The sequence below is a fragment of the Nicotiana tabacum genome, chromosome 9 (assembly GCF_000715075.1).
Source record: "Nicotiana tabacum cultivar K326 chromosome 9, ASM71507v2, whole genome shotgun sequence".
Lineage (NCBI taxonomy): Eukaryota > Viridiplantae > Streptophyta > Magnoliopsida > Solanales > Solanaceae > Nicotiana > Nicotiana tabacum.
In genome coordinates this window covers 97,230,195-97,302,283 of record NC_134088.1, presented here as the reverse complement: position 1 = coordinate 97,302,283, position 72,089 = coordinate 97,230,195, and the positions used below count along the sequence as shown (strand labels likewise).

General features: G+C 35.6%; 4 protein-coding genes across 4 annotated transcripts; 2 read left to right on the top strand and 2 right to left on the bottom strand.

Moving 5' to 3' along the window:
* Positions 1–12,222: 12,222 nt before the first annotated feature.
* On the top strand, positions 12,223–17,436 carry LOC107787682 (J domain-containing protein spf31-like). Its single transcript, XM_016609284.2, has 9 exons — positions 12,223–12,398; positions 13,776–13,866; positions 13,954–14,014; positions 14,876–14,953; positions 15,293–15,366; positions 15,784–15,897; positions 15,979–16,086; positions 17,064–17,102; positions 17,214–17,436. Exons 1-9 carry the CDS (start codon positions 12,274–12,276, stop codon positions 17,298–17,300), a joined length of 777 nt encoding a protein of 258 aa, XP_016464770.1. The 5' UTR covers positions 12,223–12,273; the 3' UTR covers positions 17,301–17,436.
* Positions 17,437–31,637: 14,201 nt separating this feature from the next.
* LOC107812211 (uncharacterized) lies at positions 31,638–34,504 on the bottom strand. The gene is made up of 3 exons (XM_016637257.2): positions 34,348–34,504; positions 33,385–33,634; positions 31,638–32,584 (listed from the first exon to the last, which is right to left on the bottom strand). The coding sequence occupies exons 2-3, from the start codon at positions 33,620–33,622 to the stop codon at positions 31,692–31,694; spliced, it is 1,131 nt and encodes a 376-aa protein (XP_016492743.1). The 5' UTR covers positions 33,623–33,634; positions 34,348–34,504; the 3' UTR covers positions 31,638–31,691.
* A 1,686-nt stretch (positions 34,505–36,190) lies between these two features.
* On the bottom strand, positions 36,191–43,064 carry LOC107812208 (GTPase LSG1-2). The gene is made up of 7 exons (XM_075221899.1): positions 42,642–43,064; positions 40,068–40,169; positions 39,905–39,991; positions 39,304–39,397; positions 38,090–38,146; positions 37,645–37,724; positions 36,191–37,557 (listed from the first exon to the last, which is right to left on the bottom strand). The coding sequence occupies exons 1-7, from the start codon at positions 42,863–42,865 to the stop codon at positions 36,438–36,440; spliced, it is 1,764 nt and encodes a 587-aa protein (XP_075078000.1). The 5' UTR covers positions 42,866–43,064; the 3' UTR covers positions 36,191–36,437.
* A 5,642-nt stretch (positions 43,065–48,706) lies between these two features.
* Positions 48,707–49,057, top strand: LOC107812210 (secreted RxLR effector protein 78-like). The gene has a single exon (XM_016637256.1). The coding sequence runs from the start codon at positions 48,707–48,709 to the stop codon at positions 49,055–49,057; it is 351 nt and encodes a 116-aa protein (XP_016492742.1).
* The last annotated feature ends 23,032 nt before the right edge of the window (positions 49,058–72,089 follow it).

Here is a 72,089-nt window from a genome sequence, read left to right as displayed (position 1 = left end):
CCTTGAGCTTAGTAAAGTATGTCGATATACTGTTAGAGCCTTGGTGCAGTGTCGCAATCTCTTTATGTAATTGATAGATTTTTTATGCATTCATTTTATCAAAACGCTCTTTCAAATCTTCCCAAACTCGACATGCATTCTTAGCATACACCACTCCTGTCACTAACTCCTTCAAAATAGAACTCATAATCCATCACAAAATAATTGCATTACATCTATCCCATTGGTGACCTAAATCCTCTTCGAAATCTTCTCTCTTTAGTGTACCGTCAATTAACCCTAGCTTGTTTTTACCTAAAAGCTGGATTCTCATTGCACAACTCCAAATCGAGTAATTGTCGGATCCGTTCAGCTGAATCGACATAATTGGAGCTCTAGTTATGTCTGAAGTGTGTAGATATAGTGCATGGTTGTGATCGAAATCTTTATTCGCCATTGCCAAAGAAACAAAGATTTTCAGGATGAAATCAAGTAAATCAGTTGAGTAATTTAGCTACTAGATCTGTAGATTTGGTTCACAATCGTGGCTCAATCGCTCTGATACCATGTAAATCTATGGGTGATTTAGCAATCAACCCTAGATAATTGAGAAGGAAGGAAAAGAACAGAGAAAAAAAAAATTTGTTATCAGCTAAGAAGAAGAGTATGTTCCGAATACATTGTGCACTCTAATTACCTCTATTTATAGACTAAGCCAAAGTACCGACTTAATTAACTAATCTACTTGGCTATTTACAATAATGCCACTTTGTCTAAGTAACTCCTATTTCCATAATGCAGAGTTAGCCATTCCATTATATCCCTTGTAGCTACTTGATCATCTTGCTCCCCCATCATTTGAACTGGTACCTGCATTTTGGACTGCTTGTTCACTTAATGGGTTGAAACCATTTCTTGTGTCAACGATCCTCTCATCTGTTGGAGTTGTTTTGGTAGACTTAGCAGTTGATTTACCACTTATTAATCACTAAATAAGCAATTCTTAATTATATTCCCGTGTAACTATTATGTGAACCAAGCAATCTCTAATTGAATGGTTCGGTAATAGGGGTGTTCGTCGGTTGGTACGGTATTTAGACATTTCGGTTCGGTATTTTCGGTATTCAGTTTCTTAAAATGCAATACCAATACCGTACCTAATTAAATTCGGTATGGTTCGGTTTTTCTCCTTTTGGTTTTGGTTTATTCGGTTTGATAACTTTGGTTTATTCGGTTTGAATACTAACTAGTGCATAGAGTCATAGATTGTAATATTGTAAATTAAAGTACTCAAAAGTACAAAACTAAAAATATTTATTGACAAAAATTTTGTTCAAAACTAGCAAATATTAACCCAAAGAGAAAATTGTATATAAAAGAATAAATTTGGTCATTAGAAATGTCTTGTTACTTGGTTAGAGTTAATTAATGAACTTAGAGAATAAAGGAAAGTAAAATTTTAGATTTTTATATTTATGTTATAATTAATAATATGTGTATTGTGTAATATAATATATATTTCGGTACGGTATCGGTATTTCGGTATTTCATTTTAAAATATCAAATAGCATACCTAATACCAATATTTTTTAAATCTTAAATCAAATACCAAATCGAATACTAAAATATCGAATACCAAATACCAAAATTTTTTATTTCGGTACGATAATTCGATATTTATCAAATTATGCATAGTCATATTTGGTGGTATAGAAAAAAAGGAAATAGGATAGTAAAGAGCGTGCTTGAATATGACGAGAAAATTTTACCTTTCCCTTCTCCTTTTCCCTTTCTTAAAGACACTTTTCTTTCCTTTTCTTTTTCCTTTTCCTTTAATTTATTAAAAGAAATGCAAATAGCGAATTAGATTCTGCCACGTTTCAAACTAGGTGATAGGACACCTTATGAACATATGGGCAACCTTGGCTTGAAGTAGGGGCTGTCTTTTGTTTGTCGTGTGGTCTAAAATTTTGTAACCAAGCCTTGTCAATTCCCTCGGCAATGGAGAAAACACACTTTAGTATGGTGTGTTAACACCGTTATACATATGAGTAATAATAAATTTTCTCTAAAATCAATTAGTATCAATTTGATACACACGCCCCACATCGCCATTACAATGAGACCAGTCGTGGCCGAGCAAAGGCGGATTCAAAATTTTAGTTATGATTCAATTAATGTTATAATTTTTGTTTCACTGTATAAAATTTACTAAAATTACTGAAACAATTGAGGTGCGAACCCCTTACTCAAATAAGGTGATGAGTTCAATGATTGAAATCGAAATCTTGAACCCCTTGTATTAAAATTTTGCATACGCTTTTGTGGCTAAGAATTTGTGTTTTTAATCATGAGAATGATAGTGAAACTCTTCTCCATTCTTAAACCTCCACATCACTCATCTCTATATATTGGTAGCCAGCTTTGCAGAATCTTAGTATATTCCTACTAATAAGCTCACTAAAAGCATATTTAGCTTAGCTTAGAGGCTATTTGGGATTATGAAAACCTGCCATGTCTACATGTGTAGGCATATTGTATTGCCTTTTTCCAAACTTCTCTTTCATACTTTTATGTAAATTCCATTTTGATAGGAGGTGTTTTCTAGTACAACGATTTTGCTAATGTGGTCATCGACAATCACAATTTAACGTAAAGGCTGCCTCTTACTTTTTTTACTTTAAATGAGTGGGAGTTAAAAATTAATATAAAGTGTTCTCCTTTAATTGTTATCAACAATCACAATTTAGCAGTCAACAGTTATATTGTTCAGATTGTTAATCTCACTTGTGTTTCTTTTTGTTTCCTCTTGGCTCCTCTTCTTTTTAAATCATGACTATGCCTTATTCTATTGTTATGGCTAACAACTACTCCACCTATTTAACGATGTAAACTTATACGAAACAAATATCAAAATGAATATTGGTGCAGATATATCATTTTTGAATTTAAATGTAAAAATATTTGACATCAGTACTATACGACATGCCTTAAAATTTACATTCAAATCATATTATTTCTTATATAAGCAAAAATAGTTAGAACGTAACACACACATCAAAACATATGTGCAATAGCGTAAGAATTTCAAAAAGAATGAACATATTACTATTTGAGGATTCAAGATTTTCTTTGACCAAGTCTTTTGCAAATAGTTTTTAAATAATTTGAAGTATTCACTATTATGATTATAATATCTTTTATGTAATTTCTAGATATGTAAATTTTATTTTAAAAAATTTAAAGAAACTATGTCGGAATTCACACAAAAAATAGTCAAATTAACCCTCGAACTCTGAAAACGTTCAAACAAATTGAAACGGAGAGAGTAGCTAGCTTTCTAGGTCTTTTTCCTGACTTTTTCTCTTGGGGTTCCTTTTTTTTTTTAAGGCATTAATCTCCTATCTAAATTCTTTTAACAAGGAATGCGCGGTGCTTAAGATCTTATAGAGTGCATTACGTACATCAAATTCATGTCAATATGTTGAACGTGACATATCAATGACAAAAAATATTTTTTGTTTGAAAATATGTATCATTATATTTTATCAAAAATAAACATCTTGATCAAAATGCACAAATCAAGTTGTATTAAACAGATTAAAAAATATCTAAATGACAGCATAGTCCGATTGTCTCACGGAATAATTTCATGAGGAATATGTGGGTGAATATAATTAAAACTTTACAACTTTATGCCATCCAGGAAATTGACACCTTATTTTATCATTAACAGATTCTAAAATGACTATTTAACTTTCCAAATTTAGTGCACAAATATGTATACAGAAATGTAAAAGTGCCACTAGTGTAAGTACCATTTGTGGAACAACATTTGTATACCAAGGGAAAAGCATATAACAAAAAAGACATAAGGCATTAATTTTTGATTGTGCGATGCCTTTACACCTATGACGTGACAATATGAAACAAAAGGATAAGGGTGAAATTAGGACGATTCATTTTTTCCTTCTTTTCTTATTTTTAATGTAATTATTTATTTCAAGAAATAGCTTTTTCCATTTCAAGAGATTCATGGCTGCTAATTGACGTCCGTATGTCACAATTGGATTCTGTTCTTTTAATTTATATTCTTTGATTTGTCTGTATGAGAACCTATTTTTTGGCTTAAATTATGACACCTACTAGCAGAGGCGGAGCTAAGATTTAAATCTTATGCGTTTCGAATTCTAGAACTTTTAAGTTATTGAGTTTCAAATTAATAATTTATATATATTAAATAAATTTTTTTAAGACAAATATAGAATTTTCATCAAAATTACTGAATTCGGCCGAACTTGTAATTCGATCTCTAGCTCCGCCCTGCTTACTTGGAATGAAGTCACTACCAATAATAACAGGAAAGTCGTATGTAACAACTTTACAAGCATCACTGTAGAAGATGATTGAAATGATAAAGATGAAAAAACTACCGTACAACATTTTTCCTGTTATAATTCCTTGATTCCTTGATTTGATCTATCAATAAATATTCTTTTTCGGTTACCCTTTGTAATAAAAGAAATATTTAAAATTTGGAAGATGCCTCATTGTGGGTTTTAACTTTCGCTATGTTGGTTTTTGTTCTAAAACATAATGTCTTTCTTGATCGCTAGTGTCGGTAGAAATATAAATTATACGTAGAGTAGGAGAGATGGGAAATGAATGTAGATTAATTGAGTAAATTTTATGAATAGCCACATAATTTTTACGTTATTATATTAAAGTTACTAAACTATTTTTGGCAATTAAAAAGTAACACATTTTACATAAGTTTCACAAAAGTTACTAAACTTCTTTGGGTAATAAAAAGTCACTCAACTCCACTCAGTGGCGGAGTCACATGTACTCAAGGGGTGTCAACCGACACCCCTTAGTCGAAAAATTATACTGTGTAGTTAGGTAAAAATAATTTAAATGTGTATATATACTATGTATTGACACCACTTGATTTCTTGGTGAATGTATTTTGAGCTCCCTTAATAAAAATTCTGACTCCGTCATTGACTCCATTTAAGTATCGCTAGGAGCTAATGCCAACATAATATCCCGCATAAGATAATACATGGTTTGGTTGGCTGCATGGAGAATTATTCCCGCACAAATAATTATACAGTGTTTATTTGACAGTATTAAATAATATATACATTGAGTATGCAAGAATCTACGTTTTACAATTTTGAAATTTAAATTCAAACAATTTAACTTGCAAGTTGCAAAGAGCCAAACAACAATATCCAGGGACGGATCTATGTGTAAGGGATGGGGTGGTACGTCACCCGTAAGCTTTGGCCGAGATTATGCAATAGTATATATAGATGAGAAAATGACCCTCTATAGCCCCTTAAAATTTTAATAGCTTATGTTTTTTTCATTGATACAAAATGTCCCTCCGATCCAAATATATTACATCTAATAGCCCGAAATATCTATTTTGTATATTTTTTGTATAGTGACAGTCTATTTAGTATATTTTTTGTATAGTGACTACAACAACAACAACAACAACAACAACAACAACAACAACAACCCAGTAAAATTCCATTAATGGGGTCTGGGGAGGGTAGTGTGTACGCAGACCTTACCCCTACCCCGAAGGAGTAGAGAGGCTGTTTCCGAAAGACCCTCGGCTCAAAAAAAATAAAAAGACAAAAGGACAAAAAGGAGACAATATTAGTATCACAACAGCAATCATAGGAAAAATAGAAACACCATGAAATCTAGAAGAAAGATGCAAAACAAAGGGAGACAATATTAGTATCACCACAACAATCATAAGAAAAATAAGAACACCATGAAATCTAGAAGAAAGATGAAAAGCAAAAGTAATAGCTACTAAATAGGACCTGCACTGAAAAGCGAAATAGTAAGACACAACATTGCCACTAGCTATCTTAGACAAAAACCCAACATGGCTAGTCCCACAATAGTACGAAGTAAGGCACGACTTAACTATCTCCTAACCTATTGTAAGGCCCCGTAAAATTTTGCAAAAGAAAATAATGTTTCGTTGTGCCGAATTGATTTTACGTGTTGAGTATTATAGAAATTTTTCGCGACGAGCTGGCGAGTCGCGGCTCGAACTTTTTGGGTTGAGCAATGCACCGGAAAGTAAAGAAAATTTTTTGCGGAAAAGTGTATTTCTGCGGTCCATTATGCGACCGCAGAATCACTCTGCGGACCGCATAATGACCGCAGAGTGAGACAGTTATTTGGGCCAATTGAAAGCAATTATGCGGTCGACTATGCGACCGCATAACTATTATGCGGTGCATTATGCAATCGCATAATGGTTATGCGGACCGCATAGTGACCGCATACACAAACAGTTCTTTTGGCTATTTTGTAACCAACTATGCGACCGATATGCGGTCCGCATATCGGTTATGCGATCGCATACCTTGTTCCGGAGCTCCATTTTTAGGTTTTTAAAATCCGACCCTATTTCGTTAAATACACTCTTTGGGTCATTTTTAAGCTATTATCTGACATTTTAGAGTGTGAGAGAGTGCCCTAGAGTGAGAAGGTGATTCTTCAATAATTGTTCTTCAATTCTTGCTCAAGATTTGAAAGATTAAGAAGGAAAACTCGCTAGGTCTTTATCCTAGAGGTAAGATTCTACACCATAAACCCTAGTTTCGAAATCATCTGAAAATAGGTAATTAGCAAGATAATTTTTGGGCATGAGGGTTATTTATTTACATGCATGTGATATCAAGGGGTGTAGGAAGATTGTTGAACTAGGCATGATAAATATTGGGTTGTGGGATGGTGGAATTCTCCATAAAAAAGGCCTTGAAACCTTAATGCACACCTAGTGTTTGATAAAATACTCAAATGAGCTAGAACCATAATCATCTTCCTAATTTTGGTTTAATTTGTTATATTTCTAAAATAGATTGAAGTTGCTAAGAATTCCGGAATATTTAGAGTGTAAGGAAGCTCAATTGAGGTATGTTAGCTAAACTCTTCTTTAAGAATTGAAATTTCCAAGATCCTTATAAGTTCCGAGATGTCGATTATAAATGGAGTATTCCGATAAGTTTCGTAGTGAAGATATATGTTCAATTCATGTTTCAAATACTCTTATCATATTGCATTATAAATTGAGGATGTGTCCTAAACTATGGATTATGTATCCACATATTATAATTTCTAGTCGTGATTTATGTGAAAGTTATTATGCCAAATTGTGTAGAGATTGTGATTATGATACACCTCCACCCACATACATTGGGGTGAGGCGGCATGACCGCTTTGTGTGGGGATTATGGTATAGAGATTGTGATTATGATACACCTTTACCCGCATATATATATATTGGGGTGAGGCGGCATGACCGCTTTGTGTAGAGATTATGATATTGTGGGACTGCACCTCCACCCGCTTACATTGGGGTGAGGCGGTACGACCGCTTTGTATATGGTTTTGGTATTGTTGTGGCACCAGCACCCGCATACATTGGGGTGAGGAGGCATAGCCGCTTTGTGTAGGTTCTTGGTACTGTGGTTATACATCCACCCGCATATATTGAGGTGAGGCGGCAGGGCCGCTTGATTATAGTTGTGGTATTATACGTACACCTCCACCTGCATACATTGGGTGAGGCAGCTGGGCCGCTTTATGTGAAGATGGTTATAGAGGATCTCATCTTAAATCCTATAAATATTGTTGATAGCTTTTAATAAGCTTGCTATGGTTGAGACAGTTATCTATATTATTCTATTGCCGCACTGGTTCATCATAATTATCTTGTATTTTTAAATTTTTAAATTGGTGTTTAGTTTCATATTAGTACTATTCGACGGTACTAACGTCCCTTTTTGCTGGAGGCGCTGCATCTTTAAATGGATGCAGGTGGTTCCACAGCAGGAGACATTGATCAGTGATAGCAGTACACCTTCTTCCCAGCTGACTTGGTGAGCCCCACTTCATCCTGGGGTCATGTATCTTTTGTTCGTTATGTATTATGGTTGAGGTATAGCCGGGCCTTGTTGCCGGCATTATCATTGTACTCTTCCTTATCTATAGAGGCTCTGTAGACATAGTGTGGGTTGTGTATTGGTACTGGAAAAGACAAACTATGATATGTTGTGGTTGTATTACTTGTCCATTTGAGACTTTATAAATGGTGAAACTTATGGTAAGAAATTGGTATTTACAAACACAACCACTTTATTGTTTAATTAAGAAAAACATATATTCTCTTTATTCATGAATGAGTTTGGGTAGAAGAAATCTAACAGGCTTTTGCTCGGTCGGGTTCACTCGATTGAGCGTCGGTCGCACTCCACGATTTTGGGGCGTGACACCTATAGCCCTAATACTCGACCTCCACATCTTCCTATCAAGTGTCGTGTCCTCGAAAATCTAAAGCCTCGCTATATCCTGCATGATCACCTCTCCCCAATACTTCTTAGGCCGCTCTCTACCTCTTCTCGTATCCTCCACAACCAGCCGCTCACACCTCCGTACCAGAGCATCTGGGCTTCTCCTCTGAACATGTCCGAACCATCTAAGCCTCGCTTCCCACATCTTGTCATCAATGGGAGCCACGTGCACTTTCTCCTGAATATCATCATTCCTAATCTTATCTATCATAGTGTGCTCGCACATCCACCGCAACATCCTCATTTCTACTACTTTCATCTTTTGGATATATGAGTTTTTAACGGGCAAACACTCAGCCCCATACATCATGGCTGGTCTAACCACCGCTTTATAGAACTTACCTTTGAGTATCGGCGGCACTCTCTTGTCACACAAGACTCCAGATGCTAACCTTCACTTCATCCATCCTACCCCAATATGGTGGGTGACATCCTCGTCGATCTTCCCTCCCCCCTGGATAACCGAACCAAGGTACTTGAAGTTGCCTCTACTCGGGATGACCTGCGAATCAAGCCTCACATCCATGCCCATTTCCCTTGGCTCAGCGCTGAACTTACACTCCAGGTATTCCGTCTTCGTCCTGCTCAGCTTGAAACCCTTAGACTCAAGAGCCTGTCTCTAAACCTCCAGCCTCTCGTTAACACCGGCTCGCGACTCATCAATCAGAATTATGTCATCGGCGAATAGTGACAGTCTATTGTATATAAATTGTACAATGACTGTCTATTTTGTATATTTTTTATATAGTGACAATCTATTTTGTATATATTTTCTATAGTGACAGTCTATTTAGTATATTTTTTGTATAGTGACAATCTATTGTATATAAATTATACAGTGACAGTCTATTTAGTATATTCTTTTTATAGTGACAGTCTATTGTATATAAATTGTACAGTGACAGTCTATTTTGTATATTTTTTTGTATAGTGACAGTCTATTTAGTATATTTTTGTATAGTGACAGTCTATTGTATATAAATTGTACAGTGACAATCTATTTTGTATAGTGACAGTCTATGTTATATATATTTTGTATAGTGACAGTCTATTGTATATTTTTTGTATAGTGACAGTCTATTTTATATATATTTTGTATAGTGACTTCTATTGTATATAAATTATATAGTGACAGTCTATTTAGTATATTTTTTATATAATGACAGTCTATTTTGTATATATTTTGTATAGTGACAGTCTATTTAGTATTTTTTTGCATAGTGATAGTCTATTTTGTATTTATTTCAACGTTATGCATAATGGATATTCAGTGATACCAAGGCTTTTCTTTTTCATCTCTATATACAAGCGCACACTCATTTTTTGTATAGTGACAATCTATTTTGTATATATTTTGTATAATGATAGTCTATTTTAGTATATTTTTTTGTATAGTGACAGTCTATTGTATACAAATAAAATTTTCTCAATTAATTTCAGGAAATAATTTTTGTTGAATTTGGTATTCTTCAAAGTATTTTAAACAAAACAATAACTACTGTCTACTACGTATCAATCCTCACCTATTTGAGACAGTTATATGACTCCCATTATACATTTCGCTCAAATAATATGATGATTTGCAAAATAGAACAAGTAGTTATTAACTTTTGAAAATACATCAGCAAAACCTAAAGTCTGAAGTCATTGATTGGTCACATTGCGTCGTGCCTCTTTTTTTTTATAATTTTTTTTAAAATATCAAAGTTGATCAATTCCTTTTTTCAGTTTGATAAAATATTGTTATTTTGGGATATTTGATATCCAAGAATATTTTTGGAGTAATTCATCACATCGGGCAAAAGAAACCAAGTACTAGGTAAAGAATTGAAAGGCACTTGTGATAATAACGTTATTTCAAATCCAACAATTGCAAAAGCCACAAATGATATTTTGACAATAAGAAAACTAATTTTGCATATCATTGGTGGAAGATTGGAACGACTTGATGGCAACAAAATCTATCGCATTTGAGAAAATTTAGGCTAGTCATTATAATTTATTTGGGGCTATAAATTGTATGGCTTAATTCATGGCTATTGAATGATAATTATTTCCATCGGCCGGCTACAAATAAAATTTGCTCTATATATATATACATGTATATATAGAAGAAATGTATACAAATAATTTAAGTGGCTCCTACAGTAATAAAATGATTCAAGGTGCCACCGAAAAAGCACTTCATTTCTACCCTAGCAGCAGGAGATCAAGTCCAGCTTGGCACAAATTTTTTAGAAGCCTTTGTTTTGTATGCATTTAACCGATACAAATTCCTTTGTTTCTTCTTTGGTTTTATTAGTTCGTTTTAAAATTTCTTTTCTCCTTTTTTACTCTAAACATTAAATATAAAATATAAAAATATTCTTTCACAAATCTATTTTTTCCTCGTAAAAAAAAATCTCCACTATTGCACTTTCCCAACTTCGCCATGATTTATGAATAGATGATAAAAAAATAATTTTTTCTCCAGGAGCACAACTCCGATAAATCTATTTGCAGAAACCGAAAAATATAAATAGAAATACTTGAATAAGTTACGGTACTAATCAAAGATGAAAGTATATTTTGTTATCAAAATGCTTTAGAGTAGGACAATTGTATATAATATCGAGTGAGCTTAATTTTTATTAAAAAATATTAAATTGAATAATATCTGTAAACTTACTTCTGTTTTAATATTTAGACAATTAGTATAAGTTTTTGCCTTGAGTATCCAAATATAAATCGATAACGAACCTTTTTTTCTTGTACAAAATGCGTACTCCATTTAAATCTTATGCTTTTTTTCAAGTTATTATAATTATTACATATTGTTTTGCTCGATCGATTTGTCTATATTAACCTTAAAGACGAATAACCCGAACCGAAATTAAATAAACTAAACCAATTAAATTTATCCCTTATTTAAACAATGTAAATTGTAACATGGCTATGTTCAAAATTTGTGGCACCCGAATCCTCTAAATCCTGGATCCGCCTCTGACCGAATTTTTATTCCAACAAGAATGTAAAAATTCAAAAAAGAAAACTCAAATGCTGAATTAGCCTTAAATTTACACATTGAACTTTAATGTTTTCAATACAATTTGTAAGTTTGTATTTTTAAATTTTAAACTTGCAAATAACAACATGAGCTTTGACTTTCAAAACGGCCAATGGTAAAAGAGCGGCCACCTTTTTTTGTTTTAACAAAAAAATGGGCATGAACAAGGCCGGGCTAATCCACCGGTAGTCCATTTAATGGGCCGATCGGTCGACTATTAGGCCCAAAACCAAACGTAGCCCAGCACCCAAATTTCCCAACCTAGCCTAGGCTTGTTCCCCATCTGATTCGGTCGCGGGAATAGTGATATTAAAGAAGAATTAACCTAAATAGCTGCCACCCAACTGTTTAAACAACAAATAGCCAGTGATGTATAATATATATATATAATATGAGTATAACCGTATATTATTAATATATTATATATATACCTGCAAGAAAAGTAAGCAGTAAATTCAGCCTGCTATTTGTGTAAAGATCTCGACATTTTTACAAAAATTTTAGACTTGTTGCAAGGGTGAAATGCACAAATGGCCCTTAAAGTGGATGATCTTGAAATTTTATCCCCAATTTGCCCATGGGCAGAACTTCAATTTTAATAAGTGTGGCTCCTCGCTTGTCTCGTAGGCAACACTGTCAATAAAAGTGTCAAATTTCTGCAATTTTTTGTTGTTTCAATGTGGTTAGGACTCATACATCGGCCCAATAGACCAGTCCATGTTGAAGATCGACTTAGGCCCTTGGAAATGCTGATATAGAGCCCAGAGCTCAAAGCCCAAGTTTCTGAACTGGAGCTTGCGTCAAACTGTAAAACATCTTAGGATCTTCAGTCGGTGCCTAAAAGTCCGATTCAATTCAATGGGAGACAACAGCGCTACGACCACCGCACCTTCGCCGGCGAAAACCGCCGCGGTGGAAGATGCTCTTCTCAAGCAATTCTTCGCTGAGGTCAGTGAAGTTGAACGCGATAACGAAGTTAACAGGTTCATCTCTTCAATCAATTTTGCTTCTAGTTATTATTTAGTCGATTTTTGTTCGCATATTCATATCTCCGTGTGTATAACTATGCCAAGCAACTAGCTAGGCTGATACTTGTATGCTAATCTGGACGGGTAATTTTAGCGTGATCTTTGGGAAAAAGATGCGTAAGGCTGGTAGGATTGATTACCGGAAAATTTTCTTCCCTTTAGGCGAAATAAATAATTTACCTTATAGTAAATTTAGTAATAAATTAGTGTATAATGCGTATGAAACCATAATTTCGTAGGCAGAAGAATCCGTGTGTTTATGATGATTTGAGATGTTAAATTGAGCAGTAAGGAGCCAATATTTTTGTAATCGATTGTATTAAAAGGAGGAGGAAAAGAAAAACCGTGTTCACTGTAATGGTTTGATTGGTTTCAGTTAGAATCATAAAGCCAACTCTTATCATCATGATCAATGAGGATTTTTTTTAATGTTAATTGATCGATGAGGATAAGAACTCCAAAATGAGTCTCATGGATGATAACATGTATATCTGCCGTGAACTTCTCTTGTGGTTGAGGATGGTGGTTGTGGGTGGTGGTAGTTGATAGTGGTGGTGGTGATGATTTTTTTTTTTTGGGGAGGGGGGAGAGGGGTGGAGGAGGGAGGGGGAAACGGCAAAATTCTTCGCGGAGATCCTTGAGTGGATAGCATTTTAATAATTTTAAGAACATTGTTATAGGTTTTAATTATTCAGATCTATTCATCCGTTATAGGAAGAAAAAACACGTAATGATTGAGATCTGAATGATTAAGATTCAGTCCAAAAAAACCACACTTAATAACTAGAGTATGAATGATTAAAGATTTAGACCTTCATTAAGTGCAAACAAATGAGATCTTACATCTGTCTAGGTTTGGAGGGATTGAAAATACTAATGCGTAGAAGTAGCACAGTCTCAGTTATCCCAACCTGAAAAATGGAAATAGACTTCACTCCTTGTTTACTTCCTCCCTCTTATGAAACCTAACCTTCTTTCTCCACACCAACCTCAACTATAGTTTTGGATCTGATAGTTTTGGATATGCATCCCATTGAGGTTGAGTTTACGTTAGACAGTTCTCATTTGTTTGTAGATTTAAATCTGCTAGGGATCAACTATTTTCTCCTCTGGTTGTTGTAAAACCCTCAATGCTGCTTTCTGGTTATCTCTTCAATAAGTTTGAGCTATCATTTTTACTTTATAATATTGTGTTTGAGAGTTGTGTGTTTTAGTGTTTGTCTACTGATATGAGTTGTTTTTTTGGTCAGAATCAATTTGAATTCTGCTATCGATTTCCTATTTCTATCATTCTAAGTTTGTTATTTGGGTTAAAATTTAAAAACTATGCAGGATCCTTTCATGCTTCAAGTTGAATCCGTTTGACTACCTTAACCTGCCATTTGATTCATCCATTGATGAAGTCAAAAAGCAATATCGTAAGGTGTAAATTTGTGAAACATTTTCCATTTGACAAACCATTCCCTTATTCTGTCATATTATCTAATATGTTGACTTGATTTACATGTAGTTATCTTTGCTTGTTCACCCTGACAAGTGCAAGCATCCACAAGCAAAGGAGGCATTTGGCGGTAAGGAAGTTGCTCTTCCTTTCTGTGCCACTTTATATTCCATTTATTTTAGGTGGTTCTTTGAGTGAAGGATTATTCTATTTATTTTATCTCCTTTTGGTAGGATAAATTTCACGAAATTTATGGGGATTGTGCTCTTCCTATATCACTTTAACTGCAAGATATACGATTTTGCATTAAGAATTTTGAGTGTAGTTTTACTGAACTTCTTGCATCTACCTTCAAGAAAACCATCAAGAGAGCCTACTCCATTCACGTTCTTTCAAGTTTGTCTTTCGTAAAACCATACAACTAGAATGTCTTCATAGGTACTGGATGTTTTGACTTACATTGACCCAGATGTTCATGTAAAGGCACAGTAAATGTGACATGAGCTTCTTGTTTTTGTTCAAATTACTTTTAAGGTGACACTGTGTAGCATATCATATGATTTTTTGGCTAGAACATTGTTCTCGCTTCAAATATTGTCCTTAGAAAGCTTCAGAAGACATCTAACGTCGGAATAGGTTTTTCTGTTCAAGAGAATTCCAAGTACTATCGAAAGTCCACTTTCAAAGGACACCGCAATGTGACCATCGGTCAAAATATCTGTTTGGAGTGACAATTTCGCTCATTTATTGGGAGAAACATTGCCATACATGTCAAGTCACACAGAATTAGAAGAAGCAATAAAGTGTTTCAGAAAGGAGTTAAAACCCTATCATCATTGTCAAAATTAGTCTTCTAAAGCTTTGTTGTAGTTTTGTAGATGGAAGTTCTGATAAATTTGCTATGTTACTGCTTGAGTAGGTTAAAACCATTCTAAATTTTTCTGTTCTCGTGAAATATTTTGACCCAAATTCATTCTCATTATATACGCAGCTTTAGCAAAAGCCCAGCAGTTATTACTCGATCCCCAGGAGAGGGATTATATTCTGAACCAGGTTAATGCAGCAAAAGGTCGGTGGTCCTTTTTCTTTGTTTCGTCCTCTTGTTTTCCTTTTATCCCTGTTTGTCACATTGTTGTTGAATCTTTGTTGAATCTTTTAAGGAGGTTAAAACTGTTTCTGCAACTATTCAATTGTGGACACTGTCAAAACTTCATTTTATTTATGTATTTCGTACTTATATGGGCAGTGTAACATGGCAAATTCTTTTTTTTCTGGTATTGCAAGTCTTGTTTTGTTACTAAGCTAGTGGAAACTATATTCTTCTTTATTCTGTTGTATCTTTTTCGTCGCTTGTCTCTGATACTGACACAACTCTTTATTTTTCACCCCTTCTTGGGTATGAGGACAGAAGAGCTGAGAGCAAAGCGGAAGAAGCAGCTTAAGAAAGATACTGCTAGCAAACTGAAATCATTAGTGACTGAGGTAAATATCTACCATAGGCTCTTCAAATTGTCCTTTCATCAAATTCCATCTGCTTGAATATCAATTTATTAGCTGGAATTATTGTTCCTGGATTTTAGTGGGGAATTATCTTCCTGATGTTATCTGTAGCTTTGGTTGACCTTTTTTTTTACATTGAAAACTGCGTTTGATCATTTCCCAACACACGAGCACCTTGAAGCATGATTGTATTGCCACCTTGATTCACTCTAACTAATTTGATGTGGTTCGAACTAACTTTTCTCTCACGTATCTGCTAGTGCAACTTTATTAAATTCCTTGTGTTTTCTACCCCCAAGGTAGGGATCAGGGAGTCAATTGAGCAAATAAGAAAATACGTACAGCCAGTGTAAATTTTTTCTGGAAAAAAGTTGAGATGGTTGGTTTCTTGACTAACAGGGAAAATTCGACCAAGAACATGAGCAATCAGAAGAATTCCAGCATCAGCTGAAGTTGAAGGTTAAAGAAATATTGACAGAACAAGAATGGAGGAGAAGAAAAATGGCAATGAGGGTACTTATACCTGTTGTTTCCTCTAGCTGTCATCTTTTAAAATTTTTACTTAGGTTTCATGTCTGGATATTGTTTGTGTAGATATCTGAAGAGGAAGGTCGCTTGAAGAAAGATGAGGAAGAAACAAAAGAAATGTGGAAAAGGAAGCGCGAGCACGAGGAGCAGTGGGAAGGAACTAGAGAAAAGAGGGTTAGTTTTATTTATATCTTTCTGTTTCCGAAAACACAACTCTTGCAGAGTCTGACTGATATTAAGAAACTATATATTTCTAGTCAATTATCTAGTCTTGGGTCACAGCTCCTCTTGTTTGATAAAAGGTTCAATAGCTACATTTTGGAATGTTTGTTTTTATGTTTGAATGCATTTCTTCGGAGTGATGATTTGCGCATGTGACTCATTTATGGGATATCTGGTTTTCCATTTAAACCAGCTAACCTGAATACTAATTATATGTTCATTTGAAGTGTGTTCTCTTTTAAATAATTGCACATTGTCAAACTTTAACTATTTATTTATCTTGCTTCTTGATTGTTGGTAGAATTATATGTGCAATGTACATTTGCTGCACGAGGTATTACCTGTTGTGTATCCTCTGGTTGTATTTGTATTTGATGTGGTTATGAAAGAAGTTTGATGTGATTATACCAAAAATAGTTACAGATTTAAGATTTCTGAAGTAACTAGTACAACAAAGTTGCATCTCAGTGTATACTCGTAATCGCGTAAAATTCTATGATGAAAGTATCTATTGGTCTCACTTGCTTTAAAATGAGCAGAAACAGAAAGAAGGTAATTCCTTCTCTTTTTAAAGAGGGGTGGGGTTCTGACTCTGTGCTAAGTCATTGGGTATCTTAGCTCTTAAGCTAAGACAGGATGCACGATGTTACAAGAGCCGAGCAAATGATGCTTTTGATTCGTGAACATGAGGAAGTTGTTGATGATTGCCTATAAACTTAGGTGGTTTACGTAATCTAGTGTTGTCATTATAAGTTTACTGTAACTTGGCTTTGGTGTTTTTGGAACATGATAATCAGTATTGAACCTGATATTCATAATTATCTGAAATAGTACAGTTAGTGCTGACTGCTGACGTGTTCTAAAAATCTAGACTTCACTGAAGAGCATTATGTTTCTATTAGTTGAACTTCTCTTCTTCTTGTCATCAGGTGTCCAGTTGGAGAGATTTCATGAAGGGAGGAAAGAAGGTAAATTACCTTATATTGCAATCACTTGATATTTTTCCTTGTGAAGAATAGGAGGGGAATGTTTATATGCTGAAGAAAATGTGAATGAACAAACTTTCTGTGATTCTGCAGGTTAAGAAAGGAGAAATTCGGCCTCCGAAGTTGAAAACAGAAGATCCCAATAAATCTTATGTTCAAAGACCTGTGAAACGAGGGTAATCACATGTACTCAGTTTTGTGTCATTGATATTTGAGCGATTCTCGTCTGCTTGAACTGGCAATGGAAGTGTAAGTTCTCGCTTGTATCAACTTGTATCTGTAGAAAACTTAATTAATCTGCCGCAAATTACATGTACATATGAGCGTAGTTCTTGTTCTTGGTATTATTTTCTGCCCCCTTTCCTCCTCGAGAAGATAAAAGTAACTTATCTCTCCCCTCCTACTCTCCATTGCCCTTCTTTTTACGCCCCCATGGTGCTTTTCGGTTGCATTTGACATAAATTTTTCTCTATGAGCTCGACCCCAGTAGCTTTTTTAAGGCCCTGCGGCGACGACAATGATCCAGTGAAAATAGTTTAGTCAAAGCCCAACTTTATTTTTAATTTTCAGCCCAATAACCTTAAGCTCACACCCCAAATTCCAAAGAGGAATCGACATGGGTGAGCACTTTTTAAAACTTATTTAAGAAAATAATAATATTCTTTATTTATTACATAAATGAAAGATTTTTTTACACTAATAGCATATTATAAAGATTAAGCAAATAATTAATGACCAGACAAGATGCATAAATCATGGGACATTCTCTACCATCTTAAAGAACTTTTGACACACTTCCCTTGATATGGCAATATTCAAACATTTCCCTTGATATGGCAATATCCAACATTGAATGCATCTTATGGTGTTTCATGCGTTCCATTATTCTGTAGGATTTTGATGGTTTATGTAAGATATATTATACGTATATATCTATCACTATATGGAACATACCTGTTTATATATGTACATTATGTCATTTATATATGTTGTATATAATAGTACTATATTATACAAAGTGAAATTCATACAGCTATATAACATACTCCAAACGTATAGTAATATTTATACGATAAATATACCACAAATTGAATTATAACATATAATACACTCTAGAATTTTTATATCAATATTTTGGCGGAATTCTGAATATATAATATTTATACCAATATTATTCTGTAAATATTTTTTTCTAAGTATGTATGATCTTATATCATTTATATAATTAAATATGCAATATACTATAATTATTCCATAAATATAAAATAAAATTATTTCATGATTATACCTTTTATAATATTAAATGTTGCTAATTAAATATGTAATATACCAAAAATTATGTTTGGTGGAAGTCATATTCATGCGAGAAATTAGGAATAGATTGTGTGAGAATTGATTGATCCGTGGCAGAAGAAATAAACTAGGTATTTTCAGTTGTTTGCTTCCTATTAGTTGCTTTTCATCTTTTTATATAATATATGGATATGGAATATATATAGAATACAAAGGATTATGGCCGTTACGAATAATGCAATTGTCGGACTCTAAGGATGTCAATCATCTTAATTGAAGAGAACCAGTGTAACTAAAATTCTTTGAATGCGTGATTTAAGGTATAGGGTTTAAAAAATTCTTGCTAGGAATATAATTATTTAGTTGTCTTGGGTGTAAAATAGCTAATGCTGCTACATCTGTGGAAATTTTCCTAAAATTTGTGAAGCTTTTGAGCCGAAATATACTCGTACGGTTAGGGACAGACTAATATGTTGTAAAACTGAAGGAAAGGGTCATCAATAAAGGCTGGATCCGTAAATCTCACATCATCAGTTAATGTTTTTGAATGTAGCTTTGATCAATTGGAACAAGTAGCGAAACAAACTTTTGATAGAAAATTAGCCATCAACAATTGGGGGATGCAAAGTAGTTGAGAGTTATCAAGCAGATATATATACCGTAACACTTTTATAATGAAAAAGTTGAGAGGCCAAAAGACATGCTAAAACTGCATTTATCAATAGCCAGCTTCACTATATCTCACAAGCATATATGAAGACCTCAAGTCCTAAAAATAAATATAGGATTAATCGGGAAATATAGAAAAATGAAAACCTAAATGAAAATGTAGAAACACTTGTTGATCTTTCTGTCTGTGGCTCAATGTAAATTCTGCAGACTCCGAACTGCTTCTGTGTGGACGAATAGGCAATATCTGAAGGGCCTGTCAATTGTGCAGGAAAATCCCAAGTGCCTCAAAGCCTTGAATCTTCAAGAGGATAAATTTGTCCAAATGTACAAATCACTGGAAATCCCAGATGTTAAGTATAAATATGAAAAAAATCTTCACTATAATTTAAATCCAAGCAAGAGAACCTCGATCATTGGCAAGTCCAGGGGCGGCCCGACGTATTTTGGGGCCTAAACCCAAACTTTAATGAGGGGCCTTAATATTTTAATTTTTTTTATTATTATTTAAAGTAAATTTTTCTAGCTTTTTTAGATGCAAAGTTACTAATAATTTTCTTATAATCAATTTCTCTTAATAAGCCTTTCTCAATTGACAATATAACTAACACATTTAATCTCTCTTGAGATATTGTTGATCTTAGGTGAGATTTTATCAATTTTAATTTTGAAAAGCTTCTTTACGCTGAAGCAACGGTAACTGGAATTGTTAACATTATTCTATAAGCAATATAAGCATTTGGAAAAGAATCAAGTCTCTTTATTTGATTGAGTATATCGATTAAACTATTATCTTCTACTTGTACTATTTCCCTTAATACTTTCAACTCAGAAAATAAATCTAAACCATCAATATCGGATTGATTATTATGCTTTAAGAAAAATTTTCAAGATTAAGGCAATGTGTTTTTAAATTTCCATCATTTAGTGATTTTAGTTTTTTACCACTAAATAGAAAATCAAAAATATTTTCATATGCTTCAAATTGTTCAAATCTATTTTGAAGTGAAAAAATAGCCTTGTCTACTATGTATAAAAAGTAATCAACTCTAAAGGACTCTTCAAGAGACTTTGAGATTTCAATATCAACATTCTCATCAAATTTTTTCTTCCTAGATATCACACGTTTCTTACGAAGTTCGGGTTCGGTATTCATTTCAAATGCAATTTTCTTGGCAGAAATCATAGCAGTTGCAAATCCTTCTTCTCTATATTTCTTTAAAAAAAAAATCAAACCTTTTAATTGATCTATGGCAACATCAATATGCATGTCTTTTGACTGCATACTTTTGCTAACTGAATTAACAACAAATAATATATCATACCAAATAGTCATACCCAATAAAAATTCAAAATTTTCGAGTTCATATGTTACTAAGCAATTAGCTTCACTTTTAGTTTTTGGATCATCACTAATTTCTACTAATTTCTACTAATTTCAAGTTCTGGTATATCAATTAGCTTCACTCTTGATATATCTTTTCATTTTTTCCTCTAAATGCTAAATTATTTTTTCCAAGAGTTTTGATCACAACAATAATTCTTAACAATACATTTTTTCCAATGCTCTCTATCTCTATTGATTTGTTCTTGAACATCTTTATCGATTGTTTTATCTTTTTGCAATCTTATTTCTAAATCAATCCATGCATCCATGTTAATAATATGTTCATTTGTTGTTTCATGAGTTTTGAGCTTAGTACTAATATTTCTCCAATCATTACTACCTTCACTAGCTAGTTTACTACTACAAGTTCCAGAACTCGAACTAAACAACTTACAACAAAAATAAAATATTTTATCTAAGTCTTTAAAATAAACTAACCATCTTCTATCATGTCTTTCACCATTCACCAATTTTTGAATATAATGTGTAGTAGAAATATGTCTTGAAAATTTATCATTCGGAAAATTTGTGTCAATTATTCTAATCGGTCCCTTTTCTACTAATAGATATCTCAACTTTATATCTACATTAGTCCATTGACTAGGATCATATATATTTATAGGAGTTGAATTATCTATTTCATTCACAAGCATCAATATATTTTTTTGAGGATCTATTTCCGACTTGTCACTTACTTGTTCTTTTTCTATTTGAATATTATTAATTTTAGAATTATCTAACTCAACCGAATTACTAACTTGCTCATCTAGAGAATACTCTCCCAAATTTTCTGATTCAAGATTTTTATTATTCAATAAAAAATTATCAAGAGCACCTTTTTGAGATTGTATTAGATTTTGAATTCTTCTTCTTTTTTTGAGTTTTTCATAACCAGATTCACACTTTCTATTGGACATACTTATCTTCTAATAAATAATCTAAAAATATACTAAATAGCAAAATATTAAATTTTAGATGAGAAAATAATAAAAAGATAGAATAAATAGCAAAAATATTAAATTTTAGATGAGAAAATAATAAAAAGATAGAATGATCGAACCTGGATCAGAACGGATAGCTTGATATCAAATTAAATTTTCTGCTCGAGTATGCTTGTCGTAAGACTTGAATTATGAAAATAGAACAAACAAAAAATACTCCACTATTTCTTGAATCAATACATTGAACTCTGAAGTCTGAAGCTCCACGATAATGCTTTGATCTTTGGCTAATGAAGAATGGAGTCACGAATTGATTAATTGAAGAACAAAGTATAAAAATATAATATAGTGGCATAGTGCTATTAGTGCACACGTTGTCTTCACTTTACTGGACAAAGTCACATTGTCTTCACTTCAGAAGCTCCACAATAATATTGGCTATTGAAGAATGGAGTAAGAACAAAGCATAAAAATATAATATAGTGGCATAGTGCTATTAGTGCACACGTTGTCTCCACTTTGCTCGACAAAGTTTTGCTTGAGAAAGTTGTGGTCCATTATCTCAAATTTGTGTTCCAACTTCCCGTTTTACTTTATAGTTTTTTTTAAAATTTTATATATATATAATTAGGTATAATCAAGAAATGGGGTCTCCATAAATGTGGGGCCTAAAGCAATTGCTTTACCCGCTTTATGGACGGGCCGCCCCTGATTATGAGGATACTCAATTACCATGATATTTACTAGCCATGGTAACATGTGTATATCTCAACTTGATTTACAACATTACCAATCAATTTATGTGAGTTTTGTCAGTCTCACATTCTTCCGTTGAAGATACAGAGGCAATTAATCAAAGGGAACAAAATGACAATCTATGGCAGAGAACTACACCCAGAAGAAGAGAATAAATTAGTGTTTCTCTACTTTTTTTCTCTTTTAAATCAGAAAGATCTTGTCATTAATGTTGCACCAAGATGGTGGGAAATATTTACAACCTAATATATAGCGTTAAGCTTCCAAGAACTCAACCCATCCCATTGAATATTGCACTTTAACTTCTCCAATCTCATGGAAAACCGAAGACGGGATCAAAAGCAAGAATATTGTAGGTAGCAAAAGTGATGCAAGAGTACAATGAACTACAGTTCTCAACCAGACCATAACTTGTACTAGAGTAGTAATCAAATGTCCATATTTCATGGTTTTCTCAAAAGAAAAAAAAATAAGTACATGATATATGTCTTCACGAATATGATTATTACTAAATCATAGTTAAATGATATATTTTTTTTCTTAATTTATCACTTAACCATGATAAATTAATATAATTTAATGTAAATATCGAGTACAGACACCCAAAATCACTTGTGTATTCCTTTCAAAGAAATAGTCAGAAAGGAAAAGCTGTGATCAGCAACAGAAGGCTTTGAGTTAAATATTTTAAGCAGGTAAAAAAGACTAGTCTATTAGCAAGATTAGGACAATATGGTATTAGTTTACCTTCGTGGAATTTTCAGATGCATATATCTACAAGACTACATGGCTTTTCACCAAAGTCCAAATTGTTATTTTTCTGTATTGTTGTAATAAACAATTAAACTTTCTGAAATATATAAACAAAACAGAAAGTTAGTAATACTTGTTTACGAAATAAATTCTGGAAAAACAGTATAGGAATAAATCGAGCCCACTGAATACACAGTGTGTCCTTAAGGAAATTATTCCCCTCAAGTACCTGAGGTGCTGGAATATATCCTCCCAGGATAGAACGATTTAACTCACCGGAGTGTTGGTACCAAAACGCCGGTGAACAGCGAATCACTCGAAGGCTGTAAAACACACTGAATTTTTGTGCAGAAGAAGAAGAAGAAGCTCAGAAAATTTCGTAAGGAAAGATTATGGGATTCAAACTCTATTTATAGAGTTGCTGGCATTGTTTCTGAAAAGGTTTGCAACCTTTCAGAAACAGTCATGGCTGTTGGAACAGGGTTGTTTGAAATATTGCGGAAAAATAGATTTAAAATAATCCGGGAAAGAAAATGGGCCTGACCGGATCGGGTCGCGGGTCATGGGTTATTCCGAATTGAATTTTTCGTTAATTATTTAATTAATTAATTAAATAATTAAAAGAAATTTTGTCCAAAAAGATTAATCAATCAATCTTTGACCAAATCCGAAGCCAAAGCCGAGCCGAGCGAGCGACGACGACGACGACGTGAGGCTTGCCTTCTTCTTAACTCTTTAAGAGCTAGAAGAAGAACAATTATATATATACCCATCAAAAGCATTTTCTTCCTCTAATATGGGACAATGTCCCTTTGCCAAAGAGGGAAACTCAAATATTTTATTTTTTCTCCATTTCTCATTCACCCCTTTTAAGCTACACAAGCTTAAAATCCCAACAATCCCCCACATGAATGGGGAATGGCTATAAAATAAAGGAATGCACTGATGCGCGTGTGTTTTACATGCAAGAATTAATTGCATCTAGATAAGTAGGTTTCCCTTTGAACTTTCCGTAATGAACTTATATCGGATATACTCGGTCAATCGGTAGATTTGATATCTTTGAACCGTCGAGCTTTGTTATATACCTAGACAACATAAGTTACACAATCAATCCTTAACCATCTATGGTTCTCACGGTTGTGTTCGTTTCAGCCATGAACACCGCCTGGTTTCATGAGTGCTTAGAGAATGGCCTTTACTTTCATTCCCCTTGAAGCGACTTCACACTCATATAGGTGATTTCTAAACGTGTAATCCTATAGACACATTATCTGGTCATATCCTGCCGACTTAGCAAATCATTAAAAAACCTTTAAGCTTTGTTGACTCATCAAAAAGCTTTAATGCTTTACCTCGATTTTTGAACATTGTCTTCATCACGAGAATGGGTTGAGTTATTTGACAATGTTAAACCGTCATTCATAACTTTGTTTGATCTCTTTGAACCTAACTCGTGGGATCTCCAGTCTACTAGGTAGAGTTACCGCCATGATGACTTGTCCTAGACCTTAACCCCATTCCCTTTTATGATCTTTCAACTGCCTCTCTAGATAGGCCTTTTGTAAGTGGATCCGGCACGTTATCTCTTGACTTTACGTAGTCAATTGTGATAACACCACTAGAGAGTAGTTGTCTAACAGTATTGTGTCTCTGTCATATATGACGAGATTTTCCGTTATACATAATGCTCCCTGCCCTGCCTATTGCCGCTTGACTATCACAATGTATACAAATAGGTATCAAAGGTTTGGGCCAAAATGGAATATCTTTCAAGAAATTCCGGAGCCATTCAGCTTCTTCACCGACCTTATCTAAAGCTATGAATTCAGATTCCATTGTAGAATGGGCGATGCATATTTGTTTGGATGATTTCCAAGACACTGCTCCACCCCCAATTGTGAAAACATATCCACTCGTGGATTTAACTTCAGATGATCCAGTGATCCAATTTGCATCACTATATCCCTCGATCACGGAGGGATATTTGTTATAATGCAAAGCGTAATTTTGGGTATGTTTGAGATACCTCAATACTCGTTTCATTGCCATCCAATGTATGTGATTGGGATTACTTGTAAACCGACTCAGTTTACTAATAGCACATGCTATATCTGGTCGCGTACAATTCATGATATACATCAAACTTCCCAATACTCTTGCATAGTCCAGTTGTGAGTCACTTTCACCTTCATTCTTTTGAAGTGCATAACTCACGTCAATTGGAGTCTTGGCAATTTTGAAATCCAAATACTTGAACTTGTCAAGTACCTTTTCAATGTAGTGAGACTGTGATAATGCTAGACCTTGTGGAGTCTTGTGAATTCTGATTCCTAAGATCACATCAGCAACTCCTAAGTCTTTCATATCGAATTTGCTAGCCAACATGCGCTTAGTAGCATTTATATCTGCCATGTTTTTGCTCATTATCAACATGTCATCAACATATAAACAAACAATGATTTCATGACCTGGAGTATTTTTAATGTAAACACATTTGTCGCACTCGTTGATTTTAAACCCACTTGCCAATATTGTTTGGTCAAATTTGGCATGCCATTGTTTGGGTGCTTGTTTAAGTCCATAAAGCGACTTAACAAGTTTGCACACTTTATTTTCTTTACTAGGAACCACAAAACCCTCAGGTTGTTCCACGTAAATCTCTTCCTCTAATTCTCCATTTAAGAAAGCTGTTTTAACATCCATTTGATGGATTTCAAAACCATACACGGTCACTAATGCCACTAACACCCTAATAGATGTTATCCTCGTTACTGGCGAGTAAGTGTCAAAGTAATCAAGGCCTTCCTTTTGTCTATAACCTTTGACAACAAGTCTTGCCTTACATTTGTCAATAGTGCCATCGGCTTTCACTTTCCGTTTAAAGATCCATTTCGAACCTAAAGGCTTATTTCCCGGAGGAAGATCTACCAATTCCCATGTATGGTTATCCAAAATTAATTGAATCTCACTATTGACTGCCTCTTTCCAAAATGCTGAATCAGAAGATGACATAGCTGCTTTAAAAGTTTGAGGCTCATTTTCAAGCAAGAATGTCACAAAATCTGGTCCAAAGGAAGTATATGTTCTTTGACGTTTGCTACGCCTTGGATCTTCTATACTTGGAGTATTTTCCTTTGGTTCTTCCCGAGGTCGTTTAGGTCTTTCACTTAACGACTCACATTCAGTTTTATACGGATAGATGCTTTCAAAGAATTCAGCATTATCTGATTCCATTACCGTATTAACGTGAATTTCGGGATTATCGGATTTATGAACCAAAATCCGACATGCTTTACTGTTTGTAGCATATCCAATGAAAACGCAATCAATAATTTTTGGTCTGATTTTAACCCTTTTAGGCAAAGGAACTTGTACCTTTGCTAGACACCCCCACACTTTGAAATATTTCAAGTTGGGTTTTCTTCCTTTCCATTTTTCATATGGAATAAATTGCGTTTTATTGTGGGGTGCTCTGTTAAGTATTCGGTTAGCTGTAAAGATAGCTTCGCCCCACAAACTCTGCGGTAATACGGAACTTATTAATAAAGAATTCATCATTTCCTTTATTGTCCGATTTTTCATTTTCGCAATTTCATTGGATTGAGGTGTGTAAGGTACAGTAGTCTGATGAATAATTCCATATTCCAAACATATTTCTGCAAATGGAAATTCATACTCTCCACCCCGATCACTTCTAATCATTTTGATCTTTTTATTCAATTGATTCTCCACTTCATTCTTGTATTGCTTAAATGCTTCAATTGCTTCATCCTTACTATTAAGCAAATAAACGTAACAATATCGAGTGCAATCGTCAATAAAAGTAATAAAATATTTTTACCCACCTCTTGATGGTGTCGACTTCATATCATAAATGTCAGTATAAATTAAGTCTAAAGGATATGAATTCCTTTCAATAGACTTATAAGGATGTTTTACAAACTTAGACTCAACACATATTTGACATTTTGATTTATTACACTCGAATTTAGGTAATATTTCTAAATTAATTAACTTCCGCAAGGTTTTGTAATTGACATGTCCTAAACGAATATGCCATAAATCATTTGACTTCAATAAATAAGAAGAAGCTGAAATTTTATTCATACTGTCAACAACCATTACATTTAGTTTGAAGAGGCCATCTGTGAGGTAGCCCTTTCCAACATACATTTCATTCTTGCTTACAACAACTTTATCAGAAATAAATACACATTTGAATCCATTCTTAACAAGCAAAGAAGTAGAAACTAAATTCTTCCTAATAGTAGGAATATGAAGAACGTTGTTGAGCGTTAACACCTTGCCGGAAGTCATTTTCAGGAATATCTTCTCATAACCTTCAATCTTGGCTGTTGCAGTATTTTCCATGGAAAGCTCTTCTTCAGGACCAGCAGTAGAGTAAGTCGCAAATGCTTCCTTGAGAGCACAAACATGTCGAGTGGCTTCAGAGTCAATCCACCACTCCTTCGAATTTCCAACTAAGTTGCATTCCGAAAGCATTGCACATAGATCATCAATGTCATCATTCTTCTCCACTATGTTAGCATGTCCCTTCTTCTTATACTTTTTTGGGAGACGACAATCAGGGGCTTTGTGACCGGTTTTTCCACAAATGTAGTAGCTGCCCTTGAATTTCTTTTTGTTCTGCTCCTTAGTCTGTCCAGAAGACCTCTTTCTCTTCTTACATTTTGGAGCAGTCTCCTCAACGATATTAGCTCCCATGATCGTTGAATTTCCACGAGACTTCTTCTCGGTTGTTTTGTTGTCTTTCTCAATCTTGAGACGAATCACAAGATTTTCCAACTTCATTTCTTTGCGCTTGTGCTTAAGATAGTTCTTGAAATCTCTCCACGAAGGAGGCAATTTTTCAATCATTGCAACCACTTGAAATGCTTCATTAACGACCATACCTTCAGCAATAAGGTCATGAAAAATAAGTTGAAGCTCCTAAACTTGGGTTCCAACAGTTTTGTTGTCTATCATTTTATAGTCTAGAAACTTGACAACCACGAACTTCTTCAAGCATGCATCTTCAGTTTTGTACTTCTTCTCAAGTGCGTCCCATAATTCTTTCGAAGTATTCATCGCAATGTACACATTGTACAAGTCATCCTCTAAAGCACTTAAGATATAGCCTTTGCAAAGAAAATCTGTCTGCTTCCACGCCTCAATAATCATGAATTTCTCGTTGTCCGGCATGTCCGCAGCAGGCACTAGAAGTTCTTCACTAGTGAATTTCTGCATACCAAGTGTGGTAAGCCAGAAGAACACCCTTTGCTGCCATCCTTTGAAGTTGGCTCTGAAAAATTTCTCCGGTTTCTCTGCAGGTGGAACAACAGTCCGGCTTGACGAGGCTATCGTCGTTGCCGCAACAGTCGCAGAAGAATTTCCATTATCAATTGCCATTTTCTCACTGTAAACAACAGAAGAATTCAATTAATGGAAAAACCAGAACAGTAAACAATACTGTTATTAAAAACACAGTATGTATAAGAAATAAAACTGAAGTTTTTTATATACTGTTGCACAGAAAACAATGAAGTTTTTATGTTCTTCAAATCGTTTTCTGAATTTCAATACTCTGATGAAGTTTTTATATCTTCAAATCAGAATAGTAAAATTCAGAAGGAGTAGAAAATCACACAGGTTTTAATCTCCACAAATAAAAATACAAAATAAAATAATTTGCTTAAGATTGTTATTATTCTGTATTGCTGTAATAACTAATTAAACTTTCTGAAATATATAAACAAAACAGAAAGTTAGTAATACTTATTTACAAAATAAATTCTGGAAAAATAGTATAGGAATAAATCGAGCCCACTGAGTACATAGTGTGTCCTTAAGGAAATTATTCCCCTCAAGTACCCGAGGTGCTGGAATATATCCTCCCAGGATAGAACGATTTAACTCACCGGAGTGTTGGTACCAAAACGCCGGTGAACAGCGAATCACTCGAAGGCTGTAAAACACACTGAATTTTTGTGCAGAAGAAGAAGAAGAAGCTCAGAAAATTTCGTAAAGAAAGATTCTGGGATTCAAACTCTATTTATAGAGTTGCTGGCATTGTTTCTGAAAAGGTTTGCAACCTTTCAGAAACAGTCATAGCTGTTGGAACAGGGTTGTTTGAAATATTGCGGAAAAATAGATTTAAAATAATCCGGGAAAGAAAATGGGCCTGACCGGACCGGGTCGCGGGTCATGGGTTATTTCGGATTTAATTTTTCGTTAATTATTTAATTAATTAATTAAATAATTGAAAGGAATTTTATCCAAAAAGATTAATCAATCAATCTTTGACCGAAGCTGAGCGACGACGACGACGACGCGAGGCTTGCCTTCTTCTTAACTCTTTAAGAGCTAGAAGAAGAGCAATTATATATATACCCATCAAAAGTCTTTTCTTCCTTCAATATGGAACAATGTCTCTTTGCCAAGGAGGAAAACTCAAATATTTTATTTTCCCCCCATTTCTCATTCACCCTCTTTAAGCTACACAAGCTTAAAATTCCAACAATCCCCCACATGAATGGGGAATGACTATAAAATAAAGGAATGCACGGACGCGTGTGTGTTTTACATGCAAGAATTAATTGCATTTGGATAAGTAGGTTTTCCTTTGAACTTTCCGTAGTGAACTTATATCTGATATACTCGGTCAATCGGTAGATTTGATATCGTTGAACCGTCGAACTTTGTTGTATACCTAGACAACATAAGTCACACAATCAATCCTTAACCATCTATGGTTCTCACGGTTGTGTTCGTTTCAGCCATGAACATCGCCTGATTTCATGAGTGCTTAGAGAATGGGCCTTTACTTTCATTCCCCTTGAAGCGGCTTACACTTCACATTCACATAGGTGATTTCTAAACGTGTAATCCTATAGACACACTATCTGGTCATATCCTGCCAGACTTAGCAAATCATTAAAAAACCTTTAAGATTTGTTGACTCATCAAAAAGCCTTAATGCTTTACCTCGATTTCTGAACATTGTCCTCATCACGAGAAGCCGAAGCTGAAGCCGAGCGAGCGATGACGACGACGACGCGAGGCTTGTCTTCTTCTTAACTCTTTAAGAGCTAGAAGAAGAGCAATTATATATATACCCATCAAAAGCCTTTTCTTCCCCCAATATGGGACAATATCCCTTTGCCAAGGTGGGAAACTCAAATATTTTATTTTTTCTCCATTTCTCATTCACCCTCTTTAAGCTACACAAGCTTAAAATCACAATACAAATTACAGCAGTATCTGTCCACTTTAGAAAGAGAACATTTAGTTCAGACAAAGAAAAAATGTTACAAAATTTTTTAAAGTAAAACTAGGACAACCATTTTGTACTCCATACAATTCTAGTCATTTTAGTATTTTGTTGGATACTCAAATCTTTTGACATAGTATTAGAGTCAAACTTTCATGAGCTCATCTGTCCAATTGCTTTAATTCACATTCTATCGCTCTGGGCTTCTCTCTCAATTCATTAGAGTTGCTCTAGACTACTCTCTTTCAATTCAGCCCATCGAGCTACTAACATTGCTCCGAACCTACTAATAGGATGTCGAGCTTAATCGGCAAGTGCATAGATAGTCATTCTCAGGGATGCTATTTAAAAATTAGCCAATACTTATTTTGTCCTGAAATTTTAAATTAAAAATCTCAACTTCAGGACAGTTCAGAACATTTTTGTCTGAAAAAATAAACTGAAAAACTGAAATTCAGAACGTACTGGCTAATTCCTAAATAAAAACCTTTTAGAGTGGCTACCTGATGTCTTTTATATTCAAGGACCATCATGTTGAGCCTCCTCTATCTCCACTTCAATGAAAAAAGGAAAAGAAAATATCAAATTCACGTGTAAACTTTAGAAATAGGTGGGTGTCAAATAATTTACTCATCCATCATTGGTTATATAAGAGTTTTCAAAAAGCTTTATATGATCTTGAACTACACCCGTTGCCTCGAGGAAAAGGAAAAAATCAAATTCACGTGTAAATCTTACAATTTAGTGTAAGGGTTTCCAAAAGGATTTAAATGCTCTTTAACTATTTCACCATTTCACCTATTCTCTTAAGGTTTGGGTATACTTCTTACGATATATCTTAAAGTTGTATTTTATGATTTAACAGTCTTTATTTTCCAGTTTTCCCTTTTTGGAGAAGAGTAACTTGATCTAAGGACCAATTTTGCTTTGTTGAACCAGCCCCTCAAAGCTATATTTGGAAAAATACTCCACATAATGTCACTGTAGCATATTTGGATTAGTCTAATTTCCTAATCAACAGTCTCGTACCATATCGAGAAATGATATATACAATGAACTAGTAACAAGAATATCTGAAGTAATTGGGCGAGTAGGAGATTAGCAATCATACAGTTAATGCAACTTTTCAATGCTATACTGGGATTAGTCATTGTTTAACTTTTTGTGTCACAATCATATTACACAATTTGGGAATATTTACTAAGTATCACTTACTTTTTTTACTTTTTCATATTGGCTTAGCCAGGTAAGAATTACTCTCAGTGCATCATTGACAATTGACGGTGCATAGCAGAAGTTGCCTATATTGGAAAGAAAAGGGAAAAATGGCACAATATAGTTTGAAGTACCTGTTTATTTTGTTTAATTAAGTGATATATCGAGCATATCAGTGGCGTATACAATTTTTTTAGTAAGGCAATTCAAAATATAAAGAAGAAAACATGTGAAAAAACCAAAGAAACACAACTCTACTAGTGAAAGCACAACTCAATACATTATTACAACTCTACTCGACGAGATTTTATCTCTTTAATTGTTTTTATAATAACATCGTTAGAAATAGTATTAAATACTTCTCTTTCTACGTAAGGCACAAAGCAACCGCTAAAAAGTTCATCATTGGATCGGTCCAGCATGCCATTCTTGATAAACCTCATTGCCGAAAAATCTCTTTCAATGGATGCAGTGACAACTGGTAGGAGCAAACCAAGCTTCACTAAGAGGAATACAAGAGAGTAATTTAAATGTTTCTTTGTCTGAACTAATTTCCTTGAAAGGTCGGAAAGTCCACTTAGATTGGAAAACCTTTGATCAATATCACGAACATCAATAATATAAGTTGCAAGTTGATTTTCAAGAGCATTCATATTATACTCATGAAAGTCATCAGGATATAATTCAGCCATTCTCATTATCTTCCTGATGTCAAAACTAGAAAATGAGTTAATTGGATTCAAACAAGACACTCCATGAAGCAAATCAATTGTCATCTTATCAAACCGACCTTTGAGTTCTTGAAGTTGCCAATCAACAATTTTATAAAGCACCTTAACACGATAATGATGTAAGACATTACAATAAGCAGGTCTACACCGCGATCTTCCAGAGTCAACATATGGCTCATCAAAATTAGGTATCAAAATATCATACATGGTACAAAATGCAGATACCTTATCAATAAGCGACTCCCATCCATTATCCCTTAACTTTTGCAACATTGTCTTTGCTTTTTCAAGGAATAGCATGGCATTAGCAATGTCATGCTCCTTCTTCTGTAAAGATTTACTTAGTTCATCTGTGATTTCTAAAACATCTCTCATCAAATGCAGCATAAAAGCGACCTTAAACGTTTGACAAGTTCTGAGATATCCCATTGCCTTTGCTCTTTCATCTAAAGAATGTGCATCCACAACAATAGCATCAAGTACATCCATAATTAAACCAAACAAACGAATAAAGTTGCTGAAAGATTTATAGGGTGATCCCCAACAAGTATCACTAGCTTTAATAAGACCAAGTTCTTGAAGCAAGCTCCTACCATTTGTAAGTTCACCCATATCTAATGCCTCTTGAATTTTTTCCCTTTGAGATTCTTGAAATTCATCCATGTGTAAAAGAAGCTCCCAAACACATTTGAAATATTTGAAACCAATAATATAATTTCTCCCACTTGAACACAATTTTTAGAAATTGCAACAAGAGTTTGCTGAAGTTGATGAGCAAAACAATGAATAGAATGTGCCGATCTATTTTCTTGCCTAATCAACATTTTAAGACCTTTGATATTATTTAGCATATTACTTCCCTCATCATAACATTGTCCACGCACATAAGATAGACTCAAGGAATGATGAGCAAGCAAATCAACGATTGTCCTCTTTAAAGATAAAAAACTAGTATCTTGAATATGAATAATGTCAATAAGCCGCTCCATCACAAATCCTCTTCTATCAACAAATCGTAAAACGATAACCATTTGCTCCATGTGTGACACATCAACTAATAAGGCAAAGTAGTCACCATTTAATTCCTGTATGATAGCCTTAGTTGTTTCAATCTTACATGCAGTCACAATATCTTTTTGAATCATTGGAAAAATCATTAGATCTTTTTGTTAAGCTTGTTCCAATACAAAATCATGAATGTTATCACATCTTTTCGCATACCAAGAAAGAATTTCAAGAAAATTACCATTGTCAAGTGATGATTCAGATTCATCATGACCCCCAAATGTGATTCCTTGATTTATAAGAAGTCTTACTACATCAATTGAAGAAGTTAAGAGAAACGTATACTTATGCTTAACTTGATAAGAAGTCATCTGAGAAGAATGCAACGCTACTTCTGATTGATTGGCATTTTCCTCCTGGTTAGATTGATTATGAGATGCCAAACTTGATTTTGGTAGTTGGGGAAAATACCTCTTCATTGAAATATGAAACTGAATTATAAAGTAAAAGTTTTAGTTAGAAGACAATCTAACAATCGTATTCACACAAAAGAAAATACAAGTGAAGCTTGCTATAAAACTTCACTGTTAAGAATCTGATGCATTAACTATGAACCATTCCTTCCCGATTGTTTACATTAGATGCTTTAAAGATTCTTTTTACTAGTTGAATTCGTTGGTGTTTTGCTTGACTATTTGACCAAGAAGATGTTGCAATAATCTGTTTCAAGCCTAAAAACAATATCTGCACCAAGTATTTTAGTTTCACTAGTTAGTAGTTTTAAATCTTGATGGTCATATTTGGTGTTATAGTTTTAATCAGTATATATGACTCCAAAGTTTAATTCTGATGCTTTATACTCTGTTACTCCTAGTTACTATTAACATTTCCTTTACACCACTATACTGGAGAATATTTATATTTGGGATAAAGATTCAAAGGAAAGGGGTCTGAAAAAGTGCAAAATAAACTAGTATTACACATGACAGACATGAGAATATTAGGTAAAACATAATGTGGTATTTGTACATTTAATTAAGATGGTGCTTTATGCCTTTATCTCAACACTCAGTGACTGTTAATTCCTAGGCAAGTATGGAGCAAAAAAAACAACTCAATCACAAATTCACAAATTCAATATATCTAATGCACAGTATTCACTCAATTTCATTCATATATTCAATTAATATCTAAGGGAACTGACCGCTGCTGTGATGAACGGCGGCCGGCGACGATCAAACGACGGCGAAAACACTGAGATGCGATGATTTAGCAGAACAACCGAAACAGTCTTTCAGCCTTCTGAGTTGTCACGTTTCGAAATTAGGTTTTCTTTTATCCCAAAATGCCCCATCACGTTTCACGAAATCTTTTAGAAAGGGCATAAAACGACAGCGTTTTGGTGTATTTAAAAATAACAGTAATTATAAAAGTCATTTTAAATTTGATTTGCTACCCAGCTAACGTAATTTTTTCTTTTCCCTTAGTCGAGCAAGATCATAGCAAACATAAACATTTAATAACCCAAAGAATTTACATTTTCTTCGTTATATCAAAACAATAGCCCCCCATAGTACTAGCATTAAATGGGTATTTTTCAGTTTTGAGAAATTTATGTCCTTTTCATTGTTTATTATTTCTTTTGTTCACCTTTTTAAATATTTTTAGTACCAGCTAATTCATTTACAGCTTGTTTGGATAGTTGTTACATATCGTTTCATAATGTATCGTATCGTATCGTATTGTATTGTTCTGTATCATTTGATGAATATAATGTTTGGATAGATTGTGTCGTTTGCCGTCGTTTTATGATATCACACACCAACAATATGAAGAATAAATTTGCAATATTATATTAAAAAAAATTATGATACAGTATATAAAAAGACAGGGTAAATAATAAAATAAAATTATTTAATAATAATGAAGGGTGAGATTGAGAGAAAAAGATAAGGTAACGATACGACCGCACCAAATCAGTCGTTACATAAAGATGGACATAACGATACGATACAATCGTATTTAAAGTAACAATACAATAGGTAACAACCATCCAAATAAGCTGTTAGCCAGAATATCTTATGATATCATGATATGTCAATTCCTATTTTCATTCTTTTAATGCTTCCCGGCTTTCAGGAGACTCTTTATAGGATACTTGGCCAAAACTTATGTCTCAACTCTCAAGTCATGTCCAAATTTTGGGGTTACATTACCTTGGTTTTTGTTTTAAAAAATAGTTTTTTAGGCCTAGTACAACTATAAAGGGTGCTAGTTAATTAGCCGGGTCATTAGGTCTAACTCAAAGCCCACAATCTATATAACATCACTACGGGTCAAAAAATAGATTTATTTATAAGAGAGCAGCAAAGGGTTTATTCTTTGTGTCGCTCACGAGCAGAATCTTAGCTTGAGCCTACCTTCGCACACATCCATTAATCTCTTCGTCAACTAAAGAAAGATATCTAGGCATTTGAATCTAAGTGTAATAACACTACAGTTACCAAACTTAGGGTCATAAGTTGACGAATGAGCAAGAAGTTCAAGGCAATTATTTGTTTCCTGCCTCAAATTTAGGAGCATATGAGGATGCAACTGACTCATAATAATCATAATAGTATGTTTGATAATGTGAGACAACATCTAAAGTTAGAAGAAGAGCAGCATGAGCCTGCCAAAGAAGGTGCAAAAGTGCACAAAACTACAACTTCTAGCTCAACAAATGGTTTTATAACGTGAAACCAATGAAAACTGAAAAATTATGACGCATCCAAATAAAAACCCTAAAATGATAACCAACAAGATAGAAAGTGAGAAAGAAAAAAAAGTGACTAGAGTAAAATGCTTCATCTGTGATCAATTGGGTCACTATGGAGAAAAGGTAGACATTGTCATTCTTTCCTTCCTTCAAATTTTTTTTGGGGACGGGGAAACGGGGGTAGGGGGGTGTTTCGGTTTATTACTACAGCCTGTTTTAAGGAAAAACCATTAGGCACAGAAGCTCAGACAATTAACTCAAAGGAATCAATACATCGTGTTGCATAAGATTTTACCCTGTAACTCCCTTAGTGAGAGTCTTACTTTAGAAATAAGCATATATACCGCACTATCATCGTAACGATATGCGTGTAACAAATAGTACATGCAATAATGTAGGGTAAGAAACAGCAGTTCACATGGCAACAGAGGCAGGAGCCAAAGAGCCAACTATCAGAAATAACATGTTTTGCCTTTTTTTTTTCCTCTTGATGCAGTTCGCCGCTGAGCAAAGATACAATCAATTTCCATCTACACCTATCGGATGCTCACAGGTCCAGTGTTTGCTGGTTTCTGGAAGACTCTTACTACTGGCATCCCATCAGCATCACCGTTCTGGACCCTCCACGACCGGTCTTTTTTTCTTTGTGATTTCTTGTGTTGTTTATGGGGTTTAATTGAGGGCTTCTTTTTACTAGCTGCCTCGTTAGAAGCAAGTCCATTGGCCATATCAAATGTACTCAAATCACTCAGCACATGCTCTAGACTCGGTGCATTTTCGTCTTCATCATCACCAGAGGAATCAGAAGCAGACATTCTAGGTCCATCATCATCCTCTGAAACATCTTCATCTTCTGCACTACCTTCATCCTCCGATACCCCTGGAGGCGTTTCAAAATGTGGAAGCTTCCCATCAACATAATCTTTCAACATCTGACGTGCTGCTCTTGTTTCATCAGGCAATCCACTTGCAGCAACATAACCACGAGATGCACAGTATGTTCGCAAAAGTTCTGCTGCAGTAGGTGGACGAGACTGTGACTCGTACGGCTTTGGTTTCGGCAGAGATATGTTGTAGACATCCTCAATAATTTTTCTAGGGACTCGATTTGCCACCACCTGTACAGCCTCTCTATGCTCAGTCATCCGATCAATTGGCAAAACACCACATGCAATCATCTCATATCTCGAACTTGTGAATGATGGAAACACCAAACCAGGGCAATCACATAGAGTAAGTTTAGGAGATATCACGAGTGTTTGAAAATGCTTTGTCTTCCCGGGAGTAGATGTCACACCAGCCCGTTTTTCCCCTACCAAAGCATTAATGGTTGAGCTTTTTCCAACATTAGGATACCCCACAAACCCCACCATCACACTTCTAGATTGAACATCTGCTGCTAAGTTTTCATTAGCACGATGAGCATGAGACGGGCCTCCTCCAACAGAAGCTGACCTATTCCTAGTCAAAACTATCTCCTCCGCTGCAGACTGTAACCGGACCAATAGCTCTTCTCTGCCAACAATTTTTGTATCAGCATCACCTGCCTCTTGAGAGATCGTTGGTATCTTCCCTTCCATAGCCGCAGAGGCAGCTTTAGCTGACCAGAATAGAAAAAGAATCCCTTGCTTGTGGAAGTATTCAGCCCATTTCTTTCTGCAGATAAAGCAAGAAGCATAAACTGCACATTCAAAAAAAAAAAAAACTGGCAGGGAATGGCAACTATATTATCAGCATACTGACCTGATAGAAATGGGTAAAAGATCTGCTTTGTTAACAAGAAGCATTGTTCTTTTGTGTTGGTCTACTTCTAGTGCATAAGCCTGCAAATTGGCCCCATCAGTGCATAATCCTTATATGGAACTTGTACGATACAGGTAAAACAAGAGAAACATCACTACTGTCGAAGTTTTTGGCATATGTACGAAACCATTCGCTACTCTTTAAATTTCATTAAAAAGGAAAGTAAAAGAAAAGAAAGATCAGAATTCAACAGTAGCGCATCAAAAGAATGCACGGCCACATGAGACAATATGAAAAAGATATCAACACATATCTGAACAGTCTTTCAACTGCAGTCACTGAAACTGTGAATATCCATGCAAACAAATAGGAAATATATGGTAGTTGTGCTAAAAGCCTAACAATCGAAGGAACTTCAATCTATGTGAAGCATTGAAATACTTACCTCAAGATCAGGACACCGATAAAAAAGTGGGTCTCGTGCATCAACAACCATTACAAGCTGAGGACGAAGAAACATTAAAATAAATCAGCAATGCTAATTTTGACAAAGTAATAAATTTTATTAATGAAGGGCAAAAACCGTCTGTATACAAAAATATATCAGCAATACACCAAGAAAGATTAAAAAAACACGTCCATAGAAAGAAGGTAATCGTCCAATTCAGAGAGAATTATTAACAATCAAGTAGCAGATATAAATCCATTACTCTTTTCTCGATTGCACTAGTAGATCACTGCAAATTCATACTACATAATAAAATGGGGAATATCATTAGTGGGAAAGATGCAAAAGATGTAAATCCTAAGGATCTGAAGAGGCCAGGACAGACAGGCCTAAGTGAAGGGGACTGCAGTCATGTGTTTAAGCTCTTTGCCTACATAAACTTCTTTTTCAAAGTCAAAATTGTTCAACAAAGCAAGCAGGTATACTTGATGCTGGAATTTTCATTAGTTATTATTGCTGATATTATCCAATAGTTGGGAAATAGTGGATGTTTTCGAAGTTCACAGTATCATTATTGTCTATCTAATCCAAAAGATACAAACAACCAATAACTAATACCGTGGTATACTTTAATGAAATTTCACCTTTTCAAAAATGAATAAATAAATAACCCAATAACCTAAAACTGTGGGAATCCAGAAATTAGGGGAGGCAAATGCAAATGAGGAAACTATGATACAAGAAGTATGAAAGTAAAAAAATTGACTATTGAAGCACCTAGAAGTCAACCCTGGCGAATTTGAAGGTCCTCACAGTTTTCATGCTCAAACATTTGCAGCCCAACTACTAGGCAAAATTTAAACAACGTTAACGGACACAATTCGTCACGCGGAAAGTATCTCTAGTACAAGGCCAGAAATGTTACTACATACCAGATTACCAACCAATCTTCAAAATCTCTTACCAAGTACTTTCAGGCTTCTTTACAGGAAACCTAACTTTAGTTTAAAATGCTTGACATTAAAGCAACCTTAAGTTTGAAGAACCAGTTTCTCTCAGTGCTTTAGTCTACATAATCAGATCAAATAAACTACACGAGGAGTAAGCATAAGAAGGAACCAGTAGACTGCCAGATGCTAACTGTTAAACTGCCACGAAAAATATTTATCCTCTTGAATAACCCTAAAGGTAGAAAATGATCAGAATCTCACCAGATCACTACGCTCGACAACTCTCCAAAGCTGTCTCCAGATATCCAGGTTCTTTTCAAAAGGGGTGAGAACCAGTTTCTCGTTCTCTTCAAGCCTATATAAATCAATTTCTGTTAGAGCAAAAGATGTCCATAAACAAAATTCACATGCTAAGCAGTAGCCCAAGTCCCAACATAAGATGAGGCCTATCTGAAAGCTCTCAATGTACTATTGATTTTCTGGTCATACCTCCATCACACATAAATTCACTATAAACAGATGGAATATGCTTTAGGTGCAAACAAATCAGGTATTTTTTAAGTGTACATGGAAAATAACGGTTGACGGATTAAACTGGGAGGGAAGGTACAAATTCTCTTTTGAACATAACTACACAACTTCCTAGCTCAATCTGTTTGTCTACTGAACCCATAGTGACTAACTTTGAATGTAAGCAGTTATCCGTAGGAAAATGAACACAAGATATCGTAAACATCCATCTTAAATTTACAAAGTTCATATTCCTTGCCCCCACTCCCAAAGAGAGGAAAGCAACAATATCCACAAACATGCATTCACTAATGTAGCATAAGCAAATAAAATGCCTTCTCACAGAACTGACCTTGCAAGATTGCGGCGCCAAGCTAGAAAAGCTTGATTTTCATTGGCATCAAGCTCTTCTACTGACATTCTAGTATTCCATGGTGGCCTGAAAAAGAAGTACTTCAGAACCTTGGACCAGGACACCAGATAGTGCACTAGATTTAAAAAAGGATAACAATTACCTGCGTGGAACACGAAGACTGCTAGCATGCAAGACCTCCTCCTTCTTCTGCTGCTCTTTTCTTTCTTCAGGTGTCAGATCACCCATGCTAGAATCACCATCCCTATTACAACAAAGTCAGGTCACAACCACAATAAGTGTAAATAAGTCACCTTTCGATTCTGTCAGAGAGGACACTAAGACATAAAGTTATGAAAAATCAAACGAGCAAAGAATAAAAGATAAGAAAGAAGGTACATTATATTTTTTTATAAAGCAGCAAAAAGATAGTACTAGAAGGAGCCCAGTCAAAGTTGAAAAGTGAAATGCTAAAAGGCAATATTATGAGAAGTGAAATGTTAGCATAAAGAAACACCTTCTCACAGATGAAGTCAATTATTACAGGATCTCCATGGTTCACACTAGCATATTCTATAGAAATTTAGAAAATAAAATTTAGCACATTAATGCAACTATGAACTTCACATGATAAATCAAGGTTACTGAATCTGAAGAGAGAGAAGATCATCCCAAATGTCAAATCTTTTACAGGGTTGACCATGACACATAATCAGCGATCTTATCTTTAAATTAGCTTCAACTTCCAGAGAGCGCCCTAATTCCAAAAACACAGTAATTTTAACTGATAACGAGTTCAAGTAAACGAAGATAACATATCAAACCCTGCAATAAAGCATGATGTGGAAAACCTTGTATCAAAACAACAAGTTCTGATTCGGATATGATTCACTTCCCATTAACTGAATATGTATGACTTAGGTGGATTTCCTTTGCAGTTCATATGAACGTGCTACTGCTCCACTTCCTTTTAAATTCAAAACTTCATCTACACCAATCAAGTCACTCCTCTAGTTAATAATATCTCTCAATAAGAGTTACAACAGAGTCACATACGTCAGTGGATACTTCTTCGGATCAAAGTATCCTCTAGGATTCTGATGCTATCTACATTCATGATGCCCTTCGGAAAAAGCTGTTGAGATTTCTTCACTACTAGTAGTTTATTACAGTACATCAGATATAGAAGCCTTCAGCTAAGGAACATTTCAACTGGAGAAGAAGTTTTATGGCTTCAAATTTAGAAACAGATGTAGTGCAATGAGCCAATGACTAAGCAAGAGTGATACAATAGCCCCCCTCTAGTGAGTCCTTAAATAGCTTATAAAGACTGAGAGATAGGTAATGAATCTACTACCTATTGTCAGCTGTAATCGGGGCAGATATGAAAGTTAATTTCTTAGTCATTACGTAATACATATGAATTAAAAAAAAAAAAAGCAATATACACTCAAGATAGAAGATGAAATACGATCTTCGCAGTATCAGCCTATCACGCCTCTGATATAGAGACAGCACAACTGCAAAGATATATGTTATTTACTTAATTCTGGTGCTTAGAGATGTGGTTTCATATGCCACTCAACATGTTGATAACCATGTAGATGATCTGTCGGAACTTCTATTCCTTAAGGTTCTCATAGAGGAACCACGGGAGAAATGTCTTTCAGCCACGGAGCTATTGAGATAGTAGCTTAATGCAAATGAGTCTTTAGTATCAATATGGAGAAACAATGAGCATTATTTCCCATTTCTTTCTTGAAAGATGTTGTATTCTTTTATTTTTAATGGACTCCCTCTCATACAGCAATTCAACCACAGTCAAGGCAATAGAGAGCTCTTTCCTTCACTATTCAATAATTGTTTCAATAGGGAATCCTTCTTTTACCATTCCATAATTTTTGCACATGGCACAACACATTGTCATCCGTGCAAAACTTGACCTCATCGGAAATGATGCATATGATGGCAACAAGTCAAACCCCCACCACACTATAATTAAGCTAAATCGAATAACATCTCACAACAGAATAAACAAAAGAGTAAGATAATCGCTCACGAAGGGGCCAGCAAGTCGCTTATTCTGCATTCTTTCCCTTTTTTCTTCTTCTCCTTCTACTTTTAGGTTTTTCTATGTTGCGCTCAAGAAGATTATCGGGAATGAATCTTGGCTTACAAAACCAGTTCCAATCACAAAACTACAAAAATAGAACTAAAAACAAACTCCCAACCTCATACAGTACCCAAGTTTCTCCTTTTTCCCAAAAAAAACAATTCAAAAAACAAACCAGAAACCCGCAGCCGCAAGCATTACAACAACCCTCTAGCAACAAACTAACCCTCAAACCCCTGTCCCTCTAAAAAAGGAAGGGAATATATACACCAACAAGATACATGCTTTATCATCAACAACTGATTGCAAAAAAAAAAAAAAATTAAGAAAAAACAACAACTTTACTCAGCTTAAAAGTACATTAAGGTAATTCCCAAATACCCAATTCTCTATTTTTCTCAAAAAGTAATTAGAAGAAAAGAATATAAAGAACAAAATCCCAACTTTACTCAACTAAACAAATAGACATAAACAAAAGCCAATAAACCCGACAAGCATAGCGGCTCTTGACAACCCAAAGTAACACACAGAGACACCTATTTACGAAGAATTACAGGTTTTATGACCAAAATTTAATTAAGAAGCTGAGTAAACAAGACATGTTAATTAAAGGGGGGTGCTTACAGATTGACGAGGAGTTTAACGGGAGGATTAAGGTCAGAGAAGACGCGGTGAGCTTCATCTGTCTGTTCTATGACGGCCTGAATATCAGTGACTTCAGTGACGGATTCCAGAACCTTCTTGTGTTGGTTCCTGTAGAATCGTCCCTTCTCTTTCGACTGCTGAATCATTTGGTTATGGTGCCTCACCAGTGCCCTCCCTAACGTACTTTTCTCTCCTTTCCCCATTACTGCTTTTTCCTTTCCCCCTTTCTCTTTAATAAAATTATGAGGAAAAAAATGATTGATGAGCAAAACCCTAATACTGCTTTTCACTGGAGGCGGTGGAAGAAATTGGCGGTGTTACTGTGGAGGAGGGGGGCGGCTGAGAGGAGTTGTAGAGCGAGGAAAAAGAAAGAGTTCCTAAAAGGGACTTCTTCTTCCCCTTTTTTTTATTTTTTTAAATTTTTAATAATAAAATGCAATTTGACTCTAATACTCCATTTTTTGCACTTTATTATTTTCCAGCCATTTTTGGGACTTTATAATTTAGTTAACTTATGAGCTTTTAACATATTTACGGATCAGTCAAAAATAATTATAGTTCAAATATATAAAAAATATATATTTAAAATGTACAAAATAAATATATTTATCGGTTATTATATTTTTAGGGACGATTAGATTTCCCTTAAATTATTACATTGACCCCCTAATTTCTTGCTCCGCATAAATGTCGAAAACTAGAACCTTTTTTTAAAAGAAACTTACTAGGACTGTATTAGACAATAATAGGACAATTAGCACCAGAGTAGTCACAATTCAATTTGATTTGATTTTGTGAACAAAAATTAAATTTCTTATGTCAATTTGCTGAATATACAAATCAAAATATAACAAACTAGTTTCATTTCTCTCATCATCCTCATTGTTTATTAATGGTTGTCTTATGAATACAAAATTTAGGGTGTAAATGTTGAACATAATTCCAACAAATAATAATTTACTATTAAGTCGAAATTGCAATCCTCTCACCGTAATCTAGTGGTATTATCATGTAGCCTCATGCTATATATGCAGTGACGTAGCTAGGAATTCCGTCAAGGATATTCAAATTTAAACAAGCCAAATAATTTTTTTTGTCAATAAATAGTGTACCAAAATTTTTAAATCAAACTATGCAATATTTAGCTAAACAATTAAAGAAAATTAATAGAACTATAGTTTTATAAATCAAAATTAAAATAACAAAAGGACAACATTAGAAATTTTACTAATAAAAGTAAGCATAAAACAAAAGAAAGGGAGAGTAGAGAGAATTTTTATCCTGTAGAGAGCTTTTGTTAAAGAAATTTTTATAGAGCTTGACGTTAAATTATAATATTTATTTAAAAAATTACTTTTAGTTAAAAATTATTTTTAATATTAGTTGTTTATTTCTACAAAAAATTTAAGAGTTATTTTTTTAGAAAAAATTTTAAATTGAAAAAAAATCAAATAGACCACATATGGTGGTCTCCGTTTAGTTTTCGCAAACAAAACAGAACTTTGAACCCGTGAACCACACGTCACTTTGAACACCTTGAACCGGTGGACTGCCTGATACGACCCAAGATAGCCAACATGCGCTTTGGATGTCAATTGATGGCTACTTTCGCAATTGGAGGCTATGTGTGTAAATTGCCATCAAATGAAGATTACATGTAATTGGAGGCTATACTTATAATAAGTAGCTTTTTTCCATTCTCTTTCTTTTTTTAAGGATTGGAATGAAATCTTTCGGTAATGGTCTAACTAGCTCCACCCCTTTGATGGGGATATGAACTTCATGTCCTAGCTTTCCTTTCTTTCGGAGCCACTTCCTTCGCCCTTTCTTCTTAGTCTGAGGCATCTCCCTCTCGTCCTATTGTGGTACGTTAACTATAAAGTCTTGAAAGCTAGAGTTACTACACTTAGTTTCTTAAAATTAGCTTATGGGTATTTGGGTCCTTTGTAGTCAAGTACCTAATCTAGTATAAATAGCCCTTAAGGCTTTCATTTTAGAGAGACTAATTTTGATGAATAATGAAGACTCTTTTGAGAGGTGTAATGGTGATTTGCCATTATTGATGACAACTTATTCAAGGTGTGTTCTTCAAGTGGAATCACACTTCCACTTGAAGGTATATAGTTTAGGTTCACTTTGTTATGTAATTATTCACTGGTTGATCTTTGTCAATTATTTTTCAATGACTACTTTGTTGGGTATATTCTCAAATTCTATCATTTATCTTTAATTTCTTGTCTTCCGCATTTAGATTCGTATCATTTGGTATCGGGGCTTGGATTAGTATTTGTTTCTACATATACTAGCTAAGTATTTGATTTTATTTTATAATCCCAAAAAAAATAGAAATCAAAAATTCAATTGTGATGGTGATTTTAGTTGTGTTTTGTGGTTAAAACCAGTTTATGAAGTTAAATCTAAGTTTACTTGTGCATTGGAATGGAGATTTGAGTTTAGAAGGTTGAAAAACTCCATTATTGAAGAACGTTGAGCTTGAACAAGGTTTTCAAAATTGGGTGTTCTTTGTTTTGTTATTATTTGAACAAATTAGCCATTGGAATTTGCTCTCAGTTTTCTAAGTAGTTTGTCTTTCAATTTTGAGACGATTTGGCTGAGAATTGAGTGAGTAATCTATAATTTGGAAGAAATCCATATTCATCATGTTCATGTTGGATTCATGAAAAAAGTACAATTTGATCCATTTGAGTTTATGATTCATGAATTTGATATCAAAAACCATTGGGGATTGAATCTAAGGTGATTCCCAAGTGAAATTTGAAGTTTGGGAACATTTGGAAGCAATTTGTTCGAATTTGAGAAACAAAATCGAGGTAAAAAATTGTAGAAATTTCAGATTCGTTGACCACTTTGTGGAGCCGAATTTGTTCATGGAGTCGGGCAGAAGCTGAACAAAGCTATTGAAAATGCAGTATCGTGGACCCATTCGTGAAGCCTATTATGTTCGTGGAGTCGGGCAGAAGCTGAAAATTATTGAAACTAAATATCACCAAGAAAACGTAGAGCCGAAGTCAAATCGTCTCCACGAACTTCCCCTACTCAGCACCAATCGTGGCCACGAAAGAAGATCGTGGAGCCGAATTTTCCACTTGCACAGTTTGAGTTTCCTTGTGTTCTTCTTATTCCTAGTTATTTTCTTTGATTATTCTTATCTAGTTAACATTAGTAATTAGTCCTATTTTGTTAATCTAGTTATTGTGTCCGTATTTTTCATTTCGTGCCAATTATTTCGTGCTTTTCTCTTTGATCACGTTGTTCATTATTTGACTCTTGTCCGTTTGCTTTTACTAGTATTAGAGTACGCGTTTTGCGCGTGTACCCCAACTTGATGAGTAATATTTTTTTTTAAAAAAAATACATAAATAGTATTTAAAATTATATTTGCATTATAAAATAGAAATTTAAACTCCTGAAATTGATAAATATTGATTCAATATAAATAACTCAATAAATAAGAGAATATGTCTCATAGAATTTCTGAATATAATTACTCTTCTGTATATTCAGCTTAAACTCATTTTCAGCTCTATGACTTCATCACCTCAATTTCATAAATTATCATACTTTCTTTTCAGTTTCAGCAAGAACACATAACCTTTGAAGATTTAAAAGTTTTATTTTTATTTTCTTAAAAAATCTATTTTCAACTTTTGTGTGTGTGTGGGTGTGTGATAATTTTCAAGTTCATTCTATAATTTTCAAGTTCATTTTAAAAGTCACAATATTAATAAAAATATTATATGAATTAAATTTGACAGATTAAAAAATAATAAATTACGATGGCATAAAATAAAATTCAGCCACTATATTTTGAATCATAAATTTTAGTTGATTTTAAAGTCCTAAAATATTAAGAAAACAGTTAAATAATAATTTTGTTTATATAAAATTTATTTTTAAAGGGATCGTTACACGGCAAGCCGTCAGGATTCACTGTTTACGTTTTTCAATCGAATATACATATATATTATATATATGCCGGCTATTTTTAGTTTAAGCTGTCGGTAGGCAGCTATTTAGAAAAAAAATCATTTTAAAGTAAAAAGGTTATATCAACATTAAATTTAGTTAAATATTTTTGTGACCTAGTTTTATCACAAATCTATATATATACTATATTAAAAGCACGAAGGCCCTTAGAAAAATATCGTTCGTCTTTTTTATCCTTTAAATATAGAGTTCACACTAGACAAAATTATTATTTAATTATTTTCCTAATATTTAGGAATTTAAAACTCACTAAAATTTTAACTAATAAATCTTTCCTTATTTTAAATATATTAGACTCCTAATTTTTGACGGGTAAGTATATAGAGTTGGCTAGGATTCTCTAGAAGAGGAAGGTTAATATATCGTGTGTCCTGGAGACTAGGTGGGTAGGATCGAGGGCGAGGGATGCCGATGGGTATAAGATGTGGTACTCTGGAGTCCTAAAGGGTAAGAATGGAGTGGGTATTTTGGAAGATAGGGATCTTAGAGAGTCTGTGGTAGAGGTTAGGCGGGTGAATGATAGACTAATGTTTATTAAGCTGGTGGTTGGTGAGTGTACCCTAAATGTCGTTAGTGCATACGCGCCGCAAGCAGGCTTGAATGAGGAGGTTAAAAGGCGCTTCTGGGAGGGGTTGGATGAGATTGTGCGTAATATTCCGCCTGCCGAGAGGTTATTTATAGGAGGGGAATTCAATGGGCATATTGGGTCATCTGCAGGTGGCTATAGTGAGGTGCATGGCGGCTTCGGTTTTAGGGATCGGAACGGAGGAGGTACCTCGCTGCTGGATTTCGCTAAGGCATTTGAACTGGTGATTGCGAACTCGAGTTTTTCGAAGAGGGAGGAGCATTTGGTTACTTTTCAAAGTACGGTGGCGAAGACGCAGATTGACTATCTCCTCCTCAGAAGATGTGACAGAAGGCTGTGCAAGGATTGCAAGGTTATCCCGGGTGAGACCCTTGCGACACATCATAGGCTCTTGGTAATGGATGTCGGTATTATGATAAGGAGGAAGAAAAGGTCTGTATGAGGACGTCCGAGGATCAGGTGGGATACCTTGACTAAGGATAAAGCTCAAGAGTTGGAAGGGACGTTATCAGCTATGGGATCCTGGAGGAGTAGTGGGGACGCAAGCATTATGTGGTCAACGACAACAAATTGTATAAGGAAGGCGGCGGGAGAGGTGTTAGGGGTATCGTCGGGCTACTCTGGTGGTCACAAAAGAGACTGGTGGTGGAATGAAGTGGTCCAAGGTAAAGTGGAAGCGAAGAAGGCGGCGTACCTGAAGCTAGTAGGGAGCATTGGTGAGGGGGAGAGGAGAACGAACAATGAGAGGTATAAGGTAGCTAGGAAGGAGGCAAAACTGGTGGTTACGGAGGCTAAGAATATGGCTTTTGCTCGTCTGTACGAGGATCTAGGGATCAGGGAGGGAGGGGGGGGGAGAGAAGAAGCTATTCCGGCTGGCCAAGACGAGAGAGAGTTTGATGGGGGTGATCAGATTAAGCGGAGATGGCAGGCCTACTTTCATAAACTTCTGAACGAAGAAGGGGATTAGGATATTGTGCTAGGTGAATTGGGGCATTCAGAGAGTCACTGTGACTTTAGGTATTGTAGGCGCATCAAGGTTGGGGAGGTCATAGAGGCTATGTGTAAGATGAGTAGGGGCAGAGCTACCGGGCCAGATGAAATTCCGGTAGAATTTTGGAGGTGTGTGGATAGAGCAGGCTTGGAGTGGCTGACTGGGTTGTTTAATGTTATTTTCAAGACAAAAAGGATGCCGGAGGAGTGTAGGTGGAGTACAGTTGTTCCATTATACAAGAACATAGGTGATATCTAGAGTTGTAACAACTATAGGGGTATCAAATTACTGAGTCATACCATGAAAGTTTGGGAGAGGGTGATAGAAGTGAGGGTGAGGAGGACGATATCTATTTCAAATAACCAGTTCGAGTTCATGCCGTGGCGTTCTACTACGGAAGCTATCCACCTTATGAGGAGGTTGGTGGAATAATTCAGGGATAGGAAGAAGGATTTGCACATGGTGTTTATTGATCTGGAGAAAGCCTATGACAATGTTCATGGAGAGGTTCTATGGAGGTGCCTAGAGGCAAAAGGTGTGTCGGTTACTTACATTAGGATGATTGAGGACATGTATGATGGAGCTAAGACTCAGGTTAGGACAGTGGGAGGCGACTCGAAGCATTTCCCGGTTGTTATGGGATTACACCAAGGGTCTGCACTCAGCCCATTCCTTTTTGTCCTGGTAATGGATGCATTGACACATCATATTCAAGGAGAGGTGCCATGGTGTATGTTATTTGCTGATGACATAGTGATGATTGATGAGACTCGAGGCGGCTTCAATGAGAGGCTGGAGGTTTGGAGATAGACCCTTGAGTCTAAGGGTTTCAAGTTAAGCAGGATTAAGACGGAGTACATAGAGTGCAAGTTAAGCGTCGAGCCGACGAAAGCGGGGTTGGACGTGAGGCTTGATTCACAAGTCATCCCCAAGAATGTCAGTTTCAAGTACCTTGGATCGGTTATTCAGGGAGATGGGGAGATCGACAAGGATGTCACACACCATATAGGGTTAGGTGGATGAAGTGGAGGCTAGCGTCTGGAGTCCTGTGTGACAAGAAAATGCCTCCGATTCTCAAAGGTAAATTTTATAAGGCGGTTGTTAGACCGGCCATGCTGTATGGGGCTGAGAGCTGGCCAGTTAAGAACTCACATATCCAGAAGATGAAAGTAGCTAAAATGAGGATGTTGAGGTGGATGTGCGGGCATACTATGATAGATAAGATTATGAATGAAGATATTCGGGAGAAGGTGGACATTGCCCCCATAGATGACAAGCTGCAAGAAGCAAGGCTCAGATGGTTCGGGCATGTTCAGAGGAGAAGCCCAGATGCACCGGTGAGGAGGTGTGGGCGGCTGACTTTGGTAGGCATGAGGAGAAGTAGAGGGCGACCTAAGAAGTATTGGGGAGAGGTGATCAGGCAGGACATGGCGAGGCTTCAGATTACCAAGGACATGGCCCTAGGCAGGAAGTTGTGAAGATCGAGCATTAAGGTTGTAGGTTAGGATGTAGTTGAGAATATCTCTACGATGCTCCAGAGTGAGGCTAGTCTGTTAAGACTTGGTCTTAGACTGTTAGTGGTTAACGTTGAGTTCACACTACTCTTTCGTTCCTCTTAGTGCTATGCTTTAACTACTGGTTATTGTTTTGCTTTTCACTTATTTTTTTGGTTTTGGTGATGCTACTCTTTGTTCTATGGTTTCTATTGATGGTACTGATATTAGAGGTGGGCATAAAATCCAAAAAACCGAATTTTGAACCGGACCAAATTAATTCGGTATTTAGGTATCGGTTTATTCAGTATTTCGGTCCTACTTCGGTATAAGATTTTCAGTTTTTTGGTATTTCGGTACGGTCCTCGGTATTGAAGTTTGGATATTTTGGTATACCGAAATACCGAATTATTTAAGTACACCTTCCTTCACTGCCAGCCCAAGTTATCAATTTTTAGCCCAACATTTCTAACTTGTTAGTTCTTACCCTTAGCCTGTAACCTACCGAGACTAAGCCCAACTCCCCAACATAACATTAGAAATTATTAGAAAAGTAAAGGAACTTCTTATGCTCATTTATCACTTTATTAGAAATTTTCTAATGATGTGATTTCTAGTATAAATTATTAGAAGTAAAGAAACTACTCACATTCTACTGTTATGCTCATGTAGTGATTTCTATTAGAAATTATTAGAAGAAGTGAAGGTACTGCTCACATTTTATTGTTGTTATACTCATTATCATGTAATTAAGAATTTTTAATGAATTAGCTTAGCACTATTTAGTTAACAAAGATATGGTACGATACCGAACTGTACCGAACCAAACAAGAAAATACTGAACCGTACCGAATTATTTTGGTACGGTATTTGGTATTCATAATTGATATACCGAATACCGAACCGAAATTTTTAAATAGCGTACCGAAATACCGAACGCCCATCCCTAACTGATATATTGCCTCTTTTCGTCTTTCTTTTGTCTTCTTGAGCCGAGGGTCTTTCGGAAACAGCCTCTCTATCCCCTCGGGGTAGGGGTAATGTCTGTATATATACTACCCTCCTCAGAGCCCACTAATAGAATTTCACTGGATCGTTGTTGTTGGACTCCTAATTTACACATATTGTACCTTAATTGCCTTTATTATTTCCTTACATTCATTGATACCTTTAAGTTTCGTACAATGCAATTAATTACTTTTCATACAAGACAACGTCTCCTATTCCTATCTCATTACTCTGACTAAGTACGTAGAAGAAGTTATATGAAGGGAACTTGTTTGTGAGGGATTGACTGTTTTAATGGTACTTAATGGAGTTTTTTGCTCATTCAATTCTGAGTAAGGCATTGGCTAGATTAATGATAATCTATTGCACATAATATGTATCATAGATCCTCTTGGTATCAAGTAGGTTTAATTGAAATATGGTAGAATCTTTGAAAAGTCCAGGTGCGAAATTCAGTGTTATAATTTTGTATACAAGTCTACGAAATTAAAAAATGGTTTTATTATAAAAAAATATTAAAGGAAAAGTACAACTTCTTAGAATGAATATCAAATTACTACATGGAATTTCGATGCTAGAAATTTACTTGTATAACGATCCATAAATTATTCGTTATCTGGAAACAAAAAATTGCTTTCGTTTAGTAGACTGGGCAATTGATTTTGCACATTGTATTGTGTACTTGTGTAGTACATAACATTTATTCTTTTTTCCCCCCATTTTTTTCTAATTTAGTTTTTTTGTTAATTTTCGTTGAACAATGATAAAATCTTAAATAACACAGAAGCAAGTACTCCAATATTGAAAATCTCACAAGGCGGTGTAGGAAGTCTGAAGTTATTAATGAGAAATCTTCTCTTGAGCGACCGAATGAAACACCTAAGGATCTTTAAACTTAGTTTTGTTGGTTCTTTATTTTATTTTTCTATTTTCTATTTGGGTGTATTGATTTTATTGTTAATTTTCTTTAATATTTTGTTGGTTTTCTGGTAGGGAGAGGTATTGCTGATTTTACCGTAAATGTTGTATGTCTGCTACAATAATAATCCCTGACATATATTTTATACAATCAGAAGACCCTTTCTTCCAACTATTACAAGGATCTTTGGTTCTCAAACAAAACAAAACACGACAACTGTCGGGACCAAACACACTCACGCAAGTATACGTGGTCGTCAAGTAATAGAGTAGTGAATAGAGTATCGTTCCCACGAGGACTTATGATTAACTTTTGACTAATTTAAACTCAAATAGCTTATCGATTCAAGCGATTTCTTATAAAATAGATAATTGTCTAATTTACTACCTAAAGACTATCAAGTAATGAAATACTAGAAATCAACACAACACTTAAATAGTTTTAAATAACAATCAATGAGAGATAATATTTCAGGGTCACGGGTTATTTAACAATCATGTTCCATTCTTAGCTTAAAATTACTAATTGATTTATCTGGATTGTTGGTTGATAGAGTTGATATTACTCATAAGAATCTGTCGAGCCCTTACTCGCCTATTCAAGCTAACTCAATACATATATGTCTATGGACTTAAATTTAACAAGAACGCATTTACAATTACTGTATTGCAACCGAGCAAGGCAATTAGGTATATGTCTATCCCAATTGCGAATCCTTTCCCCGATGTCCGGGTTTAAGAACTTGCTTTATTTAATTCTATATGCAATCTAGAGTTTCCACTTTCGAGTTCAACTCTAGATTCGTAGATAGTATTTCACTGTTAGCTACTCAGCAAAATAATTAAAAATAAAATTAAATAAATAACCCAATATGATAAAATCAACTTCGTCAAATTAAACTTCAAACATCAACATTCATGTATACCCATGACCCTAGAACAATAGGGTTCTTAGCCACTCATATTCAGGCAATCATCAAAAATTCACAAGAGTGCATAAGAATCGATAAAAGAAAGAGAGAATAGGAACTCAAGACAAATTCCGTAGTTTTTAGAACTTTCTTGTGGCTTTTTCCCCCTCTCCAATATGTTAGATGACCTAAAGGAGGCGTTTTTGGCTTATATATTGCGTACAAAAGTCGTGGGCCAAAGCTCTCCTATTCCTAGTCCAAATCGGCTTCAGGGATTGATGCTAAGGTGGATACGACACATCTACCTCGTCCTCCATTTTTCAGCTTCACATGCGAGGGTGGATGCAACGCATCCACTTCGTCCTCTATTTCTCAGCTTTTCATGCGAGGGTGGATGCGACGCATCCAACCCTTGTTCCTCCATCTCAGCTTTGCCCAGGTGCGGATGCTATGGGCCGACTTCACTGCTAAGGGTGCACGAAATCTGATTTTTTTTCTAGATTGGAAGCGACGCATCCAATCTCTCTTCCTCTACCTAGAGCACCTTTTCTTCATATTTTTGCACTCCAAACACCTTAATTCACTACACACAACTCAATTAGTCATAAAACCAATAATTAAACCATGTTGGGCATTTTAAAGATTAAATAACATCAAGAAGTGGTTAAAACATGGGTAAAGTAACATTAACACATATCGAAATATGCCAAACATCACTACCCCACACTTAAACCTTTGTTCGTCCTCGAACAAACCATCACTATAGTAGACGAAACAAAATTAAGATCTTATCATTCAAAGCACACCACACCTATGACCATGGTCATTTGCCACAATTAGGCTCTAGAATATGCATCATATGCACTTACCTTTACTTGTGTCATTCTTTTAAAAATATTCAAATAAAGACAACATGCTCACAACAATCCTAACCTCAAAAACCGACTCAATGTCACTATGCACTCATGGCTTGAACACCCAACATCATAGTGAAGTCTAATAACGTTACCTATCCCTCGTGAAACCATGCGCCCTCACAACAAGAACAAGAGAGCGAGTTCAATCCACACATTCGAATCTCATGATCAAATATATTTTAATGACTCACATATATCAAAGAAAATTGCTCACTCTCACAAAGAAGTCACATGCATGCAATTGGTACCATAGGCTTGCCCTTAATGTAAATCTCTACTAATGTAAGCTCGCTCGATCTAGAATCAATTAGGACTTTTTCATGGTTGTAATGTGGGCTAAGGGACGGGTAGGATATATTTTAGGAATAGTGACTCAACCTCCTAAGCACTTTAACACATCACCAAATAACTTAAACGCAAATTCTTCAACACCATTTCAATTTCAAAAATAATATCATCCCCAATAATATTTCCTCTTTATTTAAGCACTACTTTAATTCATACCCACTAGCAAGAACAAGACAACAATTTATTCATCTATATTTTTCCTTTTTTTTTCAATTATTTTTTTTTAATTTCCGCTAGTGGTGTATTATTTTACAAAACAAGTGCACCTTTCTTCCTTTCATTGGTTCCACTCAAAAGCCACCCCACACTTAGTTCCTTCTTACTTCTTTTAGCGCTTATCTAACAACTAAAGTGCTTCAAGAGGTAAAAGGATCAAAACAATGTCAATTAAGAATAAAAAGGGTATAGGCTTGTAATGTGGGTACCAAATAAAAGTCAATAGGCTCAAAATGGTTAACTAGGGATAGATTTTATTTGTGATAAGCAATAAGCTCAAAAAGATCAAAGAAAGCCTAAAATCATTTTTCAAACCGAGCATCACCTCAAATTTCGCTTCAACTCACATACCGGGCAAGTTCTAGACACAAGTACAATACATGAACAACACAAAAACCTCACCCTACATGGCACATGACTCACTAAGGACGATCACATTTCGACTCTCAAACAATGTAAGTATTCACGGAGCAACGAGATATTAAGCATTAAGCACAAAGTGAACATAAGTCATGTAAACGAGACATAGGTGTCACAAAACATGCTATCCAATTTATAAAGGCTTCATGATCAATTTTAAAACATAGGAAAGGCACTACACATGCCAAAGCCTGAATATGCTACTATCAAACAAGTCAAGAGCCCCTAGGAATCTCATATTTCTTTTCTAAACTCTAATCTATTCTCAAAGGAAAGAAAGAGAATTTTTTTTTTTACTACCCGGTTCAAAATACATCCCATGAAAAAGAACCGATGCACAAAGAAAAACCACAGGGGATTATTACTACCTACACAAAAATTTTACTAATTTTTGTGCTTTTCTTTAGTTTTCTGTCAATCTCCTAATACTAACACTAATTTCAAGAATCAACTAAGAGTTACTCCATATAGATGAATTTACTACTATTACATGCCATTAATCCAGTGAATATTACAGCCCCCAACAGTCAAATTGTAATAGTTAAGTACATTCATCCACAAAAAAAAAATATGAATAACCCCCACCCCACACTTAGAACTGTGCGTTGTCCCCAATGCACACAAATAAGGTAAAGTAGGGTGAGAAGAAACTCCCTCAAGTCAAGGTGGAAGGCTCATCCGCAGTCTGTGGAAGAGCATCTGCATCCATGGCATTCATCAAGAACCCCTCCGGCCTTGCAATATCATCCTCACGCATAGGGAGAGATGTCATTGTCCTATCATCACCAACTGGAGCTGATTCTGTAACAGGTGGTACAGCGACCTTAGTAGGCCTGATGTGTGGAGCCTCAGGGACTATAGGAGGAACAGGAGTGGATGGTCCGGCAGTGGACGATGCAATCAACTATGAGATGTTTATATCTACACGTTGAACCAGAGCTCTGAGGAGTAATGATATCTCCCTCATCATCGTGGCCTGCTCAGTCTGGACTCGGCTTAGATCCGCACGAGTCTGACTCAACTCATCCCTGGTGGCACTCAACTCGACACGAGTCGCTATCAACTCAGCCCTGTTCTCTTGCATATCTGCTTGCATCTCTGTTGAATGGTGAGCTTAGAAGACCTTCCCTTGTTTGGCTCTAGAACCTGAGTAACATCGTATGGTCCTGGAGCTTTAGCCTCAATGTCATCATTCTCCTTGTCCCATAGTACTCCCATCTCTGTCAAGAAAGCCGACAGGGTATTTGCAAAGAACAGCCTCCACTTGTAATTCATCCTGGTGCGCTGTATTTGATCATGCATGATGGCTCCTAAGTTGAGCGGTATCCCCTCCAATAAAGCATACAATACTAGTGCGCGGTGACGAGGGACATCAGTTTTGTGTTGGCATGGCATCAGGCGGTTGCATATGAAATTTAGAGCCACACGTGCTAACGCACTCATGAATTCCTTGGCTATAGAATGGTACTCCATACTCCCATGCTTCCAATTTGCATCCTTCCTGGTAGGGCATAGGACAGACTTAATGTGTGCATAATCTGGTGTTTTGCATATGGAGTCAAACCTATCTGTTAGTGTGTGTGGCACCCCTAAGAAATTATTCAGAGCTTCATTAATATCTACCCCTCGTACTCTCACAATGTTGCCCCTGGAGTGACGCCAATTGGCGTAAAGCTCTCTAACGATAGTGAGGTTGGCTTTGCCGTGACCCTTCAAGATGGGTCCCCATTGTTGCACCTCTCGAATTGATTTTAGAAACTCTGGGTACTTTTTCTTAAGTGTTCCGATGTTGATCGGCTTTTCTGGAATGTACTTCTTTGAACCCAGTATTATTTAGCAATTTGTTACAAAAGTGAGTTCCCCCGTCGCTTATCAACACTCTTGGAGTCCCAAAACGTGTGAAGATGTGCTTCTTTACAAAGCTTACCACTACCTTTGTGTCATTAGTAGGAAGAGCAATGGCCTCCACCCACTTAGAAACATAGTCGACCGCCACCAAGATGTACCTGTGCCCATTAGAATATGGGAACGGTCCCATGAAATCAATCCCCCAAACATCAAAAAGCTCTACTGCCAGAATATTTTGCAAGGGCATCTCGTGCTTCCTCGTGATAATTCCGGTTCTTTGGCATCTATCACAATTTTTAACAAAGGCATGTGCATCCTTAAACAATTTTGGCCAATAGAGACCTGATTGTAGCACTTTTTGGGCAGTTCTATCCCCGCCGTGATGACCTCCATATGGCGAAGCATGGAAGTCATGCAGTATAGCATTCATCTCTTCCTCAGGAACACACCTTCGCACCAACTGATCTGCGCACTGCCTATATAAGAATGGCTCATCCCACATGTAGAGCCTTACATCATGTAAGAATCTTCTTCTATTGTCAGGTGTCAATTCTAGTGGCGTCACCCCACTTGCAATAAAATTCACATAATCTGCATACCATGGGGCTTCACCTGAGGTGACTGCTAATAATTGCTCATCAGGAAATGTTTCTTTGATTGACCCTCCTTCAGCTACATGGTTCCGACTTTCTAATCTGGACAAGTGATCAGCCACTTGATTTTCTGTCCCTTTTCGATCTCGGATCTCTAAGTCAAATTCTTGCAAGAGGAGGACCCAACGAATCAGCCTCGGCTTGGCGTCTTTCTTTTCAAACAAGTATCTGATAGCTGAATGATCTGTGTAGACGATGACTTTGGTTCCCACTAGATAGGATCTGAACTTGTCAAACGCCCACACCACTGCAAGCAACTCCTTTTCAGTAACTGTATAATTCATCTGAGCTGGATTCATAGTTTTGCTCGCATAATAAATGGAGTGAAAGATTTTATCCCTCCTTTGCCCAAAACTGCTCCGATTGCTATGTCACTTGTATCGTATATCAACTCAAATGGTTGTGCCCAATCTGGGCCAATGATAATTGGAGCAGTCACCAATCTTCCCTTCAGCTCCTCAAATGCTTTCAGACATGCATTTTCAAACTTGAAGGTGACATCTTTCTCTAGGAGCCTGCATATCGGAGAAGAAATTTTCGAGAAATCTTTAATGAATCGATGATAAAAACCTGCATGGCCCAAGAAACTGCGAATGCCTTTGACGGATGTCGGTGGGGGCAATTTTTCAATAGCCTCCACCTTTGCTTTATCCACCTGTAGACCATCTTTTGACACCTTGTGCCCCAAAACTATACCTTCATGTACTATGAAATGGCACTTTTCCTAGTTTAGCACCAAGTTCGTCTCTTCACACCTAGCAAGCACTTTATCAAGGTTCATCAAACAACTATCAAAAGAACATCCAAACACAAAAAAATCATCCATGAACACTTCTACAAATCTTTCAACCATGTCAGTAAAAATAACCATCATACACCTTTGAAAAGTCGCAGGTGCATTACAAAGACCAAAGGGTATTCTCTTGAACGCATATGTGCCATAAGGACACGTAAATGTAGTTTTCTCTTGGTCCTCTGGGGCTATAGCAATCTGATTATACCCCGAATAACCGTCCAGGAAACAGTAGTATTCCTGGCCAGCTAACCTATCAAGCATTTGGTCAATAAAGGGAAGGGGAAAGTGGTCTTTCCGGGTGGCATTGTTCAATTTTCTATAATCTATGCAAATTCTCCATCCAGTGATAGTTCTTGTAGGAATTAAGTCATTATTTTCATTAACTACTACAGTCATCCCCCTTTCTTCGGCACACATTGAACGGGGCTTACCTATTTACTATCAGAGATTGGAAATACAATACCTGCATCAAGCCACTTAATCACTTCTTTTCTTACCACTTCTTTCATGATTGGATTTAGTCGGCGTTGATGCTCTACACTTGGCTTGTGTCCGTCCTCCATGAGGATTTTGTGCATGCAAAAAGCTGGACTAATGCCTTTAATGTCAGACATTGTCCACCCAATTGCTCGCTTGTGCTCACGTAGCACCCTCAATAGCTTTTCTTCCTGCAATTTAGACAAGTGAGAAGAAACAATAACAGGTAAAGTGTCAGAACTACCCAAATAAGCATATTGAAGGTGAGGGGGTAGGGGTTTAAGCTCCAATTTTGGAGCTTCTTCAATTGACGGCTTTGGAGGGGGGCTACTTGGCCTATTCAGGGGCTCAAACGGGTGTATTCCTTGCATGTAAGAACATGATACATCTAGGATATACATCATCTCCTCAATCTCATCATCAATCATCAAGCTATCAAACAACATGATTGCTTTTTCTAGAGAGTCGTCTAGATATACACTCGTGTCGAGAAGTTGCGCATCTACCTCCACAACAGATATCATAGAGAGCTCCTCATAGTGGCGGGGAAGTTGGATTGCTTTGTAGATATTGAATACTGCTTCCTCGTTGTCCACACTCATAATCATTTTCCCTTCTCTCACTTTAATTATTGTATCACCAGTAGCCAAGAGAGGTCATCCCAATATGATGGGAACTTGTTCATCAGCCTCAAAATCCAGAATAATGAAGTCAGCTGGGAAGATAAATTTCCCAATTTGCAGCAGCACATCTTCAATCACTCCTTCAGGGTAGGCTATGGACCTATCAGCTAATTGCAACATCACAGTGGTTGGTCTTGGAGCTCCCAGACCCAATTGCTTAAACAAGGACAATGGCATCAGATTTATGCTCGCACCCAAATCACAAAGAGCACGACCCACATCAATATTACCGATTCGCACTGGAATGGTGAAGCTGCCAGGATCCTTAAGCTTTTGAGGAAGCTTGTTTTGGACCCTTGAAGTGCACTCCTCAGTAAGTGCAACTGTCTCGAACTCAGTCAATTTCCTCTTGTGAGCCACTATATCTTTTATGTACTTAGCATACTTTGGAATTTCACGAAGTACATCCACTAATGGAATATTTAATTGAACCTGACTCAACATAGAGAGAAATTTGTTGAACATGCGATCGTCATTCTTTTTCTGCAATCTCTGGGGGAAAGGTGGTGGTGGCCTTGTAGCCTCCATTCGCTCTGAACTTGCATCATTATTCTTTGACTCGTGTATTGCCTTAGGGGTCAGCTCCTCCTCAGGTATAGGTTTGTCCTTTCTCTTCTTTGGCATTTCCTCTAGTTCCCTCCCATTTCTAAGTGTAACTGCATTAACTTGAGGGTTCTTCTCTGTATCACTGGGAAGAGAGCCTGTAGGTCTAGTATTTTGATTTGCTGCTAACTGCCCCATTTGCCTCTCAAGATTTCTGAAATCGGTCCTGAGCTGTTGATTGTCTAGCAACAACTTTTTCAGCAAGTCATTCGTACTCTCTTCTATTTGTTGGGGTAGCTTCTGAGGCTGATTAAAATTTTCTTGAGGCCTATACTGATTCTGATTCTGTTGATTTTCGCCCCATGAGAAGTTAGGATGATTCCTCCAATTTGGATTGTAAGTGTTCCCATATTATGCATGTTGATTCATAGGACCTCTGTTTTGTTGCCCCACATAGTATATAGATTCAGGATTCGTGGGGCACATGTCACTCATATGAATGTCACCACATATTTCGCAACAAATAGACATCTGTTGTACATGTTGCGTTTGTTGTGTTGTCATTCGGTTCATCTGATTTGCTAGCTTTGCAATATCTGCTCTCATGGCTGAGAAGTTATCAAGCTCAATCAACCCGGCTGACTTCTATTTAATTGCTCTTCTTGCATCCCCATCTCCTTTCCAATTATGATCATTAGCTGTGAAGTTGTTTAGCAAGAGTTGAATTTCACTGTACGGCCTCGCCATGCAACTACCCCCACAAGCTGAATCCAGATTCATCTTTGATGCCTCGTCTAGCCCATCAACAAAAGTGTGACCCAATACCTCATCAGTCTGACAATGATGCGGGCAGTCTCTGAGTAGCTTCTTGTATCTTTCCCAAGCTTGACGAAGTGTCTCGCCATCCCGTTGTTGGAACCCAAGAATTTGGCTCCTCAGCGATTTTGTCTTCTTAGTAGGGAAAAACTTGATTAGGAATTTCCTTGCTAAATTATCCCAAGTGTGGATTGAGTTTGCGGGCTCCTTTTGCAACCATTCCTTACCTTCCCCCAATAGTGAAAAGGGAAATAATGTCAGCCTAACATAGTCCTTGGAAACGTTCAGATAATTGTAAGTGTCCGTAATTTCCAAGAAGTTCTGAATGTGCCTCTGCGGATCTTCATGAGATAGACCCACATATTGTCCTATGGATTGAATCAGCTGTACCATGTACTGTTTGAGTTCAAAATGCCCCGTGATGTCAGGCTTCACGATAGCCTGAGTCATATTAGCAAGATTGGGCCTTGCGGCTTCTATCACCGGACGCTCTTCATTACCTGCCATCTCTATTGGCTGTGGTTGAACTACGATGTCCAACTCCCTTTCTATTCTCGTTCTAGCTTCGACTTCCTTTCTCACTCTATGAAGTGTTCGTTCAATTTCTGGATCAAAAGGAAGTAGGTTGTTTGCACTTCTACTCCTCCGCATTCAAGAGAAGAGCCTGCGTTAACACAAACAAGGCAAACTGAAAATTAAAACTTGAACAAATAAGTAATAAAAGCTTAACTCAGTCAAGTAGCTAATTTCTAGGTCCCCGGCAACGGCGCCAAAAACTTGTTGGGACCAAACGCACACTCACGCAAGTATACGTGGTCATCAAGTAATAGAGTAATGAGTAGAGTATTGTTCCCACGAGGACTTATGATTAACTTTTGACTAATTTAAACTCAAATAGCTTATCGATTCAAGTGATTTCTTATAAAATAGATAATTGTCTAATTTACTACCTAAAGACTATCAAGTAATGAAATACTAGAAATCAACACAATACTTAAATAGTTTTAAATAACAATCAATGGGAGATAATATTCCAGGGTCACGGGTTATTTAACAATCATGTTCCATTCTTAGCTTAAAATAACTAATTGATTTATCTGGATTGTTGGTTGACAGGGTTGATATTACTCATAAGAATCTGTCGAGCCCTTTCTCGCCTATTCAAGCTAACTCAATATCTATATGTCTATGGACTTAAATTTAATAAGAACGCATTTACAATTCCTGTATTGCAACCGAGCAAGGCAATTAGGTATATGTCTATCCCAATTGCGAATCCTTTCCCCGATGCCCGGGTTTAAGAACTTGCTCTATTTAATTCTATATGCAATCTAGAGTTCCCACTTTCGAGTTCAACTCTAGATTCGTAGATAGTATTTCACTGTTATCTACTCAGCAAAATAATTAAAAACAGAATTAAATAAATAACCCAATATGATAAAATTAACTTCGTCAAATTAAACTTCAAACATCAACATTCATGTATACCCATGACCCTAGAACAATAGGGTTCTTAGCCACTCATATTCAGGTAATCATCAAAAATTCACAAGAGTGCATAAGAATCGATAAAAGAAAGAGAGAATAGGAACTCAAGACAAATTCCGTGGTTTTTAGAACTTTGTTGTGGCTTTTTCCCCCTCTCCAATATATTAGATGACCTAAAGGAGGCATTTTTGGCTTATATATTGCGTACAAAAGTCGTGGGCCAAAGCTCTCCTATTCCTAGTCCAAATCGGCTTCAGGAATTGATGCTAAGGTGGATGCGACGCATCTACCTCGTCCTCCATTTTTCAGCTTCACATGCGAGGGTGGATGCGACGCATCCACCTCGTCCTCTATTTCTCACTTTTCATGCGAGGGTGGATGCGACGCATCCAACCCTTATTCCTCTATCTCAGCTTTGCCCAGGTGCGGATGCTATGGCGGATGCTATGGGTCGACTTCACTGCTAAGGGTGCACGAAATCTGATTTTTTTTCTAGATTGGAAGCGACGCATCCAATCTCTCTTCCTCTACCTAGAGCACCTTTTCTTCATATTTTTGCACTCCAAACACCCTAATTCACCACACACAACTCAATTAGTCATAAAACTAATAATTAAACCATGTTGGGCATTTTAAAGATCAAATAACATCAAGAAGCGGTTAAAATATGGGCAAAGTAACATCAACACATATCAAAATATGCCAAACATCAATTGTATAATTATAACTGGTGAATTGGAGGCAGAGAGTCACAATTTAGGGTGTATGCAAAATTATTAGAAAAGCTGTTACATGGGAATGGATTCCTAGAAGTATGTGATTCACAATATCTTCTTCTTTCAACTCCTAACATTTTATGTACCTTTTAATAGTTTTCTTAAACTTCCTTTAAAGAATATTTTATGAAGATCAATTTATTATTTTGTTTTAATTTTTTGATTATTGTGGGTGTTTTAATTTGCAGTAAAAAATATTACTTATTCTTAAAGTTGATTCTCTGCTTCATTTCGACAATGAAATTTGAGCATAGGAAATTACCCTCTTCAACTTTGGCTATGGTTAAGAAACGAGGGTGATTATGGCTTGAAAAACAAGGATCTATCATCTTTAGTTAAGGAGAAGGAATGCAAATTATCCCGTTGAGTGAGCAGCTGTAGCATTTAGTTCGGTAAGTATTTTTTTAGAAGCTTAATTGATAATTTATACTAGTTTTTGTTATTCTTAAATTTGGCTAGGTCAGTATTTCTACAATTTATTTCTCTATAAATAGTATCTATTATTAGGTTTAGAATTAGTAGTAGGTAGTTATTTGAAGTCTTTATTTGAAAAAAGGAGTTCTTTACTATTTGTCTAGAAGAAAAGATAACAACACTAGAAAAAGACCAATCATAAGTAATGATGCAACGCATGATGGAGTAGCTTCATTGCCTATGTCTCGATGACTTTTGTTGAGTATGGTTTCTTCCTTTAATGTGTTAGTTAACTAAGGTCATTTATCATTTTCATGAACTTAAATATTTTTCTTTAATTTTTATTTTATAATTTAAATATAATTTTTAAATAATTTATCAATGTGATTATTAAAAAGTTTATGTCTGTTGATATGGGTACACGCGCAAAGCGCGTACCTAAAGACTTATCTATACTCTATACTATATTAAAAGCACGAATCCCCTATCGAAATGTCGTTCGCCTTTTTAACCCTTGTTATGTACATTCTAAGTTGGATATAATTGTAAGTGTGATCACCAATAGTTTTAATTGATAAAAGCAAAATACACGTGCAACGCACATACACTAAATCTAGTATTAAAAATAACATGAATGAAAAATCGAAAACTTTGGTCTTTTGGAATTTGCGAGTGAAGGTTGGTCCTACAACTCTTGGAGTAATAAAATGGATAATTAACGATCTAAAGCCTAAGAATTACTAATGTTGAAATAATGTTATACCACAAATTATCTAATATATAAAAAACTACAATTAACCGTCAATGGATTAAAGAATTAAGAAGGCGAAGAAAAGTGATTAACGACCCACATTTAAAAAAAATCCAACAAAATAATTTATGAGAACTTTAAACTTATCAAAGTAATGATAAAAATATTATTTGACTACATAATAAAAAATAATCACGTAAAATAACCACAAATAACTTATAACATGCTTAATATTAGATGAACTAAGAAATCTCGTGTGCCTTTAATATGTAACTTTTAACACGCTTAATATTACGTATCTTAAAATAATTAAACTAAAGGTTTTACTTTTAACATAATTTACTTCACACAATATTTAAATAAAAAAGGATTTATATTAGTGAAATTTTGCTCAATTCTAAATTCTAAATATTAAGAGTTTCTACATTTTTCAAGTAAGAAAAGATTTAATAACCAAAATTTCAGGAAAATAATTAAATGATACTTTGTCTAAGGTAAAAAAGGTAAACGATATTTCGCTATGATCTTGGTGCGCGTATAACCCATATCAATAATTATAGAACTTTGAAATATTATATAAATATTATTAAACTATATATAATACATTCTTAACATATTTCATAAAATCACCGTTCAATGAAATAACATCTTTATTTATTAATTGAAAAGATCAAAGAATTTAAGAAACATTATAAATCTAGGAAAGTAAAAAGTGGGGAATTCATAGTTGAACTCATAGTTCAAGATATTAGCACATTCAAAATTTAAAAATTAATTCTAATATTAAATATTTGAAATATTATCCATAACTTCGTTATATCCACCATGGAATGCATATTTATTACTGTAATTGTATACATCTTTAACTAATAAAACTATTCTAACATGATTTCGTTGAATTGATTATTAACACTCTCTAAAGAAAAAGAAATAGACAAAAAATTTAAAAGAAGAAAAATCGTGTTCTTAATGTTAGGAGAGAAAAAATAGCAAATTCTTTGTTTCCATTCAAAATTCTAAATTTTAGGAGTTTTTACATACATTAAATAAGGAAAATTTAATAAGTAAAATTTTAGTTGATTTAAAACATCTAAATAATAGGGAAAGACTTAAATGACAATTTTGTACTATGTAAAATCTATTTTAAAGGGGTAAAAAAGGCGAACGATATTTCGCTAAGGGGTTTCGTGCTTTTAATATAGTATAGATAGATTGTGCCTCTCTTTCGTATCAATATAAACTCCACTCCGACCTCAAAGTGGAAGGGCTACTTGTTGGATACTCTTGTGGAGTTCGAAAGCAACTTTGGCAAACACCATAGAGCGGTAAAAGGCACGAGTGAGAACATTTGAGTGAAGGTCTTGAATACCTATGACCTTGAGTGTATATACGAGTAAACTTGAGTGACATCGACATTGAGTGATACACGTGAGGGAGTGACTAATAAGGTCCTTATTTTATACTAACCACTTTTTTGTCTTAAATATGTCTTCCACAGGTACAAAGAGTTACAAGGAAAGTTTGGACGGTTTGGTTGGTGGTTCAAATGGAAGGAGCCCATCTAGTGAACTCACTACTACTAGGGCTTCTCATGGACATTACTATGATGATTATGGGCTAGAGAAGTGTGGGAGCAAATTCATAGTAAGTGTTAATGGACATAAGGGCTACACTCTACTAGTAAATGAAAGTGATACTAATTTCATTAGTCCTACTTTGGTAGAAAGATTGGGAATTCGTTGTAGAAACAAGGTGATGCCTGACTATAAGGAGGACGTATGGATTGTTAAAGTGGCTCGAGTTTTTATTTCCCATGGAGATTATGAAGAATATGTTTGGTGTGACGTCTACCCTTTACGTGGATGTCATTTAGTATTTGGGGATCCTTGGTTTCATAATAAAAAACTTGAATATAATGAAAGGGTGGAAAGATACTATCTTGTAATGAATGGAAGATGGTATGACTTCATTCTTTTGAGTCAAGAAAGGGAAGCATTGGCTGGAAGGCAAGTCAAGAATGAAGGTTTGAAGGTTGATGAAAATCAAGATGCTTCTAGCATATCCAAATTGAAACTTGAAGTCAAGAGTCTTTCCATTGACTTAATGGGAACTAGTGAAGGGTCTTCCTATAAATTGAAAGCCATGATGGAATAATTATTGAAACAATTGGGAGTTTTGACCAATGATCTCAAGGAAGTTAGGTCTTTATTGAAACTCGAAGAACAATGGATAGATATGTTAGCGGGTATCAATCCTTTGCACATGGAAGATCCAAAGAATGAGTATGAGTTGCAAAAAGAGAGTGAATTGTCACTAGGAGAAAAAGAAAAGAGTGAGAAGAAAAATGATAAGAGTGAGAAGAAAAATGAGAAGAGTGAGAGAAAACAAGAAGAAACGAGAGAAAAACAAGAGAGTGTGAGTGAGAGTGTATCTTATTCTAACTCTAACCTTTTTAACTCTTCTTCCTTTAGTTGTTTAAACTATTTTGTATGTTCTTTTGAAGGTGAGCACGAAAATGACTCAATACGGGAAAGATTTCCAGAATTGGAGGAACCAAAGGTAATTGAAACTCCTACTTCAAGTAAGTGGCTATAGTTGCTTCTCAAGGTAAAATGGCTAGTCCTAACTCTCTAGTTACTTCAAATGACATTGTTACTAACTTGATTGTGAGTGATAGTCTTACTACTTGTGATATTAATGATTCTTTACTTTGTGTTGACATGCAAAAGGAAATTTATGATAATACACTTGTTGAATATTGTCACGACCCAAAATCCAACTAGTCGTGATGGCACCTAACCCATATCGTTAGGTAAGCCAATTTCTAACTAACCAATTTCAATAATAATTATTAAAGAAATTTAAGTGAATAAAGATCCTGATCTTGTACAATCCCCAAGAACTGGTAGTACAAATAATGGGCTTCTAAGATAGAGTATACAAAGCGGAAATAAAGTAAATACATAGTCTGTTTGAATAGGACATAAACAGAGCTTTTATAATTTAAGGCTACCATGAACAAGAGGCAGCTACAACAAGAACGCAGGTACATCTTCAAATCCCGCAACCATCGAGCACATCAACAATATCAGTCAACATCTGCACGCAATATGCAGAAGTGTAGTATCAGTACAACCGACCCCATTTACTGAGTAAGTAACAAACCTAGCTTTAGGTTGAAAGTAGTGACGAGTTTCTACCAAGGTCGGGTCCAAATCCACTAATCCACAACAGTTAGTAACAACATAAAGCAAATAATATCAGAAGTAACTCAGAGATAAAATGCTCAGCCAAATCATGATTTCAAAAATAATAGTTCTTCCTTTCAAATCCATCAGTGAAGACTCAAATCTTTTGCCGAAGTTGCCAATAATATGAATGGTTTGAAAACAATAAATTTCTCCAAAAATCTTTTCTATAATAAACAATATGCTTCATTTTCCTTTCGGATAACCCGTACAAAACAAATGCATCACTATGCCCATCTGTCAAAATGTGTGAGAAATCATGAATAATGTGATACCGTACAACATGAAAAAAATACATCTCTATGCATATATGTCATGTATGCATGTCAATGCACTGTATCTCAGAGATTACACTAATGTACTCACACTCTCAGAGTACTCAATCTCATTATCTCGCATTCTCTCTCACTGTGCTCAGCACACTCAATCACTCAGCGCTATACAATACCTGCTGTGGCGTGCAGCCCGATCCCTGTTTATAGTCGACTGTGCTTACTGGAGGTGTACAGACTCATGAGAGGCTCCTACAGCCCAAGCGCTATAAGCACGGACAACTCACATGCTGCACGGATAACTCACGTGCCATAATATAAATATCTGGATCCGCACGACCAACTTACGTGTTGCACGGCCAACTAGCAATAATAATATAAGGATCCGCACGGCCAACTCACGTGCTGCACGACCAACTCACGTGCAATAATAAACCAATAAGGCCTGCTACAGGCGGGCAACCCTAATCCATATAATAGTAATAATATATATAAAGCCAACATGGCCTGCTGCGGCGTGCAGCCCGATTCTAAAAATATATCCTCATAATCAGGCCCTCGGCCTCCCTCAGTCATCAATCTCTCCAGTCTCTCTCTCATGGGCTCACAATGTCATGAGAATAGCCCAAAATGATGATATGATGTGTCAATAAATAATAACAGAGATTGAGATATGATATGCAAAGAAATGAATATGACTGAGTATGAATTTTCAATTTAAAGTAAATATTTCACATCAATATGACCTCTGTGGGTCCCAATAATACTGGCATATAGTCTCAACATGATTTTTAATATGCTTTTCAGTTCAATTTTTTAACACATAAAACTGCATGGAAAATGTTAAGATTATTTAACTATAAAATTTCACAGAAACAATTATGTCATAATTTCTATAGTGCACGCCCACACGCCCTCCACCTAGCATGTGCGTTACCTCCCAACGATTTACATAATACATACATTCAGGGTTCATACCCTCAGCTCCAAGATTAGAAGAGTTACTTACCTCGAACAAGCCAAATCCAATACCGAGTAAGCTAAACAATGCTCCAGAAATCCCATTATGCGCGTATCAACTTCCAAATGGCTCGAATCTAGTCAAAATAATTTGATTCAGCCCACAAAAATTATAGAAATTAATTTCATATCAAAATACTAATATTTTTCAAAAATCCGAAATTGCGCCCCAAACATCACCCGTGGGGCCCACATCTCAAAATCCGATAAAAATTATGAAATCCGAACCCCCATTCAACCACGAGTCTAACCATACCAAAATTACTCAAATCCGACCATAACTCGGCCTTTAAATCCTCAATTTAAACTAAGAGGGTTTTTAAAATTTTCCAATTTAATTCACCAATTAAATGATAAAAACAACCATGGATTCAGGTAAGTTAACCAATATTGAGTTAACAACACTTACCCCATTATTTTCTTTGAAAATCGCCCAAATATTGCCTCAATCCGAGCTCCAAATCGTCAAAAACTGAAAATGGGATGAAGTCCCATTTTCAGAACTTAAACTCATTGCCCATGCTTTTCTTCTTCGCGAATGCGGTCAGTGCCTCGCGTTCGCGAAGCACAAAATAGCTCCCGTCCAAATTCCTCCTTCGCGAACGCGACATCACCCTCTCGTTCGCGAAGCACAAAATGCCTCTGCCTCAATGCCTTCTACGTGAACGCGTTCAACCCATTGCGAACGCGATGCTTCGTTCCCCCTCACTATGCGATCGTGACACCCTCTACGCGAACGCGTAGACCAATTGCCTGGGGTCCTCAGCTGTTTCCTCTCTTTTTCATGAACGCGTAGCACCTCTCGCATTTGCGATGCACACCCAGTTTACCCTTCGCGAACGCGAAGAGCAAATATTGCCAGCCTCTCAATTCCTCTTCGCGAACGCGAGGCTCCACTCGCGAACGCAATGAAGGAAACCAGATGGTGCATCAGAAAAATTCCAGCAGAGTTCCAAGTCCATAATCCAACCCGTTAACCATCTGAAACTCACCTGAACCCCTAGGGACCTCAATCAAATATACCAACAAGTCCTAAAGCATTATCCGAACTTAGTCGAACCCTCAAATCACCTAAAACAACGCTAAAACCATGAATTACACCCCAATTCAAGCCTAATGATCTTTGAAATTTTTAATTTCTACAAACGACGCCGAAACCTATCAAATTATGTCTGATTGACCTCAACTTTGCACACAAGTTACATTTCACATTACGGACCTATTCAAATTTCCAGAATCAGATTCCGACCCCGATGTCAAAAAGTCAACCCCCGGTCAAACTTTCCAAAAATTCAACTTTTATCATTTCAAGCCTAACTCTACTACGGACCTCCAAATAATTTTTCGGACACGCTCCTAAGTCCAAAATCACCATACAGAGCTATTGGAATCATCAAAATTAAATTCCGAGGTCGTTTACACATAAGTCAACATCCGGTCACTATTTTAACTTAAGCTTTAAACCTTGGAACTAAGTATTCCAATTCCTTCAAAAACCTCACTGGACCCGAACCAATTACCCAGGCAATTCACATAACAACTGTAAAGTATAATTTGAGTAGTAAATGGGGAAACGGGGTTGTAATACTCAAAATGACCGGCCGGATCGTTACAAATATGATTTGAGAGTTAAATTTGTTATTGGTTGTGAACTTAAAAAGCTTCAAACTATTGTTGTGCGTTTGGTTGGGAATCATGATTTTGAAGGTGTTTTCTTGAATATTTTTGATTAAAATAAATTTATTTCTTATTTAGCTACAAGAAACAGTTTTGAGAGTGAAAATTTGAGAGAGGATGAATGTCTCTTGGTTAATGAAAGTGAATTGATAAGCTTTATTGATCGATCTTTGGATAATTGTCCTAGTTTTCAAGTAAGTCAAGAACTTTGTTTGTTTGAGAGTGAACTTGAATCTTTCAAGTTTTATGTGAATGATTCTTGCTTATATCTACTTGGTGCAATTAAGAAGGATGAATCTACTTATTTGAACAACCTAAATCCTTCTTTCTTTATTGTTAAGGATATCAATGGAGAGTTTTGTTATTCCTTTGAAGAGGAAAATTCTAATGAGGAGTTAACTTGTTTCTTTGAGAAGGAAAGTCCTAATGCTATTCTCAAGGATGAAGAGATTTTTGATAAAAAAAAAAGGGAAGTGAGTTAATTGATGCTAGCTTTAGTGTTAATCTCTCTACTTTCTTTACTTTACGGTTTGGGGATACATTTTGGTCAAGCTTTGTAAATGCTTATAGGATGAAATGTAAGAATGATCAATTTGAAGCATGGAATAACTTCTTTGATTTTAAATGTGATAAATCTTCTTGTGGTGACTGTGACAACTAAATTTCGCTCCTAAAAAATAATAATCAAGACAGAAAATATAGCAACAAATATTATATTCGATTTCAGGTGATGGGGTTACAGTCTCTAAAATATCTCAAATCTAAAGAGATGTAATTCTTCTCCTCACGAACGATGGTTCAAGAGCTTGAGAGCTTGATCTTGAACTTGATTTGTAGTACGTCATGAACAATTTGAAGGTCGTCACGACCCAAGATTTGGTGTTGGGTTATCACGAACGGAAGATTTGAAGCCGCCTGCCTATGGTTTGAGTTCGCCTTTGGAATTTAACCACAAACGACGATTGCAGATGTGGATAGAAACATTGATGCTATTCTTCAGAGTTTCTTTAGCCTTTCCTTCTGCTTACTTGATTGTCTTCTCCTTTGACTCCTTTATATAGGTGTGGGGTGGAGTAGCATCCAAGGAAATGCTCATGGGCCATTGGGCTTGGGGCTTTATATGGGTCGATCCATATTGTAGAAAATTAATTAAATGGGTTAGCCCAATATTATTGGACTTTTATTTAAATCAATTTAATTAGATTTAAATAACTAGCCCAATTATACTAGCCCAAAATATTTGGTTGGCTAATATATATTTGATGTATGGTAAAATCCAAATTTCTTATGGACTGTCTACAAATTCCCCCCACTTCAAGACTTGTCGGAGCGTAGGCTTGCCAAAATCAAAGAGGAGACTTGAAGTACAAGGGAAGACAATGTCTCTTTATGACTTCTTTAACCAAACTGTCCAATATACCAAAGTGAAGCATCTTGTTTTCCTCTCCATTTTTTAGAAGAATTTTGTTGTGTCAATTTTCTTAGGTAAATACCATAATATCCACATTGCACCATCAAACATGGAACTAGGCGGTAGATTCCAAAAATAATACGGCTCGAAACTAGCCCTTTATGGATTTGGAGAATGTAACGACCCGACCGGTCGTTTTGAGTATTATAACCCCGTTCCCCTATTTACTGCTCAAGTTATTCTTTACAGTTATTTTATGACTTACCGAGTTAGTTGGTTTGAGTCCAGAAGGATTTCAGAGTGAAACGAGACACTTAGTCTCTTAGTTGAAAACTTAAGCTGAAAAAGTTAACCGGATATTGACTTATGTGTAAACGACCTCGAAATTTAATTTTGATGATTTCAATAGCTCTGTATGGTGATTTTGGACTTAGGAGCGTGTCCGGAAAATTATTTGGAGGTCTGTAGAGGAATTAGGCTTGAAATGACGAAAGTCAAATTTTTGAAAAGTTTGACCGAGGGGTTGACTTCTTGATATCGGGGTCAAAATCTGTTTCTGAAAATTGTAATAGGCCCGTTATGTCATTTATGACTTGTGTGCAAAATTTGAGGTCAATCGGACTTGATTTGATAGGTTCCGGCGTCGTTTGTAGAAATTGGAAGTTTCAAAGTTCATTAGGCTTGAATTGGGGTATGATTCATGGTTTTAGCGTTGTTTGAGGTGATTTGACTGTTCAA

Coding starts and splice junctions, on each gene's coding strand:
- LOC107812211 (XM_016637257.2), bottom strand. CDS start 33,622: ATGAAGAGGTATTTTCCCCAACTACCAAAATCAAGTTTGGCATCTCAT. Junction 32,585..33,384: donor TGAATCATCACTTGACAATG/GTAATTTTCTTG, acceptor CACATTCTTTAG/ATGAAAGAGCAAAGGCAATG.
- LOC107787682 (XM_016609284.2), top strand. CDS start 12,274: ATGGGAGACAACAGCGCTACGACCACCGCACCTTCGCCGGCGAAAACC. Junction 13,867..13,953: donor TCAAAAAGCAATATCGTAAG/GTGTAAATTTGT, acceptor ATTTACATGTAG/TTATCTTTGCTTGTTCACCC. Junction 16,087..17,063: donor AAGGAACTAGAGAAAAGAGG/GTTAGTTTTATT, acceptor TCTTGTCATCAG/GTGTCCAGTTGGAGAGATTT.
- LOC107812208 (XM_075221899.1), bottom strand. CDS start 42,865: ATGGGGAAAGGAGAGAAAAGTACGTTAGGGAGGGCACTGGTGAGGCAC. Junction 39,992..40,067: donor AGTCTTCGTGTTCCACGCAG/GTAATTGTTATC, acceptor CTTCTTTTTCAG/GCCACCATGGAATACTAGAA. Junction 37,725..38,089: donor ATCGGTGTCCTGATCTTGAG/GTAAGTATTTCA, acceptor GCCAATTTGCAG/GCTTATGCACTAGAAGTAGA.
- LOC107812210 (XM_016637256.1), top strand. CDS start 48,707: ATGGTGTTTATTGATCTGGAGAAAGCCTATGACAATGTTCATGGAGAG.